The 72,089-nt window shown below is 41.2% G+C and overlaps 1 protein-coding gene across 2 annotated transcripts; it reads right to left on the bottom strand.

Annotated features, from left to right (window-relative positions):
- Positions 1-20,312: 20,312 nt before the first annotated feature.
- On the bottom strand, positions 20,313-71,444 carry Gask1b (golgi associated kinase 1B). 2 transcript variants are annotated; one of them, XM_060378472.1, is made up of 5 exons: positions 71,239-71,444; positions 69,399-70,745; positions 52,603-52,817; positions 25,123-25,349; positions 20,313-21,696 (listed from the first exon to the last, which is right to left on the bottom strand). In XM_060378472.1, the coding sequence occupies exons 2-5, from the start codon at positions 70,300-70,302 to the stop codon at positions 21,489-21,491; spliced, it is 1,554 nt and encodes a 517-aa protein (XP_060234455.1). In that variant the 5' UTR covers positions 70,303-70,745; positions 71,239-71,444; the 3' UTR covers positions 20,313-21,488. The 2 variants fall into 2 exon arrangements, with proteins under 2 accessions (XP_060234455.1, XP_060234456.1); XM_060378473.1 differs by having other exon boundaries at positions 69,399-70,520.
- Between the last annotated feature and the right edge of the window lie 645 nt (positions 71,445-72,089).

The raw sequence follows: 72,089 nt of genomic DNA, 5'->3' as shown, positions 1-72,089 counted from the left end.
ACTATTTTTGCTTTAGCCATTGTTCAGAAATTTTACAAGGCCTACTACAGAGAGAGGAGGGATGCAATAGAGAATTCGTGATCTTCCAAGAAGCAAATATGTAATTTATAAACGTCTTTCCTATCCACAAATATCACATATGTTTTCATAATTTTTAACTGCAAAAAGTCGTTTGATTTCCGTGAAGTCTTTTTATAAGAGTCAATTATTGGCAACATGAAGGGAAACCTGCGTTCTGCTCTTGGCAGATAATCTTGGCACCGGCACCTGTGGAAGCAGATGCTGTCTGCACAGCTAGCCAAAGGGAGTAAGGTACACTCCAAGGTCAGAGCCTGCTGAAAAATACCCCAGGAGGAAAAGTACAGGACCTGAGGGATAGAATGGTGAGAACCATGCCGTGGTGGCTGCACCTTCCATCAGCACATCAGTGCCATGCCTCAGGAGAAGGCAGCGAGCTTCTAGAATCTTTTACAGCGAGGTCTTTATTGCAGATTGTCAGATCTTTTATTTATTTATTTTTTTATATTAATCACAGGTTATTTACTTTGTGTCCCAGCCATAGCCCCCTCCCTCCTTCCCTCCCAATCCCACCCTCCCTCCATCATCTTCTCCCTGCCCCTTTCCAATGACCAGTTCTCACTTAGAAAGACAAATGGGATGGACATTGGATGTAGGAGAAAACAAGTAACAGGACAGGAGCCTACCACAGAGGGCCTCTGAAAGACTCTACCTAGCAATGGATCAAAGCAGATATTAAGACTCATAACCAAACCTTTGACAGAGTGCAGGGAATCATATGAAAGAAGGGAGAGTTAGTGTGACCTGGAGAGTACAGGAGTTCCATAAGGACCAAATATATCAGGGCACAGAGGTCTTTCATGAGACTGTTTTTTCCAACCAAGGACCATGTATGGATATAACCTAGAACCCCTGCTCGGATATAACCCATGGTAGCTCAGATTGTCAGACCTTATCCAGTTACTTTGAAACTGAGTTAAGGTCCTCACACTTCATTCCAGCATCTTTTCTTACTGTTCATGAAGAGCATATGATTGTTAAATGATTATTTAATCCAACTCTAGTCTGAAAAAATCAAATGATTGACCATGACACTTAAGCAACAACAACAACAATTGACCATGACACTTAAGCAACAACAACAACAACAAAATCCAATATCAAAGAACAAGAAGTTCACCTGACACCCATGCTGTTAGGGAAGAGACCTCTGAAAGGGATAGAACAGCTTATTTCATCTCCACCAAAGAGTGTAAGAGGAACAGCCAGTTGTATGAATGCTCCCATAATTCTCTCTTGCCCCTACTTTTATGGTGTAGGTTAATTTTCGGAAATGAAAGAACAACATAAAGGTTACCCAGAACCACAACTAAAAACTCTCAAATGCTACATTTGCTCTAATTAAGATTAATTCTGCAGCAAAATGAGAAAATGTAATGGTTTATAAAGTGAGGAAATGCTTTCTGACCCTATTGGGTGAGAGTAAACAGTAACTTGAGCTCTTACTAGCCCTTCTTTATATTGGTCTGACATGGCTCATGCCAGATCAGTTACACTCAGACTAAGGGCTAGGGGCATAATTCAATGGTCGGGCATCTGCCTACCAGGCATCAGGACCTGGGTTCAGATTCTAGCACCAAACTGAAAGAAGAAATTCTCCAGACCAATTCCCATGCTGTAGACCTGCATTCACTTCCACCACTGTCCAAAATACCTGAGAGCTAGCATGCAAGGACAGGAGACTTCTTCTGATTTGAGGTTTGAGAGAGGCCAGCCCAGTGTTAGCTGGTCCTAAACACTGTGTAGAGCATTATGGCAGAAGGAGCTTGTGACAGAGGAGAGACATGGACTTCATGGTCAGCCAGGAGAGAGATAGGAGGGACTTAGGGATAGCATAGCTCCCACAGACCTTCTCCTAGTGGCTTAGTTCTCCTAGCTAGATCCTGAAGATAAGCTCACCTCTGAAATAGTGTCACCAGCTAAGGAACAAGTGTTCATATCGTGAGCCTAAGAGGAGCATTTCATATTCAAACCATGGAAACCTCAGTCTCCATGCTTGGGTGTGGAGTAGAGAAGATTGTACAAGGGGACCAAGGGAACACATCAACTAACCAGAGGAAAGATGGTTTTCATCTTCTGCTAATAACATTCAGGCAGACAAGTTGCTTGAAACAGAGTCAAGGGTTCCAGGAGGCAGCTGTTATCATTGGCTTCCAGTTTGACAAGGGAGTCTAGTTTTCACAGCTGGACCAAATGTTCTTAAGTTTGGAGGTTGCTTCCAGCACACAAGCCTGGGAAAAATAAAAAGATGATAGTCATTGCTTCATTTCTTCCTTCTCCAAATCAAAGTGATATGTCTTTTTCCCCAGAATCAAACTGCAGGTTCGAAAACTATAAAATCATATTGTTTGTATTTATACTACTAACTATAAATATTCATAATAATAAAGTCTATATCATGGTGATATGTATACATAGCTTCTTGCTTCTATCTCTTCCCCACCCCCACCCTGTGTGTGTATGTGTGTGTGTGTATTCATTCCAAGGTACTAAAATATCTTGTTTGCATCTATCTTTGCAGTCACTTCCTTTTAGTTGCTACCTTAGACATAAAATATCCAAAATAAGCTTTCTTCCCTCACCTCTATCCTAACCCCTGTCCCATACCTCTCCGGTTTCATTTCTCACCAACATACAGGTTGTTCCATCTCCAAAATGTGTCCAGCATCTGACCATTTCTCTCTACTACCATTGTAGGCACTGTGGTCCATCTTTGCTCACCTGGGTCGCTAAAAATGGATTCCTCGCTAGCTCTATGCATATTCCCTTGCTTCTTAGACTGTACTTTCCACATACAAAGTCCACTAATGAACGATTTAGTTTTCAGCCATAATACCCTTTTAGAAGACAAGTTATGTGCAGTTCCTTTGCTGTGCTTTGAATGTTAATGATCCTCAAAGCCTACACATTAAGATGTGGTCAAAACAATGGTTCTGTTGAACATGGTGGAATCTCTAAGAAGGCCAGCCTGTGGGAGGTCTTTAGGTCATTGAAGGAGTGCCCTTGAAGGGGATTGTGGAGTCTCTGTACTTCTCCAATTTCATGCAAAAAAATGGTCTCATGGCTACCACTTTAAAGGGCAATGACTGCCCTACCCAAATACAAGCACTCTTCTCTCTACTTTGCTGTGTTCCATTAGCTGGGTTACCTCAACCACAGTAAAGTAATAACTCCCAGGGCAGTACCTGGGTTGTAATAAAGGCTGTTGTTTTTCTAGGATCTGAGACCATCCTATGATAAAGTCGAGGAAATCACCCTAGGCCTGGCAGTGCCCTTGTTCTCGCTTAGGCATCGCTGACATTCCATCAGGAGAAGGGGCAGCTAATTAGAATTCCTCTGAGACTCAAGGTTCAAACCAAAGGCAAGAATGAAAATAAACATTTTTCCAAATCAGAGATAATTATCTATTTAGGAACTAACACTGTAAAGTTCAGATTCTCTTATCCACGTAGTTAAAACAATGTACATTTTCAGGGCGACACTAAAATTTATTGAGATATTAGCTTGAAATAGGTGATGCATAAAGGCAAATCAGTGCTAATGAAGAAAAACGTAGAATCTACAGATTAAAATTTAATTAATAAACAAACACTAAATAAAACACTTGAGTGATTGCCAACACTATGTGCATGCTCAGCATCTTACCAGGTGAGAGCAAGAAGCCAGAAGAGATTTGCTGGCACAAAGTGTTGTGCTCCTTGGAGGATGAGGGATCAATCATAGGAGGCGCTTGCCTGACCAAGAAAAGATCTGTGACAGTTGTTTCTCCAAGATAACATTGAGGCACATTCTCTGAGCCAAGCCCATGTAGGCAATTCTAATGCATTATCCTGTTTAATCCTCACGGCATCTCTATCAGCTACGTAGGGCTGACTCATTGCCACCTTTCGAATTAAAAACCTGAGGCTCAGTACCTTGCCAAGTTCTCCAAGGACACAAGGCAAAGGGGTCCTAGCTGTTACTCAAACCCGGAATCTGCAAACAGGGTTGAATTTTTGCCACTGCACTCGGCTGTTTCTTGGCCAATAATGAAAGCAATTAAATAATGAATAACCGTCTTTCCAATCATTTCTTAAGGGAACAGGACTGCCGGCTTCCCTATCACCCTTGGGGGACTAGAACTCCACGTAGGCACCCGTTGGTTCTGGGAGAGGACGAAGAGCTTCCTTAGCCAGGTGTCTGTTCTTTACTTGAAAATTGTTACAGTAACAACCATGCTTGTTATGAAAACTGAGTGGATATGCTGACAGGAAATGACCCAGCAGCAAAAACCACTGGCCATGGATCCCCACACTGGCCTCACCTTTTCTCACCATATGAAGGGCGGGAGGGTGCTGCCTGCTGGTTCTCTTTGCCTGGTCTCCTACCTATTTGTAGGGGTTGTGAAAATCCTCCTCTCTCATCAGGCTGCTGGAAGAGTTAAGACAGAAAATCCTTACACATAGAAAATGTTTGATAGATTTGAGCTCTGGTTTTTATTACAAAAAAAAAAAATCATCTGGCAGCCACAGACACTAGCTGTTACTGTTCTAAGTAAATTTTCTAGGAAGATGGCAAAAAAAAATGTAACCGCAAAAAAAAAATCACAACAAAATTAGTATTACACCAAGAGAAATGATCTTTGCCATGTGTAAAATAAAATAGCTTATTTGAACGTAAACTCTCAGCAACTAAACTGTAAACCCAAATTTAATGGTTGGCTACATAAGGAAACATAAGTTAAATAACACACATAGAGTTAAAATGAAATGAGATATGACAATAAACTATGTGTGTCACAAATAGAACAGTATAAGCTAAGAATATAGAATGAATTTGTATGTGATTAAATAGAAAAGCAATTGCCCACTGAACATTATCAACCTATCATGAAAACGTAAAATTTAAGTCAAGAATTCTAAAAATGTACTGTGTGTGCACGTGTGTGTGTGTGTGTGTGTGTGTGTGTGTGTTTCTGTAGAAGTCTAATGTAAAACATTGGGTATCTTCCTTTGATTGCTCTTCAATTTACTTTCTGAGATAGACTCTCTCCCTAAGTCTGAAGCTCATTGATTTGTCTGGCCTAGCTGTCCAGTGAGCTTCAGGGAGTCCTGAGTTCACTCCCTCCCCACCCCCCCCATCAGCCCCTAAGGCTGGGGTCACAGACTTGTGCTGCCCTGCCTACTCTCTCTTGGGTTCAGAGTATCCAAACTCAGGCCCTTGCTCTTATGCAGCAGGCACATTAGGGACTAAGCTCTCCAGCCTTAGTTGGCCAAGATGATAGTAGCAGATCTGAGGAAGACAATGCAGCCAGTCCTGATGAGATCTAATAGACTATGGTCAGATGGTAGGGGAAGAGGGCCTCCCTATCATTGGACTGAGGAAGAGCATAGGAGAAGAGGGAGGGAGGTTAGGGTTGGGAGGGGAAGAGGAAGGGGTTACAACTGGGATACAAAGGCAATAAACTGTAATTAATAAAAATAAATAAAACTTAAAAAGAAGCTTCTCTAAGGTTCAGGGAGTGTATCACTTGACAGCTCACGCAGTGCTCAGGAAAGCTGGCGGCACACCAAGAATTCTTCTAATACAACTTTGAAGGCCATGTTTTATTTTATCATAGGTCCATGAAACCAGAAAAGGTGTTTTCCACATGCAATTGATTCTTGAATGCTTCAATAAAATAAAATGAAGAAATTGGACAGCAACATTTCATAATGCTGAGTGACAGTTTGGGGACTGAGGATCTTTGATGTGATTTGGGTTATCAAAGACAGAGTCTCAAGATCAAACCAGTTTATATTTTTATTATTGCTTTAAAGCAGACCGACTTCAGGTTCACATGCTCCACAGTGCCAGAGCATTCTTTAGAAGGCTTCATTTTCCATTTGATTTTATAAAGTGGCCGAAAGAAATTAGTGGACTCCCGACATTTTTGTGGGCTTTCCTACAAGCTCCACAGACATGTGCCTAAGGAAGGGCTCTCTGGCCTCTGTGTCTGGCTCTATTCCCCTTGCCTACTTGATTTTTCTGTGCCTATCATGAACGTTTTATCTTAGATGTGGTGCTTTTATGCTGTTTATTTCTCTATTGGGAACGTGTGGCTTTCATCGCCTATGGAACTGTATAGACATTGCTCCGCCCAGGCCAACCACCTGCCCCCCTTTCTAGTCTGTCTGTGTAGATCCCCTAGCAGATACACACAGGCCCTCTTCAGGCTTCCTTCCACTAAAGCTACTCTTCAGGCATTCTTTGAGCACAGTCCATTGTTCCGACGGCCAGCTGTTCTAAGCCCCGTGTTCATAACTCCACTTACATGACTGTTATTTTAAGAATTCAGTTTTGAAAATCAGAAATGCATTTTGTCTTTTTTTTCCCCATTGTCTCTTTTTCTAGTCCATATTGACTTCCTTCAATAAAAGACTTCCTACACATTACCTGTCCAGCTCCCTGTATTTATTGGATCAGCTGATTAATGTTTCTACTTCTTTTGTCTATAAATTTTGATTTGTGGCAAATGAGTTCTTTACATTTGAATTTAATTTTAGCGAGTCTTAATTTTTACTAGTGTCTTTTGCTGATAGTTACTGAAGGTGACCTTCCCAAAATTTGGGTTATTTGTTTTTTGCATCCCAGGAGTATCCTGAGTGCCAGCTTTTATATTACTCTCTTATCTGGTGATTCTATGCTTGCCACATACTGAAAATTTAAGCTTCCACCTAAAATAGCATATTGGTACAGGCTTTTTATTGATTTGAGATTTTTCCCCTGACAGCAGACAGAAAAATGAGCTTTCTTGTCAACCCTGGGTCAGAGGACAGATAGTTAATGCCCACCTGTCATGGAAGCTTCAAATTTCTGTTGTCCAGTCTTTATTGGAAGGTTTTTTTGTTTTCTTTCACAAAGAATCGTTGCTTTGTAAAGTTCATGTGCAGATATTGAAATTCAAGCCTAGGGGCTATTTCCATGTCACCCTTCAACCTCTGCCCAGGGCTGCAGCAGTGTCTACTCCATGCTTTTTTACCTAAACTCTACTCCATTTTTTGAAAAAAAGGAAAATGTTACTGTGAGACTAGGACTTTCTCTCTCTGTTACGGTCTCAGTGTTAACTTGTAATGTCAGCATATACTTTATCAAGCAGTTCTAGTACGGGGGAGAGTTTGGCACTTATCTGGCACAGAATTTGATGGGACTGAAATTCTTGGGTGATTTCTTCTACTTATGTGGATTTAAATTTCCTGGGTTTCCTGGGCATTTTAACAACTCTTCAATTATTATTCTGAAATCAGTGGCCCTCAACTGGATGGTGCCTTTGCCTTCCAGAGGGCATTTGGTAGTGTCTGGGGGTATTGTTGGTTTTCATAACAGGGGGGCCAGTGATGTCCATTGTGAGTAGACACCAAAGGGCTGCTAGACAACCAGTAAGACCCACCAGAGGAGACACATCACTCAGCACAGCGCCAACAGTCAGGGCCTGCCTGATGGCCGCATGTGCTTTTTACCACTTCTCCGTTTTCCAGATCTTCACTTGAATGCATATTTACATGTGTTAAACAGATGATGTTTTAGGTTTTGTTCTCCAAACCATTTTCCATCCTTCTTACCCACCCTGCTGAATGGCCCATTATGAAAATGACTGCTCAATTCAGAAACGTGGTGATCATTCTTAAAATCTTGATAGCCTGATCCAGCTGATCAGAGTTAGTAAATGTGAGTTCATCTTTTATCTCTACTCTCCCAACCTTTCCTATCCTGTTTCCTCCAAAGCTCCTTGCCTATATCTGCCTATCTGCCTCCTTTCAGCCTTCCCTGCCCCAGATTCAATTTGTGTATCATCTGGATGACCTTCTCACTGGCAATATAACAAAACTTTGATTTTCTCAGTAAGGGACTCATGACCTCTGCCCTCTGAGCTCTTTAACCCACATGTGTTTCATACATTCTTGTGTCCAGGCACATATCTTTAGGATGACCTACTAGTTTCCGCCTCTCTTTCCTTTTTATGGTACCCAGGCCTTTGTAGGGTTTTTTGCCATTAGTATTTTTATATTTTAAGTATTTTGCTATCCTTAGCTGGAAGCCAGATATGAAAACCTGTCTGTTTATCTATATGTGTTTGTTTGTTTTTGTTTTTTGTAATGAGATAGAAAAATAATAAATATAAATCAATTACTAATCAAGGAAGACAATTGATGAACAGAATTTACAGAACTGTGTGTCTTTAAATGGCTTTTTGTCAACTATTCAATTGAGAAAGAAAATTTCTTTCTCACTTCTGTTACAGCAGATGTATGGGCTTAGCAAACTCTCTTGTCTGTACAAGAAAGAATATACTCTTCTGAAAAAGCACCTCATCCAAAAACAACAGCAAAAAAAGCTGGACTAACATGAATGTGTGTCTACTGTACATGTCACACAGTAAACTCAGCTTCCTTTCCTGCTGTCCCCTGCTAATATGAGGATTCCACAGAGAGAACCCTGTTCTTAAAATCCGTGCTTGTCTCAAAAGAGTTCTCTGGTATTGACCTTTCAGTGTTCTCCAATCCTCAGGACAAAGGCTCTACAATTTAAACCAAGTGAGCAGATTTCCAGTTGTCAGATATATATTGTGGGCTTGTTGTTATTTTTAAGGCTGTGGCTACTGATGGCAGATAAGAATATCACTCCAAAAATATTTCAATCAACACATCAATTATCAAGTTTTGAAAAGCATCACTTCTTAGCCTTGAAAAACAAACTCATGTCTAGTTTCTAAGCAAAATTAAGACTTCCTTTCCAGTAGAGAGCTGATTTTCTGAATTTAAATCTGGCTTGGTCTTTGCCTACCTCTTGCTTTAGCTCACAGTAACTAACCAGTCAACCCCAGGCTGCATTGGCTATTATGTCTTCTTGCAAACTAGCAAATTCAACTTTTAACCTAACAACACAAAGGAAAATGAAGTGGAATGCTGTGATTTTAAGGGGGCTTTGGTCTCTTTTGTTCTGTGAACTTTGCCAGCTTTCACACCATAGAAGCCCACAGCCCTTTGTTCAAAATCACAGCAAATGTAAAGAATGGCTTTACATTGTGATTTCCTTACCAGAAGAATCCAAAGGCATCAAGAAAAATGTTCATCAAAGCTTGGAACTGAAAGAAGTATTTATTTTACATGTGGCCTCACTTTGTGCAACTCAGCATCATGACAGATGGGACTGGGGTTGCACACGAAAGTCTATGCTCTCTTTGTCTCTTATGAATCAAGTGTTGTTTTTAACAAAATCTCAACCGTTCAATTTTACCAGTGAAGACTGGGGAGCCAGATGCTGGGGTAAAAGCCTGCTCACTCAGAGAGGCAGAAAAAGCACCCAGCTGACCTTCCTCCTCATCTGATATCCCAAAAAGAGTTGTCCATGCTGCCAAAAACTTCTTCAAACTGAATGCTCCTCCCTTCTACTACCTTTCTTTCCTTTCTAGCCATCCTCCTGACCTATTTACTCTCTGTTTTCTCCCTGTTCACCCTCTGTCAACTAGTTGTTTGCTCTGCCTCTTGACCTATGGTTAATTTAATTAAATCCTGTTTACAATACTCAAGCAGAAAGCCGGATTAAAGATGATGTGTGCTAGGACTGAGCCACACCACAACTAGTAGCAGGTTTTTCTGGTAAACAGCACAATCTCAGGGTTTACAGTGTGGTCAAATACACTGAAACAATCAAGAAGCCCAAACACAGGCCTTACACTTATTCTTTTAAATATCAGCTACTGGTAGGAGGGACATTGAAGATCACCACCCTGCATACCTGACATGCATGAGATACCACGAAATGCATTGCTGGCTCCTACAGGTGTCTATTATACATGCTCTATAGCTGGCTATGGATTCTACAGTTTATGTCATTACATGCACAAGATACAGATTCTCTCAGGGAAGCCATAGAGGCACAGTGGAGAAAATTCAAGATGGGTTAAAGAAATCTGAGAGACATAATTTTCATAAGCATAGGTGAAAAGTCAAACAGACTTGGTTTCAGATCAGTACAGCTAACTTCCTTCTGCCTAATTGATCCTGAGGACAATCCTGTTTGGTGGGTAGAGGTAAAGTGAAGAATAGAGTTGAAAGCGATAGATGTGGTAACTGAATTTACTTAATTTAATGCACATTCTATAACATATTGCTATATGATATAGTATATATATCACATATCAGATCATCTGTATTATATAAGGCATATTGCTCTGTACTCTGTGAGTATATGTAGGGTTTTTTTAGATGAATTTGAAAGAGAAGATAGTATTTTTTATAGTATTTAAAAGCAGGTTTATTGGAAGCAGCTCTAGGCTGCCATGCAGGGGGAGGAGGAGGGAGGGAGGAAAGTGTGTGCAGAGAGGGGGGAGAATGAGAGAGAGCGGGAGAAAGAGAGAGGAAGAAGAGGAAGAGAGATATAGAAAGGGGAACAGAGTCGAGAGAGGGAGGAACAAAAATGTCTGAATTGTGTAGTGAAGGGCCTCTGGGGGAGGGGATTGAAGAGCATAGTACCTTGTTTGCTTTCATTATAGAAAGAATCTGACACAGGTAGCTATTACTACTTAGGAGGAATATCTGCCATCTTATTTCCATGCTACAGTTCTCCATAGTTCATGTCAAGTCATCTCCAAACTGCAAATGAAAAAAAATTATAGCACAAAAGGCCCAGTAACCTAAACAAGTTTCCAATATACCAGCTTTGCGATTGTGTTCAGTTTTCCACTGTGTGTCCTTACCCCTTGCATTCCTGTAATGACATCCAATGTCTGTGTAAAGAACCCTTAAAGATTTGGAAGGACAAATAGGCAAAACATAGTGACATGCACATGTTATCCCAGTACTCAGGTGGCTAAGACAAAAGAATCCTAAAGATTGGTCAGAGCCAGCCTGCGATACGTCCTGAGATCCTGTCTCACAACAACAGTACACACACTCACATACCCATGCACATGCACAAGACATCCCTGAAAATAATGAGATAGTGACTGTCTTTCCCTCGGTGGTAGAAGCAGCATGGCGTAACTGCCTGAGAGCACTAGCCTCGAACAAACACTGCCCATGCATTAAGGGAAGCAGGAACACGGGAACGGTAGGATGTCAAAGGACACAGCTCTATAAGAGCCCAGCAGAGAAGAGAGGGAGCATTAGTGGAAAAAGCGAAAGAAGCACTAGAAGTCCTACAAAGATGAAGTGTCCAGTCAGAGCAGACAAGTTTCCTCAATAAACAAAAACTATATTGAAGAGGCGTCTAGAAAAAAAGATGATGAAATAATGGTATCAATTTTGCAATGTACTTAGACACAAAATATAAGGGTTCTGGCAGGAGGGAAGCAGTGGGGGCAGGTGCAGCACACAGAGGACAGCTCTTGAACTTGGCTGTCCTCCCATCCATCTCCGTCTTCACAAAACACCATCCATTTCCTTTGGAGCGAGACATCTTGCCAAGTATGCTCTTTAAACATTGATTTTTAGAACATTTCCTTGATTTGAAAGTTCACCACCAAACCTGGCAGCCATCCAAATTCCTTCTTTCTGTAGCTGTTGTTATGATTTATCTAAGGAGCTCTTTCTCCCAAAGACCAAGTGGAAGAGGACCAGACAGTAGAATGGGGAAGAGCTCACCACTGCTGATAGAAAAGTGCCTTGAAGAGAGCAGGCAGGAACATTTGGTTTGATCCAAGAGATCCTCATTGTGTACACCAGGCGCCTGGACGTTGGTGTTTCGCCTCCTTGTAGGAATCTTTGAAGACTGGAAAACCAAGGGGACTGTGCTTGAGATTAGTCTTCATGACATGTGCACAGTTTAGAATGAATGTTCCCAACTTGTGTTGTTCTACAGATGCACTGGCATTAAGTTGAAGAAAATAAATGGCCAATGAGGAAGTCCGTAACTGCCTGCTTCCTGCTTTCTCAGGGGAGCAAAAGCAATCCTGACACATATCCGGCATTCAATAAACATTGGTTATATGGATGAATAAATGAAGCAATAGAGAAATCACATTAGCAAATGAAGTGGATTCTCTCATCATCTCGGGCTGAGAGTGCCCTTGGTCAGAAGCCCTGAGAACCTGAGGTATGTTTGCAGCTCACGGTTTCGGGCCCTGCAACACCAGTTCACAGCTCTAGCCAGGAGCTGGTAAATACGCTGTTGTGAGAGCAACCGTAAAGAGAAATCAGCCTGTTCATTGAGAGAAAGAAAAGAAAAATTATCCAACTTGTTGGACTTGGGGTGGGGGGCGGTGTCTCTGGGTGTGCGCGTCCTTGTCGTGTGTGTTTGCTTGAGCACACATTTATGGCTCCTCAGGTGCTGATCTTTCTGAGTCTTTTCCTTTGATGTGTCTTCAGTGACCTTCTCTGCTTAAGTAACTCTCTTTAAAGATGACTGACATGACATATGCAAAGAATCTATAAAACCCTGAAGGAGCTTCTTTTATATCATGTTCCTAAAAAAATTTTTTTGTAAATTGTATCTCTAAACATTTACCTCAGAGGTTAGTACATTTCCTATGAATTTTTAAATAACCCACAATTACATGTGCAAAACTCCTGAGAACTGCACCAGCCACCATACCTCTTACCTTGATTATCTCATGCTTGAAAGTCTTGTGGCGCTTGCTGAGTCCATTCCCACGTCTCCCACCACCCCTTCCAGCCATGTGCCACTGTCCCCTGGAACACAGGCCTATCACAAGGCACCTTTTCTGAAAAACACACTGAAGCCTGCCAATAAAACACGACAAGAAAATAAATAAAATATTTAGTGGAAACTGGGACGGGGTAGAAATAGAGGTGATTTATGGGGATGTGGAAAAGGAAAGGAGCCCTCACTCCAGAGTTGGACTGAAGCCAACCGAGAATTAAGAATTCCAGCACAATTAACACTTGTTGACATCCCTCTCCTGAATGCAAATGGGCACTTCCTGTGGTCTGTCTCCTCAAGCTGCCTCGTCTATCTGGGTTTTCCCTAGGATCATACAGGGTGGCAAAGGACTCTCATGCGCTGAGCTTCACAGAGAAATATCTTCCTAAGCTAACTGTGAGGAGACCACAGTTAGCGTTTGTCTTTGATGAGACCCGTGGTGTTCAGGCAGTGGCTCTCTGCTGGGCAGCAGTATCTCCTCAGCGATATTTTCCTTCTTTGCTGTGGAGAGTGGAGAGCAACCTGAGGACTAATCTTGGTTGTCATGGAAACGTTTTGTGGCTGATCTTGTTTGTCAACCTGACACACCTGTGAGGAAGCAATCTCAATACAATTAATACAATACAATCCTTCAGATTGGCTTGTGGACATGTCTGGGGGGGGGGGCATTTTCTTCATTGCTGTACAGGAGGGCCCATCCCAGCGTGGGCACCACCATCCCCAGGCAGGTGGGCCTGAGTTGGGTAAGAAAGTTATCTGAGCGTGAGGCTGGGAGGGAGCAAATAAGGAGCATTCCTCTTCAGTCTCTGCTTCTACACTCCTGCCTGAGTCCCTTCCTTGATTCCCTTCAGAAATGGACAGTTACCTGGACGGTTAAGTTAGGTAAACCTTTCCTCCTCAGGATTCTTCTGTCACAATGCTTGTCACAGCCTGGAACACCGCTAAGCCACTGCACATAAGGGCTTCTGTAGCCGGGGCCTCAAGTTTAAAGTGTCTCTGGTGCAGAAAACCCACACTACAGTTGAGGTTTAAGTAGGAAGTTTTGTTTTTAATTAGAGACATGCTACTCTGGGTCTTGCCATGCCACTCCTGTTAAAACACACCACCCCCTCCCACTGGAGACAATGTTTTTGGCATCCCCATAACTAAGGAAGGGACACAAGAGAATAAGACAGGAAATTTCACAATGCTAGCAAACAATTAGTATTGTCCCAAGAGCTGCCAGAACATTTGGGATGTCTTACATTTTAACTTTCATGTCAGCTGATTAAGAGATTAAAATCGAGTCCCTCGTGGAAGCAGCTCTATGTTATTTCTTTCTTCTCTTTAAAATACCTGAGACTTAGAAGTTTAATCATAACATATTTTCTCCAATTTAGAAATATATAGATCTTAGTATGTTATTGTTAAAATGCCACAAAGAGTTAAAAAAAAAACTAATGTGTTGATTTCCAAATTTAATGCTCCTGAGATTAAGAAATAAGCATCTTACTCTCTTAAATGGAAATTGAGCCAAAAATATATGGCACTTTATAAACTAAATAATGTCTGTTGTCTTAGAGCTACAGAAGCTGTTGGCAGACCTGCAGGCTCACAGCTTTCAGTCTGTCTCAGAGGCCCATCTTGCCTGCTGAACCAGAGTGGCAGCCACCTCTTCTGTACCTTGGGGTGGGAGCCACAACAGACCAGGAACCTGGCTTTCAGTTTTTAGTTCAGTATCACAAAAGCTTTAGAAAGTCCAGGCAAGTACTGTTAAGAAACACAGATTACATTTTTAGAAAGACAATGCATGAGGATTCCTTAACACACACATAACTGTGCATTCTTTTATTCAATAAGAGTGTTTTAGAAGGATGTGGATAATGGCATAGCCAGTCTTTCCACAGCTAAAAGAAATGTGGAGTTGATGGTACACAGTGCCCTGACAGGGAAGGCTCTCTGAGATTCATTCACTCAGCATGTCCATTTTTAGGCTCTACAATGAACTGCCAGCAGCTCTGAGTCAGGCCTTTCTTACATCAGAGCCCATCCCCAGGGGATCAAAGAGCTTAAAAAGTAGGGAATATGCCCTATTCTGACATGAGACGGCTGTTTGTAAACAAGGACCAGGCATGGGTGACAGGAGCAAGACATCCCATGCCTCAGAGAGTCAAAGGCACAGGTCACTGCGCAATGTCAAGGAAATAACTCCATTGGCAAACACTCATTGATTTGTTTAGGAAATTGTTAAATTAAATGTGGGAACATTACTAATGTGCAGTAAACTATTGAGTAATAATCAAGTAGTTTATTTTAATACCACATATTAACTTAGTTTTTCTCCTATTCCAAAACAGACCACAGGTTTTATTGTTTTTTGTTTTAAATGAGATCAAATAAATCAGGTAACAGAATTTTAATAAATTAGAGGATTAAATAAATACAAATGACATTCTACAATTATGCCAATAAATTGGGAACTGATAGTATGGTCTAAAACTATTTAAGAATTACAAGCAGTAATGATTCTTTAGTTTTTATTTGTAAATAAAACAGTTTGTTAACTATTTCATTCAAAATACAAAGTTTCCAATTTTATATATATTTGTGTAATATAATCTCTTACTCTCTTAGTTTTGCAGGAAAGAAAACATTTTAACTCTAAGAGACTGTAGACCCAAGAGGGAAAAGCTCTCCATCCATGAATGGGTACGTAGGTGTGAGAGCCCACTGAAATTATAGGCACAACTATTGAACAGAGTAGTTTCAACAGCTCCGCAGAGAGATCTGGAGTTCTGAGTTTTTAATGTCTTGTTATAACACGGAATACAATCGGACAATGATTTACTAGTTGGGGTGTGTGTTTATGCACTAATTCCTGTAATACTGCCCTAGGACAGAGTGGTGCACTCTGGACATACTGAATTTAATCTGTCTCCCCAGCTGTCAGATAGCGCGGAATAATCACTGTGAACAGTAATAGTTAATAGTGGAAATAAGGCTCAAATGCACACACACAAAAAAACAAAACCTTTAATCATTTCAAGGACACAGTTTTAGTTCTAATTTTAGACAACTTTTCAATTGAATTTGTCTCTTAAACTCGGTTGCTAAAGAAAGAACCGAAAGCTTAACCATGGGGTCTTGATTGAGGGTTAATATTCTAAATGTTTGCTTATTAATTTCAACATTTGCATTGACTAGCACAGAGAGTAAGATAGTAGATTGCCAATCAATTGTGCCAGGAAATTATATAAACCTTCTATTTATTTCTCTCCCTGCAAGTTCACAAAAATGAAATGATTACCCATTTGAAGTCTTCAGGCTCAGTAAACAATGACTTTTGCTGGTGTTTTGACTTTTTAACTTTCTACATCAGAATACTAAGGAATCTAGATCAACCATTTGCTTAAGTTAGAGAAAATTAAGTCACTTCCTTTCATTAGATGTTTATTTCTTGGGTGAGAGTTGGGTAAATGCTAAATCCGTGAAACCATTCAGTCATAAAATTATATTAGTATGCCTTAAGAGTTTGTTTAAGTGAACTTTTCAAAATATTAAAATAATAACTTTGAGACAGACAACAGCATACAACAGTAGTTAGAAGTTTATTAAAGCAAAATTTTCCAAAATATAAAATTGATTGTTGGGAAAATATAAATACATATGAAGTTTTTTATTCAAATAATGACTATAGCGTTACTACAGTGGTGAATTCACTTAAAGATAGTTCCAAAGCTAAATATTTATAAGCTGTATTATAAGATCGCTGGAGTAGATATAAAACTGGTTAGTGTCCAACATGGTAATAAATTTTAACCATTAAGGTTGTTTGTCCCACCAGGAAAAAAAAAGAAAAGTATTTTCATGGCACATGAACTTGCAATCTAACCTCTTCCCTAAAACCCTGTTTGATAGTCATTCCGAAGAAAATCAAGCCCAGCGTTGTAAGAGCACGCAGACACCAGAGTGGGCTATTTCCAAATTTCAGACAAGTACTTCGAGAAGTCAAAATGTCTCTCACAAAAGGAAAGTCCTTGAATTCTGCTGCTCTGGCTTGGGTCTCACTTATTTTTGAGATAGGGCTGACTGTAGGCCAAGCCGGCTCACACTCCAGTTGACTCTCCAGTGCTGATTCCCAGCGCTCGTCATCCTTCCGTCCATGGTGGAGAGCAGGCCGTCCGGGTGCCAGTACGCACGGTGCTCAGTAGGCTTTCCGGGAGACTTCTTGGGCTCAAACCATCACGGCACAGCAGGCTACCGAATACCTTGGACGCCCACAGCCTCATTCTCAACTATATTACTTCATTTTTACTAAAAAAAAAATCAAATTCATTTTTATTTGATTCATATAAAATTTCAGTATCTTTTTCAGACTAATAAATTAAATGTGAGTTACCTAAGTCTGTGTTCAAATAAACATTAAAATTTAGTAAGACAATGTACAAATAATTTTCTACCTAGATAGTTTATCCACTGCATGCAATGTAATGCATACTTAAAGGAGCAGTAGAATAAATACATTACTCAGCTCCAAAGATGTAAATATTTTTTGATATAAATATTTTATGAATAATTCTAGGATATTGTATATTTTGATCAGTTCTCTAAGTACTTAACAAACTTATTAAATGTGAATAATAGGAATGAGACTTTAAACATACTGTAAGGCTCATGCCAACCACAGACTAAACCAAAAAATTAAATCTCCACCTAAAATGTGTGATATCTGTTAACTATTTTTTTTTTAGCCAACCCTATAGTACAATGCTATATGTCCACAAAGAGAAAGCATAGTGATGGTGAACTCTGACATCAAATGCATGCACACATGATCCAGGTAGACATCTTGACCTTTAAATTGTCTCTTTTTTCACTGAGGAAGTAACAAAGAAACGTACTTTTGCAGTTTATTGTTTGTTATGTTTTCCAGTTTAAACAGAATATTTGTCATCAAAACAAAGGACAGTATAGAGCAGAGAGAGAGTGGAGTAGAACATTACAAAGGAGAGTGAGGAGGTGCTGTATTTAGCTTTTAAAAATTAACTCATGTATCAAAACAAAACCAAAAAAAAGGACACAACTTTAATCTGTAACATTTTATTACAAGGTCTAAGATACGTGTGCATTTTCACATTGGCTAAAAGGAAACATGCCACGCCAGAATAAGCTCTGTATGTGAGCCAAGCTGAATTCCTCTATTTTAAACCTGTTACAACACAGCAAATAAACCATATAATGGACTAATATGAACCAAATCACAGCAGAATTTGAGCATGCCTGAAATGCAAAAACATCATCATTTCATTAAAAGAAAGTTACTTATTAGAATTCAAAGGTTGGCCCACAGGTATTGTTGAGAATTAATGCATCATCAATTACTTATTGTTTACAAAAGAAAATACATCATTAAAATGAGAATATAAGTGTTGGGGAGATGTTCAGCTCTTGAGAGCATTCACTGTTCTTCCAGGGGAACTCAGTTCCAGAGCCCAAGTCAGTCGCTCACAATTGTTTCAGAGGCTTCCTTGAGTGCTGCATACACATGCATGTATATACACAGGCACACGCACAGATAAATGAATCCTTAAAAGATACCTCCAGACGATCTGTTACTGTACAGGACTGTTTTAGCAATTCTGGGGTTTTTGTTTTTCCATATGAAATTTAGAATTGTTCTTTCAAATTCTGTAAAGAATTGTGTTGGTTTTTTGATGGGAATTGCAATGAATCTGTAAATTGCTTTGACGGATAGCCATTTTCACTATGTTAATCCTACCGATCTATGAGCATGGGAGATCTTTCCATCTTCTGAGACCTGGAGGGGACAGGAGCTCCACAAAGAGAGCAACAGAACCAAAAATTCTGTTCACAAGGATCTTTTCTGAGACTGATACTCCAACCCAGGACTATGCATGGAGATAACTTAGAACCCCTAGAACTCAGATGTAGCCCATGGCAGCTCAGTATCCAAGTAGGTTCCCTAGTAAGAGGAACAGGGGCTGTCTCTGACATGAACTCAGTGTCTGGCTCTTTGATCACCTTCCCCTGAGTGGGGAGGAGCCTTACCAGGCCACAGAAGAAGGCAATATAGCCAGTCCTGATGAGACCTGATAGGCTAGGGTCAGATAAAAGGTGAGGAGGACCTCCTGTATCAGTGGACTTGGGGAGGTGCATTGGAGAAGAGGAAAGGAGTGGGATTGGGATGGGATGAGGGAGGGGACCACAGCTGGGCTACAAAGGGAATAAATTGTAATAAATAAATAAATCCTTAAAAGATAAATTATTAAAATAATCAATATTCTAGGGACCTTTGTTTAGTATTAAGCATCTTGAAACAACTAGGCAAAAATACAAAACTCCTGAAGGAGGCCTGGATGTCCAGAGGCACCATAGCTTTAGAGGCATGAAAGCAAATTTTTTTTTCAATGCAGTTTATTCAGAAACCTTGAACAATTATCTGACCCTGGGGAAAGCCAGCCCACAGCTTAAATAGCCTCTGGGTAGCCAACCCCAGCGTGCCATGTGGGCAATGCAGATAGGTTCACATACATGGAAGCAAGCCAGATCCTTGGCCTTAGCCAAATGTGGAGTTGTTCGTGGGCAATGCAGATAGGTCCACATACACGGAAGCAAGCCAGATCCTTGGCCTTAGCTAAATGTGTAGTTGTTCGTGACAGAGAGCACTCACCATCGGGAAGGTGGAAGGCAGAAAACAGCTCCATCTTTCAGGCGCGGCATTACGCAGCTCTCTACAGTTCCCCCTTTTTGTTTTAGACGCATCAGGCAAGAGTAGAGGTCTGATGTCTGATATTAGAAATAAATTGTGACTTTGTACTGATGTTCATTTAGGTGTCATCCACCCAAAGAGCATCAGACCCGTCCGATGATATCTTTTTCTCAGAGGCGGGACCTGGGGCATCAACCCGCATGCAATCAGACATGCTCTTCTCTGAGTCGAAAGCGGCTGACCCTGAGTGCAGTGCTTAGCCTCACATCCTGAGCGTATCATTTTAGCTTTTTATGGTAGCCAACCATGCGAAAGCAAAATTTTAAGAAGCTCAAAACATCTGTAATTAATATCACAATGTGAATTAAAATGGTAAATTTTGTAAAAATAAAAAAGTATTAAAATGAAAGTTGATCACCATGATAAGGCATGAAACAACTTGGCAAAAATCTTTTAATTCTAAGTCAAGTGAGGGTATAAAAGTGTTTTCAGGATGCTTAAGAAGATGATGTGTGAGGTAAAAGTCATAGCAGCTGACTTACCAAGGCCCACAATCATGCTCAGCTTACAGTGGGAGGAACCTCGGAGATTGTGACAAAGGTCAGCACTCCAAGGGAAAGCACATATGATGATAAACGCAGTGCTTGGACACGAGCCTTGAAAAGCAGAACTGAGAGATCAGTGTGTGTTCTCCCCCTGGTCTGCCTTCTCTTATACCTGACTTACTATGTTGACAAGTTGGTGTGTTTGTATCAATTAGAATCCACATAAATGTATTTTTTTTTTGCTATGATGTAAAACTGTTTTAAAAGTTCACATTGATATTAAATTATTCATAATCAGAATGTGGAAAATGTTATACACATTAGGAACAAAAACTGAACAAAAGAAAAGACAAGTATGATAAAAATTTGTAGCTTTTTATTTTTAATTTTCCAAAGGGGAAAGGGAAGTCAGTCAATCTGCTTTTGTAAAGGGAGGGGCACATTTCAGAAGGATATCACTATGTAGACCAATACCTAGATAACATCAGCTAAATTAGATAAAACCTAACTACACAGAGAAATTTGAAAAACTATAGAAATGACAGCATACCCTTTATAAAATGACAAATGTTAAACATTCATTAAAAGTGGGCTGGGGTTATGGGCAGTCATGCAGTGCCTTTCCAGCATGACTGAAGCCCCAACTTTGATGCTGAGCACGGTGTTACACACCTGTAATCCCAACAATTGGGAGACAGCACATCAGAAGACCAAGGTCATCCTCGGATGCATAAGGACTTCAAAGCCAGCCTGGACAAAATGAGACCTTAACATTTTCTTTAAAATCCAGCCAACCAATAAGAACATTAAGAGACTTTACAAGTAAACTTTCAAATAGGTAATATCCTGTCTCATAACTTTTTAGTTTCCTATCCACCAGGCATAAATTGAATCAAAACTGAGACAGCAAAGTAAACCAATGCCAATTGTTGTGCAGGGATCTTTCTATGCCGACAGTGAATTTCTTAAAAGGAATGGATGTGAGCTTTTTGTTGATCAGATATAGCTGGTTGTGTTTAGACTCTACAAAATATACTGAACATTTGTAATAAATCCACTACCGTGTCTACCTAGAAGATGTTTTAGAACTGCTGCTTTTGCAGATCACTTGCCTCAATTTCCTGTTGTAAAATTGCCTCTGCAGAGGGTTGAGAAGGGTGTTGTGACAATCAGCAACAGGAGAATGTCAGCAACTCTCTACCAGCAGTTGGTCAGCTCAATCAAATGGCATGAGAATGGTTTAAATATCAGTAATAGCCACCGTGGAACAGCCATGCTGAGACACACACAAGCCAGAGTTTTAGGCAAAAGAAAAAAAAAAATGGCGCTTTGCAGTTGATATGTTATCCCGAAACTTCCTGAATCTGCATACTTTTCAAATCTACAGACTTTTTTAACTCGGTTCATGATACGTACTGGGACCGTTTCCTGTTTGCAGTATGCTACCTTAGTCCTAGCAACACGTGAGATTGATATCCTTTATTTAAGAAAAAGTAAATGTCACACTAATCAGCCCTCAAGGCAGAAAGCCCCTGTCATTCGTTCATAGGCACAACTCTGGCTCCATGTGCATTGATGTAAGTGAGAAGGATTCTGGCTCTCTGCTCGATCACGTCGATAAGCTTCTCCATGCCTTGCCTGCCTCCTTGACTTTCCCAGTAAACCCGATCAAGGAACAGAGACTGAAGGAGTTTCTGCCGTAAGTGCTGGCTCTTCAGAACAGAAACTGCCGATTCGGGAAACCTGAAACGATTAATGCAATATTTCATTCCTAGCAATTGCTCAGAAATATTATTTCTTCCCCCAGCTGCTCTGCCTTCATTAATCTGGCATAAATCACACTATCAAATAGGACCTTGAGAACCAACATGTTTTTGTCACTGACAAGTAGACACTTCTAAAAAATAAAATACAAGAAAAAAGCATCCTTGGAAGACTGTGACTGGATGAGAGTGGTTCTTTTGGGAGGGGAGGTCTGGTGAACAATGGGGTCATTAGAGCGTTCCCACAAAGGGATACTCGGACTCCATCCCTTCCTCTCCAGTTCTTTCAGTTCCTGGTCATTGGGTGAAAAGGACCTCCCCATCCTTGCTTATGAAAGTCCTATTCATAAAAGAAACAAAACCATTACTCTGCTGTTGTCTTCTACATTGCATTTGTTAACGGGCAGGAAATGGTTAATGGAGATATGGTGGCATTCAGTGCCACCACAGCATACAGTGCCACTAAAGCATCCTGGAAGCAGAGCCGGTCGCCATGGACTGAAACCTCTAACGCTGTGAGCCACAGTAAATCATTAGTTACAGCAACAGAAAGCTGGCAACTGTTTTCAAATAAATCAGAAAAACTAAACTTTTAGAACAAGGATATTAAAAAACACCTCACTGGAAATTCTGAGTTCACTTAAGGAGGATCTGGCTGAATCAGCTTGAGAGAGTTCACTGAACTTGCTTCTTTTCATGTAGAAAGACTAGAGCTAGGGTCTGGCATATATAGCATCAAAAGATCTTAGAAGTTTTGTTTAAATCATAGTTTATACTCTGATACACTCCCAACTTGGCCTCCTCTAGCTCTCAGAAATTCTGCTAAAAGCACCATGTAATCACTGAGGTTCAAGAGTAACTTTTAAATAAATTCTGTTATATCTTAAAAACTGCATGACAAGAGCATGCACTTATTGAAAGTCACAGCTGGGGACAAGACACAGGATACATGCTAGGATCCAGAGTCAGGAATTCTGATGATGCCAGAAGACCAGAGGTCACATAACTGGTCAAGCTTAGCAAGCTCCAGAAGTGTGGAGTTAAATAAGGCCTATTATGTGCTCTGAGCTCCCTAAAGACGTGTACTATGCAGTCTTGTGGGCTATGACTGAAGAACATTGTGTTGTATAATATATTAATATCCATAATTGTAACTTCTATAGCCCTTTAGCAAATTTAGCTGAGGCAGAGTGCATGAGATGAGAGTATTAAAACTGCCAAGCTCTTCAGTGACTAGTATGGTTCATAAAAGAAAACAAACCATTACTCTGCTTTTAGTTTTTACATTGCATTGGTTAATGGGAATATCCAATGTGTGAGTCTGAGCTTAACAAAGGCTTCACCTTTGCTTCTTAATGCTTCTTAATTCAAAGAAGGTTTAACTTTAAACCAATTATGCCTCATAATGCAGTTAAGGTTTGATCTTTGAAAGAATAAATAAAAGTGTTCATATTTATGTGAGTGTTTAAGATAGATAGATGTTAGTCTTTGACACTCTGAATCCTGTATAGAAATAAGTCCCTGTAATATCAATTCAGTAAGTGATATCTTAGGAATGTCAATTTTTCTATGTAAAAATTCTCCATGGCTTAGGCATTTAAAAGAAAGAATCTGCCATGTATTCTGCCTTCAACTGTCAGAGATGTGAAGAGCATCAACAAGGGAAGGATGTGGCAAAAATTCTTGGGACTCTCAAAACCCACAGGAAGGGTATGCTTTTTAGTGTTGAGAGTTTGTAAAATCCACGTTATTGAAGTGTAAAGGTAAGGAGAAACAATTGAAACATGCTGCAGAGTATCATCAGTGGGTTTTACACTTTGCGTTCTTCTGGACTTGCTTTCGTTTGATCTCAGTACGGAGCACACTGAGCTGCATTCCAGTATGAGAAAGAGCATCCGAACGCAAAGTTACTACAAGAAAAACCAGTGGGTGTGGGTGTGGGTTTGGAAGAGCTGAGTTACACCACTGACTTCAGGCCTATTGGGATGTTTTCCTGATTTTGCTCAGCTCATGGGGAGCTAATGTTATCTTACGAACTCTTAAGCTTCCAATCAAACCTAATTCCTTAGAAAAATCTTATTCCTGAGTGAACAAGGGTGGCTCCACCGGCTTTGAAATTCACTTATGAAGTGGAATTGATCATACTCTGTAGCCAGCTCCAGCTACTCTTTTTTCCAACTTAATATTTTTATTGGCTATTTGATAATTTCGTACTGTGTATCCCAATCACTTGCTTCTAAGTCCCCCAAGTCACTTCCCCTTGTGACCTCCCTGACTCCCAAACAAAAGAAGGAGGAGGAGGAAACTGAGGAAGAGAAGGAAGAGGAGGCAGAGGAGGAAGAGGAGGAGGAGAACATCCATGGTGTTGCCCACATACTTACTGAAGCAGCCCCCTAAAGAGAATTGAGCCTGTCTTCACCCCCACCCCAGCCAGAAGCCATCAATTTGAATCTCCTCTATTAAAAAATGCATAAGATCAGCGTGCCCTGAAGCTGACAGCACTATCTCCTTTAGCTTCATGTGCCTCCATCCCTTTACCCTGTATCCTTTCTAAGTCCTACCAAATGCCTCCCAACTTGTTTGGGTCACCTCAGAGATTTTGGTCAATTTTGAGTATAACAGTTCTTTGTCCAGCCTCCTGTGGCCCCTTCTTTGTACCCAGCCCCACACTCTAAGTCTACCAAAAAGATTCTGAGTACTTCAAACCTCTCCTACCCAGCTTAAAGGGCCCACCGTCCTCTGATGCCCTACTCTTCAGAGAGCTCTTTTTCTACTCTATTCCTAGCAGTCACTTGGGTATATCAAGAATGTGGCATCCTGCCATGCTTATTAGTTCTATTGACATGCCAAACAGTTTATTACAGATTTGGATATCTCTATTGTTCTTCCCATGTCTATTCCTGTGCCCGAATGACAGAGTCTCTGTCACCTGTCAGCCTGCATCCGTCCAGCCTCACCCACGTGGGTTTTCACCATGAAGGCTGATCAAGGCAGTGGAAACAGTGCAGCAGGAGCTGTGTAGGTATTGTGGACTGCTCACAGACGCACTGGCTGCTTCTAGAGGGTTGTTTTTCTTCCTTGGGTCGCTTGTCCCACACTCATGATTTCTTTGGAAATTAAGTCTATCTAACATAAGGTGTGAGCTTTCTCAGAACTTTATTAATTGTTTAACAAACATGTGGTCTTCCAAGATGTCATTCCACAAGAAAATTTAATCTTCATTCTGGGTGTAACATATCCTTTCTGTAACCCTAGCCCTCTGAAAGCTGAAGCAGGAAGATAACTGCAAGTTTAAAGTCAGCGTGGATGACAATGAGTTCCTGGGAAGTCTGAGCTACACAGGGAATTCCAAAACAGTCTAGGCTGAAGAATGAGATGAGACTTCCACAGCAAACGAAACACTTACTCTCTGATGCCTTCCAGCAATTTGAAGTTTAAGTTGTCTTCGCTTCTGTCAAAGAAGCCCTTATTGTCTATGAAGACCAAATGCCTGGGGTCATTCTTTCGCTGGATAATGTGTGCTAAAGTCACAGAATTTTGGTCATCACAGTTTGGCCTCAGTCCATTCTGCATACAGGCATCTTCCTTGCGAGGTCTGAATCCACAGCACTTTGTATCTAAGCGATTATAAATCTGAAAATGGAAATGAAAACAAAATCCAAGATGCTGAATAAAAGCTTGGGAAAGTCAGAACATTTCCAAAGAATGGAAGCTTTCAAAACAGCTGACCTGCCAGAATCCAAGCAGGCCAGGCTGATTTAATTAAAAGCAACTGTTAGAATAAGTCCATAGTTCAAAGCCCTCTGACTCAGATATAGTCCTAAACATTTCCAGCTTCTGCTAGCAGCAGATCATCCAACTCAGGCGTCCCCACCCTTGATATCCACAGTTCCCACGGAATCACATGTGAACATGTGGCCAGCAGAATCTCTAACTTCTAATTCAGGAAAGAAAAGACAGCATCGTTCTTCTATAGACTCAAGGCCTAGCTCTTATTTTCTTGCTGGATTTGGGCTGTACAGATTCTTCTTGAGTTGTTGGCTATAAATTCCATTGCATCTGACTTCAGTTTTGAAGTAGCTAACCTGAAAGTGGACAGAAGGTGTGAGACCCAATAATGAAGCATCAGCTAGATTCTGAACATGTGACAAAGTGCAGAGACTTTAGGGACTTGCTATAGTGCAGAGAACTAGAAAAGAGGGTAGAAAGGTCGATGAGAACATTGTTAATGTCACTTCCTCTGGCCAAGAAGAAAGTAACATTTAATAAACGGGGTAAAGTAAGCCCAGGCTCAGGACTGTAGTCAATCTAAAATCAAACCTCTGCTCTTCTGCTTATTAGCTATGCAACCTGTGTAGATCCCTTCATGACACTGGGCTCTGTTTAATTAGCTGTGTACAATAATTTGTTTATGTTGTACAGTTAGGAGAAAGATTAATGTAATACTGTACGCCTGCCCTGACAGGTAGGGTTGTCCAACCTTTTGACACTGAAGCGAGACGTTGCTACTTATAAACAGATTGGGCCAATCTCACAGCTATCGTAAGAGGCATGTGGCCCTGTGACCCAGGTTAGACACACTTAAAAGAGCACACAGTCTGTACTTTAGCTCTGAATGCTTTCCTCAAGGGCCCTTGTCTCAGAGATTTAGTTCCCAGGCTAACACTGTTGAAATGGTAGAAAGGTTAGAAGAGCGGGCCTAGTGATCAGGCTAGTCCATAGAAAGGGATTTGGATCCTCATCACTCCTCTTCCTGACTTTGGTTCTCAGCTGCCTCTGCCCTGTATCACTCATTACCTTTCCAGATGCCAAACAGCAATAAGGTCAACCAAGTAGGGACTAACCTCTGCCAAACTGTGAAGGCCATTTTTCATTATCACCATCATAGGTTCATGTTCAACTACATTAACATTCATAGGGGAAATGAAGTGGTTTTAGCTTTGACTATATTAGATAGTCAAACTTGCTCTGTAGACCACGCTGGCCTTGAACTCAAAGAACCGCCTACCTCTGCCCCTCTTAAAGATTCTAATACCTCCCCGAAGTGCCACAAGCTGGGACCAAGCCTTTGCCACAGGGGAATGTAGGGGAAAAGTATGATGCAAACTATGACCAAAGCTGCAAGTGTTCAGTGTGTTCATGTCTGATCATAAGCTCTCATGCATTCAGGCCCTGTCAACATCTCTGTAAGAATTATGTCTTATAGTTTATATTTTTAAACCGCATGAAAGCATGAGCAATTAGAAATGGGAAAGAATGACATAGGACATCTTTTTATTGCCTTGCCTGCATTTGTCTGTTTCCTACAGTGTGTTTTACTGTGTTCTGTGTAATCTATTTTGAGTCATGAGACATTCTGATGACTTCACCAGTTCTCTCACAGCCTGCTGTGCCAGGCAAGTCTGACCAAGCTTGCCACTGATGATAGGTATGTATGACCAGTTCCTTTTCTAGGAAATGCTGCCACTGATGTTATTCAGATCCAAACATGAACTTGGTAAGTACATTACCAAGAGCTGTGTGTGTGAGTTCCTAGGTGCACTGGAAGCTTTGGGTTCTTTAAAAACCCAGTTATGTTTTTGTTCTTCTAATCTCAACTGTGGGACATGGGACTGCGTTAGTTTATCCACAGCTATTAATTTCTTCGTGTGGGGTATAGTCTTTGCCGACTGGTAACACCTTGTGCCACTCAGAGAGGGGCATTGTCTTTGAAAGCAGCAGATAGTGGAATTCTGAGGACTCTGAAAGGGTATAAATATGAGAGCCCAGAGAGGACAGGGGCTTCTAGGAGATGGATGGAAGAGGAAGAGGCTGCTGCTGCATTTGCTATTCCTAGACTGGTAGATATCCTCATGACTGAGATTGGTATTTTCCCAAAGACCCTGATGATCCTAACCAGACAGAACTAAGTCTAAAGAAGTCTATGTCCCTTTTCCCTTTTAACTTTCTTTCTCTCCCACCTTGGGTTGGGGTTTTAGAAAGGAAGTAGAAGCTTTAGGAACCCCAAATAAAATAGTTTAAAAACAGCATCTACACCTAGAGGTGTACAGTCAGACTGCTTGTTCTACTCAGTTTTCATTGCTCTATGACTAAAGTAAAGTATGTCCTTATATTTTTGCCCGTGTATAGCAATGGATTATTTAGCTATTAAATCATGCTCTCCAACTCTTCTCAGAATTTTGTCATAGTTTTTCTTTGAGTCCCCATTCAATATAGTAAGAATATTGGTACATTCCTTATCACTTAAAGCCCCTTAAAGTCAGCACTATTCGCCTGGAACCTGGTTTAGGTATGTGCTAAATACATTTCTGCATACTTATAAGACAGCAAACTGTTAAGTTTCAAACCCAGATCAAGTAGTTGTGGTGCCTATTTAAAATATCAAAGCAGACCTGGCCTCCAGGTTCTCCGAGCATCCCTCAGTCTGTACCTGTTACAGGGTGTATGGCTGACATATCCTACCCTCTACCCCAGAGGCCCTCTATATAACCCTCTATAATCCAGACAATATGGTTACCTGTTCTTTCTGCCCCTTTCTTTGCTCCTTTTGTACTTCTGGCCTCCTGGCTGCTATACTTGGATCTCCTCTCTCTTCCCTTCCTGTCTCCCCACATGGCTCAGGGTCATGATTACTCTGGACTCTCCCAGATGTGTCTGTCTCTGGCTATGCTCCTCCACAATACCTAGGATCAGTCATGTTCTTTTCCTTTTCCTTTTATTTTTTTTTTCATTCACTCACCAATTTTTAAAGCCTAATGAAACACATCCCACACAGCTATGATGCTGAAATGTAATTTTAATGTCCTTGTTCAGTACAAAAATTAAAGCAAACACTTAAGTATTGCATGGTAAAGTACCTGCAGTACCCATCTGTGTCTCTGCTCTTATGTAGGCATCCTACAAAAAAACCTATTGATGGGTAAATGTTCTCTGATAATGATGATAATCACCAGTACTTTTTGTTTGAATTCTTATTATTTTATTAATTTATTTATTTGTGTGCATGCATGTGGGTTGTGTGTGTGTTTATGTGTGTTTCTGTGTATGTGAATGACAACCTTCACACATGGAGATCAGAGGACAGCTTTCAGATATGGGCTCTATCTTTTCACCATGTGGGTACCAGAGCTAGAACTCAGGTCAGCAAGCTTAGCAAATGTCACTGGCCCTGACTGAATTCACACTTTTTTATTCTTTAAAACAAAAACAAACAAACAAGTAAAAACTTTTTTGTAAAACCAATCTACTGCTGAAGAGGGCTGCCAGCCATCATTTTCCATGAAAGTACTCTTTCCTTTTTTTATAAAAACACACTTTTCAATGTTTGCCTAAGTAAAATTACACTCGGAAAAAATCCAGGTGTTCCAGCCAATTTTTTTAAGAGATGGGATAGATATTTTTAGATATATTTCCTTTAAAAGTTTTTTTCCCCTCAATTCCCTTTTTTTTTTTTTTTTTTTTTTTTGGTAGCAATAGTTTTCTCTGTAGGGAAATATATACATTCTGAGTGACTTACACATTCTTTTACATTACCCAAGCAAGAGAGCTTCTGCCTTGCTGCATGGCCCTGAAGAGCCATCAGACTTCTGCAGAAAACCAGCTCCTCTCTACACAACAGGGCACGCCCTATCCAGATATGTGTTCACAACTAGGTCCATGAAGGACTTGGCTTAGTTTTTTCATATCATTATTGTCTTAAGAGTAACATGATTAAACAACTAATTGCAGATAATGTCCCAACAAATTAACAAAAATTAACCTAGGAGACTAAGCTGTGAGGAAGAAGTAGTTGACTTCTCTGGGCTCCCTTCTTGAAGAGAACAGAACACGGCACTCCAACCTGGAAGTACAAGCATCTTCAAGGCATCACGCGCTCATCCATCCTGACTGTATCTTTCAGGTGCTGTCTCCCAGCAAAGGTAAAACAAGCACTTGTTTATTATTTGCATAAAATAATGGATATTTCTAAAAATGCTCACAGGCACTGTTTGCACTGGTGTCGTGGTGGGCTGGTAGGAAGTGGCCTGGGTCCTTGGGGGATACACTGTACGGCATAATCAGAGAGCACTGCCGGAGACGATGGGAATAGGAAGGTAGGCAGCAGAGCCAGTGGAAGTCAGAGTGCTGTGCCCATATGGAAAATCCAAAAACAGACTCATCTGAAAAACTCCCCTGTTTTCTTACATCGAACGGGAAGAAGAGAAGAAGGCCAGTGAGCAAGGACTAAGGAGAAGTCATTAAAAGAATGAGAACTGAAACAGAGCATGCTGAGAGGCTGAAGAAAGAGTATAACGAGGATGTTCTCACCAGCACAGACAGTGAACCCCCATCATCCACAATGGCACAAACCAGCTGAATTAGATAAACCTACACATTGGTGTCCAACTATTTTTCTTCCTTAAATCTTAACTGGTCTGCATGAGCATGCATGCATTTCCTGTTTAATAAGTCAGCATCCTAACATTTTTAGCGAGGGGTATGTACACGTGTTAATTTGTGTGTGCACAGATGCAGTGGTATGTATGTTCATATGTGCAGGTTCAGTGGAAGCCAGAGGCTGAATCCTCGTCACTCTCCCTGTTAGTGTATGACAAGAAGTGTCTCTCTAAACCTGGAGCTCATGGATTGTTCCAGGCTGCCTGGTTGATGATCCTTCTGTCTCTGGCCCACTCCTTCCTTGCTGGGGTTAGAGAGGCACACCCACCGTCATGCCTGGCTCTTATACGAGCACTACAGATGCAAATCCAGGCCCTCCTGATGATTGCACGGCAAACACTGTACCAACAAAGCTATCTCCCCAGCTCCAATTCTTACTATCTCTAATCAAACTATTTGGTTTGGGTTTTAACTTTTTGAGTCAAAGCCTTTCTATGTAACCTTGGCTGTCCTGGAGCTTGCTAAAAAGAACAGAGATCCAGCCACTTCTGCCTCCCAAATGCTAGGATTAAAGCTCTGTGCCACCACAACTTGCCCAAACTTTTTATTTTTATCATCTAACAATTGCCATTTTTTGAAAGAAAATGCCAAATTTCAGAAGGGGGAAAAATCTTAAATATTCCAAAAGAATGTAGATAAACAGCAGTTCCACACAAAAATTTGCCCAAAGGCTAGCATGTTTTAGGCACTCAGTGAATGGCTCATAACGAATCAACTCTGCTGAACGTTGTAACTTACTTTGGATTTGACTACATACTGACTCCACCAAAGCACTGCCTTGTGTTGAGAAAAAGCAAGCTCAGCAAGGCGGCATGTCAAGACAGGAGCTTACAGAACTATTGTCAGGAGCAAGCCACCAACCTGCCCTGTGCTTGTCGCTTGCTTTAAGTTAGTGTTTCTTTGGATTTAACTGCATTAACCATGGATCATGAGAAAATCTGCCATCATGCCTTGCATGCCATAAGCAAAACAGACAGGTGAAACGGAAATAGCAAAAGAAAATTTCTTTTCTCTGGCTGACAATTTTCTGGCAGATTTCCTCTGTCAGTTGTTTGACTGAACATCTCGCTTGCTTGTAAAAGACACAGGCAGGAAACAGGTCTTACTTTCAACAATTATCTGAAATATTTCAAAAGGCAAAGAGACACAGCATCAATTCACTGCTACCACTCCAGGTTTAGGAAGACACAAAACATTTGGGCTCATTCAGTTCTCAGAGAAACTCAAGTGGGAAAATGTGCTCCGGGGTTTTGTTCTATATAAACCTGTGTGTATTTGCAGTGCTACACATGGATCAGAGTTGGTTTCCTGCGGCCTAGTGAGTGTGTAAGGAAACGCCACATCATGGAAAGGGCAGTCTTAGAAAAACATCACTCTACCCATGGTGCTTGCTAATACAAGCACAGTCTCCTCCTTTTGGGAACTACAGAAAGCATAAGACGAGGGAGAGCAGAGACAGAGATATACAGCGACACACAGAGACACAAAGAGACAGAGAGAAAAAGACAGAGAGAGAGAGAGGAGAGGAGAGAAGAGAGAGAATGTGTTCTCCCCTGCCAGCACCAATACCACTTAGGAGCTGTGTCACATCATGAAGCAGTTGGAGTTTACTTGTGTTCCATGTTGTCATGACAACAAGTATCTGTTGATTAGTAAGCATGTACACGTGACTAGCAGGGCAGTTGAAGAATGATGAGAAATGTAAAAATGGTCTTCTGTGCCTACCATCTAACAAAGAACACAGGATCTTAGTTCCTGCCTCTGTAAAGAGCAGCCAGTGCCTAACCCACCTCCACTCCAGAATTCCACATTTGAACAGCCATCAGTGTGCACCAACGCAAGGAAGGCTCCACTTTCTTCCATAGTACAGACTCCCAGGGAAAGACAAAGTGTTATTTCTCTGTTCAGTGTTCAATGTTGTGACGTATTTAGATCACTGGATGCAATGTTACAAGCTTCCCTGCACCACAGAAGGCTCTGGCTAAAGGCACCAGGCAACCAGCAGTGTATTTTTAGAAAAAAAAAAAATTCACTTTCTGTAATTTGAACAAGCAGAGCTGCATAAAAATAACCTCTGTCAGGGATACACCCACCTTCCTGCAACGAGTTTTAAAAAGCACTCAACTAACAAACAGAAAAAGACAACTATTTTTGTACCTTGTGAAGTTCTGATTTGTAGACTGAATTTATATTAAGAAGAGAAATCTAACATGGGTGGGGGAAGGTGGAGGATGATGAGGCGGGGATTAAGAGCACTGCTCCTCACCCAGAGGATTCAGGTTCAATTCCCAGAACCCACGCAGTGGCTCACAACCATATATACCCCTAGACTCAGGGAACACAATGCCTTCTTCTGTCCTCCTTGGCTGTCAGGCACATGCATGCAAACAAATGCTCTTGCACCTAAAATAAAAAACATTTCTTCTTTAAGATTAAAAAACAAAGTCAGGTGGTGGTGGCACATGCCTGCAATTCTAGCACTCAGAGGGGTAGAGAGGCATATCTCTGTGAGTTCGAGGCCAGCCTGGTCTGCAAAGAGAGTCAAGGACAGCTAAGGCTACACAGAGAACTGTGAAGAAAGCATACCAATAGATAGATAGATAGATAGATAGATAGATAGATAGATAGAGAATAAACAACCTATATTTTTTTCTGAGGAATTTATAGTAAGTAAAGAAATTTAAACTGGAAATAAAATATACCTAATCTAAGGAAAATCTCCTTAAAATGCATTCCTCAAATGAATTGAAATGGCATATATAAACTTTAGCTTATATAAACTAGGGTTATCAAGGAGAAAAAAATCCTGTTTGTTTATATCTGAAGAAATAATGCCACTGAAAGCAGTGCAGTGCTATTTGTTCATATTTAGTATTTACATAGAATTTCGTCAATTTTATTTTTCTCAATGATACAAATTTATTTTTAAAAAATGACAAGAATAAAGACAAACTATGTGACAGTGCTCAAACCATTCTGGTCATGGCTAGAATTGACATGACAAATCCAAGAGCCACTTAGACGCATATTCTTAATGACAATTAAACCAGTAACTAATTCTACAAATTAATTGTTTTCTAGCCTCTCAAAATGTTTTGTCTTTTGGGTTTCTGAATTAACCTTCCTTTCAGAATTGTTTTTACATCCACTGTAAAAGATATAGATATAGAGATGTCCCAATTCCAAGATAGACTTATTTCTGTGTTTCTTATAAATTAAAGCATACTATTTTTGGCTGAAATTTTTCAAAACACTATAAGGTTTATTACATTATGGATGTTTTAATCACTAAGACAATCCAAACTGGCATGTGGGTTTTGGGGATTCGGTTGTTACATACAAATGAAGAAAAACGCTCCCAGAGGGTAACTCAGCGGCCCAAGAAAAGAAACAAGAGCTAGCTTCCACAGCAGCCTGACATGGTGTCTCATGCAGGGAGGGTCAATGCACTCACTGCCACGAATGTTACAGCCACTGTGCCAAGCCTGACCGATGGGGGTCTTACCAATGTGCTTCCTCTCTTACGAGGAATGCGTAACTCAGTAATTGTTTGTTCCGCCGTCCACTCATCTGAATGGCACTGAACGCCGCTGATGAGGTGCTGAAGCCAGACCTCCGTGTTTCCCTACGGTCTCAACACAGCAGCTCAGCTCTGAGATTCAGGACATGAGATTGTTGTATATACCCTTCTCATCTTGTCACCAGAGGGACTTAAAAGTATGTCCTACAGGCACTCAATAAAGTATTGCTTCACCAAGGCCATTCTTGAGAGAACCCACACAGAGAGCCTTCAGCCCGTGTATTTTCCTGAGAAACGCAGAGGGACACAGACTGGTGGGTTGCTGCCTACCTTGACTCAGGCTAAGACAAAAAAAATCCCCTAACTAGTGGAAGTACTAATGCAGTGAAAATGGCAAAGGGAGGAAAAACAGCGCTCAGTATTATAAAAATACTTTGACCTCATGGCTCCTTGAAAAACCTACAACACTCATTGCCCAGACCAAATTCCATTTGATTTGACCTCATGACACAACAGTTTTTGAAGTTTCAAATGATGTGTATAAACAAGAACATTAACATGGTTGGGGAGAAAAGGAGGAGACCATTGACTAGCTCTTAGTTAATCCCTAACCCTCTCTCTGAGTCTACTTTCTTAGTAGCCAAGAATAAACTATGAAAATCTTTAAATAATTATATGGTAGTATTTATGTAAAATACATGCATGATAGTGGTTCCATAGAAACACCTGGAAGAATGGACAGGTAGATATTTATAAGTCTCAATCAGAGTTCAGAATTTTTTTCTTTTCTTTTTTTTTTCTTTATTAATTACACTTTATTCACTTTGTATCCCCCCCTGTGGTTCTCTCCCTCCTCCTGTCCCAATCCCTCCCTTCCTCCACCCTCTGCATGCATGCCCCTCCCCAAGTCCACTGACAGGGGAGGACTTCTTTTCTTTCCTTCTGATCCTAGTCAATTAGGTCTCATCAGGAGTGGCTGCATTGTCTTCTTCTGTGGCCTGGTAATGATGCTTCCCCCTCAGCGGGAGGTAATTAAAGAGCAGGCCAATCAGTTCATGTCAGAGACAGTCCCTGTTCCTATTAAAAATGCTCAATTCCTATCCAGAAAGGCAAAGAGGCTGGACATCAGAGGAAGGAGAAAAGAGGGAACAAGTCAGGGGCCTGACACAGAGGACCTCTGAAAAGCTCTGCCCTGCAGACTATCAATGTAGATGCTGAGACTTATGGGCAACCTTTGGACAGAGTGCAGGGAATCTTAGGAAAGAAGTAGGAAACAGTAAGATCTGGAGAGGACAGGAACTCCACAAGGAGAGCAACAGAACCAAAAAATCTGAGCACAGGGGTCTTTCCTGAGACTGATATTCCAACCAAGGACTATGCATGGAGATAACCTAAGACCCCTGCACAGATGTAGCCCATGGCAGTTCAGTATCCAAGTGGGTTCCATTGTAATAGGAACAGAGTTCAGAATTTTTAATTTGCTTTGTAACCAATTCACCCAGAAGTCCAACTCACAAACCTCCAGTTTCCCTGAAACATGCTAGTTAAGTGGCCATCACAATGGTGAGATGAAATTAGGAAGGAAAGCAAAAGCTACTTCACATAAAGTGTTAATCTCAAATGGCTATATATAGACTAACGGGCTTTCTCAAACTCATAACCTCTCCGGCAACCCTGTGTACAACCAGATCTATGATTGAAACATCGTAACTATGCATTATTAATTTCAGCACTGTTTGAAAAGTACATGCAAACTCTGAAAATAAACAAAAAATGACACATAATGAACCAATATGTTCTTCTCTTCTGGGTAACAATGAAATTAGAATTGACCAAGAGATATTTAGTTGGTTATCACACACATACAAAATGGGGTTGTGTATATTATCACTTTGACCAGACATTTCTCTCTTTTACTCAATACAAAAGCAAGTACCTAGGTCAAAGAAATCAGAGACAGGAGTTTCTGAGAATGAATGCTAGATGTGTGCAAAAACAAATACAAAGTTCTATTACCATATGACCCAGTGATCTTATTCCTGAGCACATATCCAAAGAAGACAAAAATCAGTGTTTCCAGGAAACATCTATATCTCATGTTCACTGCCATACCCTACATGGCAAGCACACCATGGAACTGTATTAGGCATCTATGTGGATGAATGGACACTAAAACATGAGCCACACATGGAGTATTTATAGACAAGAATAAAACCCTGTTATTTTCGCCAACATGCACAAAACTGGAGAGCCTAATATTACATGATCTAAGTCAAGCACAGAAACATAAATCCCACATGCCTCACTCACCTATGAAATCTTAAAGTGTTGATGTCATGCAAAGGGTATGCACACTAGCATTTCTAAGACACTGGAAAGGGTTGGGGAGGGATGATAAGAGGCGGTGATTAATGGGCAAAGGGTTACTGTTTGGTAGAAGGAATAATAAACTATTCTGTGACACAATAATGTAACTGTGGTTGATAACGATTAATTGCCTATTTCAAAAGAGCTGTTAGGAAAGATTTTGAACTTCCCAAAATTGGAGATGATGAAGATAACAGTTATCAGTAAAATATTTTTCATATTTAGAAGAAAATACATTAACATTCTTAAGTATTTAATGTTGGGAGCATACGTCTTGGGAAACTACATGCTCCTTAACAAGGGCATAGGTTTTGAGGCACAAATTATTCTTAAAAGAAAGTGGGCTAAGGCAGACATGGTGCCACCAACCTGTAATCCCAGCATACAAGAGAATGATCAAGAGAAGGATCATGAGTTTGGGGAGAACTTGTGTATCCAGAGAAGTAGATACTGACTGCTGAGGCCAGCTGTTGGCTCATAAACCGAGTGTGAGTAAATATAGTTAAAGACCACTCCTCTCCCTCTCCCTCTCTCTTGTTCCCAGCATAAAACAATTAAATAGCTTACATGATGTGAAGTGAGAGAATGTGGTTTCTAAACCTCAAGTCTCTAGTAGAAGATGAGGTAAAAACCCAGAAGGGAAAATCATCATAGCGCAGTTTACACATATTTGCTTTCCCATACTGTTATATTCTTGGAGAGAATTTAGCACCAGCAGTGTGTTCCATTTAAGACCCATAAAAGTAGAAAGCATGTGCCTCTGGAATTGGAGACCCGTGCAATTCTTCTGTCTCCTTCCACCCTTCCTGAGGTCTTGAGAAGCCTTAATTCTCAAAGGAAACTATGTCAGTTTCTACCGAGGAAAATTCTGTAGACCTTCCAGTGAGATGCAGTTTGAAGGCATGAAATCTAAAGGAGACATCCTGTTGAAAGGAGATGTATCAAAAAAGTGGTGGAAGAGGAAGTAGACATGGGGCTCAACCAGGAAGACACCTGGCATGGAACCCTACTGAAAAATAGGACACAGAATTGATGCTTTGTCAGTATCAAGAGGAAAGCTCCCAAACCTCAAATGATAACTGAAGCCAATAAGAAATGATAACAATCCCTCACTAGAAATGAACTGACTTTCATCAAAAGCCTTCAATGATTTTCTAAATGTCTGTAATTCCCAGTTTGGTTTATAATGTAAAATAAGAAGTGCTGAAATATGCTAACATGAACAGAATATCTGATTCAAACACACACACACACACACACACACTCAATGGATTCAAACCAAACACCTAAAAAGCAAAACAAAGCTTCATTATATTGTCAAAATGGACACAAGCAATGACTGTATGCTCTTAGTACCGGTCACACCAAGGTCTGACTTCAGGACTGGGGAGATGGCTTAGGGGTTAAGAGCACTGGCTGTTCTTGCAGAGAACCCAGATTCTAGGATTCTGTTCCAGCACCTCTGTGGTGGCTCACCACCATCTGTAACTCCAGTTCTATGGGAGAGAGCATGCTCTCCATGGGCTCCAGACATGCATGTGGTGCACAGACATACATGCAAGCAAATGCCCATACACATAAAAAAATTATATGCACAAGAATCTGGTTTGAAGCTGGAGAATATTTCCTGGCCAATGTCTTCTTCTTTCTTGGTTCTTTGGTGTAGAGGGATTTTAATCCAGCAACAGGGCTACTCACTCCTGTTGCTGGAACGCAGACACATTCAGCCTTATCACACACCTTTAATCCTGGCTGGATGCCTACACACCCTCAGTACACACCTTTAAACCCAAACAATGAAGATAGAAGGAAGCACCCATGTTTGAAAGTGATGTCTAATTGAGAGGCATAAAAAGTTATGAATCAGACAAAGATGTGACAAAATAGGATATGCTGAACACTTAAGAGAGAGTAGTGTAGAAAGAGAAAAAAAGAGATGGGGGAGGCAGTCTTACCAGGACAGTTTTACAGAGACAGGCTATAGAAAGAACAAGCTAGACACTGGTGAAGATATAGAACAAGCCAGAGAATGAAAAGGAGCCAGAAGATGAGAACAAATTGCCAAAGTTAGTATGAGGCCAAGTAGAGCAATTCAGTGAGAAACTGAGAGAAGCCAGATTGAATCAGTCAGCTTGGAGAAGAGTTTAAGCCAGAAGAGCTGAGTTGAACCAGCTAGCCAGAACTCAAAAAGAGCTAGAAAGGGTGAGCTTATTCAGCAGTAAGTCTCAGAGGCTGAAAACAATCTAGGCCTAGATTAGATTGTACGGAGGCTAGATGCTTCTAGGACTAAGCTTAAGTTAGCAGAAGAAAGGTCTAAACTTCTGAAACAACAATTAAATCAGGAGAATAAAAGTTGTTCTTTCAGGTTGGTGGATTGGTTGGTTTTTTTGTTTTGTTTTTTTGGCTTTTTTTGTTTTTGGTTTTGCTTGTTTGTTTTTGGAGATAGAGTTTCTCTGGTTGTTTTGGAACTCCCTTTTTAGACAAGCTGGTCTGGAACTCATGTCTGTCTGCCTCTGCCTTCCAGATGCTGGGATCAAAGGCATGCATCACTACCACCCAGTTAAGATGTTGTTCTTGATCTGTTCTCAGAACACATTCTTCCTGATATTCGCCTTCAACCCACCTATGTTCCTCATTAGTTGTTAAAGGTACAGAAATTGGAAGGTGCCGAAAAATGTAGTCACCTGAGTTTGCACTGGACCACCTTTTGAAGATGTACAAATATCCACCTATGAACTCATGAATATATGAATGTGGAGGTTCCCAGCTAGCTAGAAAGACACATTGTTTTCATGAGAAGGATCACAGCTGGGAGAAGATACAAGGATGAGACATGAGAAAGGAGACAGGAGTCAACTCTTTAGAGAGAAAACTGAAAACAAATATGCAAAAAGTTGACAGGATCATCCTGAAAGGGGGAATGCTGTGTCCTGTTCTCTTGGGCCATGTGCTTTTGGATTTATAACAAACAGAGAACCCAACTAAGACAGTCCAAGAACGAAATGTTTTATTTTAGATTCTATAGACTGAGAGCCCAGCAGTTACCAAATACATCTAGAGGCCTTCTCTGCCTTCTTTTCTGTATAAAAAGGAGAACCTATTCCTTGGACCTACATAGCAGGCCCAAGGAAAGAGGCTTTACATGATCTTGTAAATGAAAAAGAAAAGCAAATAAAAATAAATTTAAAAAATGTAGGTTTGGAATCTTGTAGTTTATGTATTAAATGTTTACATATTAAAACATGTGATTTTATCTTCTAGTCATTTGTGCTAAAATATTGACAAGTAAAGTAATATGATACCTGTGGCTTCTTTCAAATTAATACAGAGCATAAGAAATGGATAGAGTTAAAAAGGGAACAAGACTGACTGTCATGAGCTGGGACTTGCAGGCAGACACTCAGAGGCTCATTATAAAGCCTTACCTTGTTGCATATTTTTGGTGGTTTTTAATTTAACCACTTTATGTGTTTATTCACATTGACCCTGGGGATAAGTGCAAAGGCCTCACACATGCTGGTCGTGTCCTCCATCACGCAACTATAACCCTGGCTTTCATAATAATTGTGGCATTTAAACTTCATTGCCCAATCAAATAGAGGTCCTTACAGACTTATTTTAGTTTTCTAAGAGGTAGATTCAGTGACGGTTTGAACAGTAAAAGGCAACTAAGAAAGACTACTGAGGATATCAGTTGGGCGCCCTAAATGGCATCTGACTGACCAGGGGGGAGTCTCATTGGGGTGAATTGACAGGAAGGGGAGAGTGGTAAGATGGGAGTCATTTGAAGAACTGTCAGATTTGCCGTTGCTTGACTGTGAGGCACTAAGCACAGGAAGGCTAAATGATGACTCAGAGTGAACAAGCCTCCAGATGTAACACAGTTGTATAATGAAGACAGGCAGGTAGGTCAAGAGAGGAAGTCGTTAATGATGAGTTGATAAAAATGCCCCTAGGCAGTCCGAAAACCTGAGGGCCAACTGCTGTTGAAAGCAGTTCTTTACCTAGGCATGCATAAAATAACACCTACTCAATTGTGTGATTTATTTATAAATAAACTGTCATGAATTAAACTTTCTGTAATAAAATAATTGAGTAAAGCTGGTTAACCAGGTGTACTGAGGCACACCTATAATCCCACGTTCAGGATAATGAGGCAGGGGACTGAAGGCCAGCATAGGGATATAGCAAGTATGTCTCAAACAGAAAAAGAAGAGTCAAATCTTCTTAGAACTAATATAAAATAGCCCCAAACCTTCCTTAATAGCAATAATTTTTCATGGTTTATCCATTTCATCCAAGGCCAAAAACCTGTTTTTTGTTCACTTAAGCAATCTTGTTAGTAATCCTTTTTACATCACTTCCAATTTCTCTACTTCCCTAAATAGTAAAAAGCAAGAAACACCTGTGGGTGCCCACTAAACACCAAGGTTTCTGGGAGGTCCACCCAGTTATTAAAAATAGTGCTGGGTATTACAATAAAATTGTAGTGTCACAAGATAATTTTAAAAGAAGGAGGGACCTTCTTAGGAAGACTTTAAAGTAAGAAAACATCATTATCTTCCTAAGCACAACCAGTAAGTGTACTAAGAAGCAGTGATACTGCTCGAATAATTTCTCTAGAGTTTCACTGATGAAATGAGACAGTTTATGAATCTACTAAATGACAGCTGGATCAGGGAAGAAATAAAGAAATTAAAGTCTTCCTAGAATTCAATGAAAATGAAGACACAACATACCCAAACATACCCATACACAACTTATGGGACACAATGAAAGCAGTGCTAGGAGGAAAGTTCATAGCACTAAGCACCTTCAAGAAGAAATTCAAGACAGATCATTCAAGCAACTTACTAGCTCACCTAAAAGCCCTAGGAAAAAAAAGAAGCAGACACACCAAAAAGGAGTAGACGGCTGAAAATAATCAAACTTAGGGCTGAAATCAATAAATTAGAAACAAATAAAACAATTCAAAGAATCAATGAAACCAAGAGCTGGTTCTTTGAGAAAATCAAAAAGATAGACAAAACCTTAGCCAAACTAACTAAAAGGCAGAGAGACAAATTAACAAAATCAGAAATGAAAAGGGGGACATTACAACAGACTCTGAGGATATCCACATAATCATTAGGACTTACTTCAAAAGTCTATATGCCACAAAATTTGAAAATCTAAATGAAATGGACAATTTTCTTGATCGATTCCACTTACCAAAGCTGAATCAAGACCACGTAAAGCAATTAAATAGTCCTAGATCCCCTAAGGAAATAGAAGCGGTCATCAAAAGTCTCCCATTCAAAAGAAGCCCAGGACCAGATGGTTTCAGCGCAGAATTCTACCAGACCTTCAAAGAAGAGCTAACTCCAGTTCTCTTCAAACTATTCTACAAAATAGAAACAGAAGGAACACTACCAAACTCATTCTAAGAAGCCACAGTCACCTTGGTACCTAAACCTCACAAAGACCCAACAAAGTAAGAGAATTTCAGGCCAATCTCTCTTATGAACATTATGCAAAAATAAAATAACCATAATAAATGCCAGTGTTTAGCATGTCTCTCCCTGTGAAGTTTGACCGTGGTCAGTTTTTAAAAATTGAGTTTCAGATTGAAGAATTAATTAAAGAATTTCCAACACATGTATAATAAAACAAGATCACATCCATCCCCAACTCCCCACTCTAACTTCGCCCATCTGCCCTCCAACATGTCCTCTTACAATTTCATATCTTCTCCTCTGTTTGTGAATAACCCACTAAGTCCACAGAGTGCTGTAGATATGCACGTGGGTGTCTGATCATCCACTGGGGCATGAGAGACACACCAGTCACCACATTCTCCAAAAACTGATGATTCTTCTTTCCCCAGAAGCTAGTGCCTGACAATAGCTCCTCAGTAAGGCATGGTTCCTGGAAAATATACCACACATCTGTGGCCCTTGGTCATTCTTATGCTTAGAAAAGCGTAGTCCCCAAGGAACTGTAGCCAAGGAAACCACTCCAGTTATCTCATACTCCCAATAAGAAGAGTTTGGATGTTATCTCAACGAACAACAAGAAGCAGAACTACATAGTTTTGTAGTCCCTTTGCTCCTCTCCGTCTTCACTTGCTAGGTCTAAGCCAATTCATCATGATAGTCAACCAGGATTTGAAGTTAATCCCAGACTTTCTTTGCTACTTGTTCCTAAGACATTATTTGGGACCATCTTCTCTCACTATTTGCTATCAAACAAATGAGAAACTGCACCACTTGTTTGAATTTACCAATAAATACATGGCCAAAAGTCATATAAATTGATAATGCTCTACTCTGAAAGACAATAAAACTACGTCAAATCATGTGAAGTCTGAATGCCTGGAACCCTGGACTACTGCATCTTCTGTTACCAGAATGCTCACCTGTGACAAATACTCCTTACCAGCTCTTGATAGCTGCAAGTGAGAGCCTTGGCCACTGAAAAAGAGTGAGGGGGGGGGGATGCTTGGGAGTCCTTTATGATCTATCAAGGGACTATAAGCAGAATCTTTCCTTGCCTAGCAGAGACTAGTCAAAATTAATAAAATATTGTTTTGTAAATGATAAAATATTCTCCCTTATATAAAAGATGGTTGGGGATGAGGATTGGAAAAAAGTTCTGCTTGGTATGTGCGTGTACACACATGAAAACCTAAGTTCAGATATCCAGTACCCACATAAGAAGCCAGGGTGGCATACACTTGTAATTCTAATGCTGGCAGGCAGAGGCAGGAAAACTTCAGTGGCTCCTTGGCCATCCAGTGAACATCTGGTCTCCACATACAAGAGCATACTCACCCATATACAGATGTGTATGCATACACACACACACATACACACACTCAGAAAAAGAAAGAGAGAGAAGATGGTTAGAATTTTTGCTTTCAACCCACAAAGATCAAAGCAAAAGGAATGCAATAGAACTCATCCTGGAGCAAATTCCTTACGCACCAGATGAAAAGGGGGGAAAAGGTAACTGGAGGAGACAGCTGTCAAGACAAGGAAAACTGTGGCTAATTGTTGAATTTATCACCGTAGGCTCATTACTCACAGCCATCTAAGCAAAAACTACATTTGGAAAACAGGAAGTGTCTTCAGACATCATTTTCCCGTTCAACGAACTTTTCCACACTTTGAGCTCTTCGCTAAGATTCTTCTCTATTAAAAGCTCTTCCTATGGAGTCTTGCTTTTCTGGATTGAATGTCAAACTCCCTAACTTCATTCTTGAGCCAACCATTTGAGAAAAATCTATAGCTTCCAGCTTTTTCCTAGAAGATTTAAGACTTATTTGTGGTTCGCCATATCTTTCCCTCATATTAAACTGTAACTCTTGAGGCAGGAGATCACCTCTTTCAACTTTTTTATGGACAACATTAAACCTCTCCTGGGTGTAGGACAAACAAGAGTTCAAGAAAGTCTATTAAAGCAGAAAGAAATATAACTTTTTAGTGATGGTAAAGCAAGTTATTTCCAAACACAATATTGTTGTTCCCTTATTGCAAATAGTCATTAATTCCTCGTTCAACAAACAATAGCAGAAATTTAACTCCATCAAACAATAAAAAGGTTCTATCCATTAGAAAATAGATAGAAATTCTTCCATTTTTTTCTATTTCCCTTTCATTTACTTTCTGTGTTACAAGCAGTTTTTATTTCACTTGTAACAATCCTAATCTGACACTTCAGATTTAATATTTTAATATGACTACACACATATATACATACATATATACATATACATATATATATATGCGTATATATATATATAACTATGGTGCCCCAGTGCTGCAACATTTCCAAACATTTGGCTGCTAACAGAAAGCTTACAAGTCAAATAAGACAAGAATTTGCTCTTGAGAAACTCAGAGTTTATAAGAAAAGACAGAGTAGTCAGAAAGAATTAAACCTTAACAAGAAAAGACCGAGAAGTAGAGCTGTCCATAAACATTCAAGAAACTGAAATATTTGGTAAATGACTTGCAATTTAATGAATAAAATAATGGGGACATTGACTTACTTAACTAATTTACATATATGACTTTCTGGCTGTTTAGTTTGCATAAGTAATAAATAATATTTACTGAACATATATCAGGCATTATTCTAAATACACAAAAGAACATGTAAAAGTAATTTGTTCTTTCCTTTGTCCCTATGCAGTGTAAGAGTCCTATTTTATAGATGGAGAAACCATGGAGAGAGAAGCTTAAGTAATTTCTCCAGGCTAAGAAAGGCTACAGCATGGTTGACATTCAAATTCTGCAGACTAATCTGTTCTCAGTTTCCAGCATTACAGTACAGTCTCATAGTTCAGGAAACAAGGTTTTCATGTGCTGAAGTCACTCCTGTTATTTTATCAAATCATTTGAGAGATATTGAGCCAAACCTTAGAAACACAAAATGTTCTCTAGAGTACTTCATTTTGTCATCCCTGTGGTGATGAATTTTGATCTGTGCAGTTCATACCCCTAACACTTAAAGAAGAAAAGATGGCTTGTGGCTCTTTTGCACTTTATAGAGTCAGTAATATGATCCAGCCTTTCTGAATATAAATTTGTTAATTAGATGAAACAAATAAATGCTGTATGCAGAGAATAACAACAATTCTGTGTTCCCTGGCCCTTGCTCTAGCATCGTAGAGCATGTGACAATAGTTTGCTCCAGGCATAACTTGTCTGAAAGTGTTCACAGATCCACTCCCTGCATTCCCAAGCACCACTTCCATAAGGCATAGTTCTGATTAAAACCAACCTCCATGTTATTGAATAGAAAACAAATTGTACAAAAATATCAACTATGATGACACTTGTGAAATTAATCTGTTTATCTAACTTTGTTTCATAAACTCTCCCTCTTACCTGGTCCACTTGCCTGTTTCATGCACCTCAGCAAATTTCTCTGTGTTTTATCCCTCATGTTCCTAGCTATCAGTTTAACGCTACAGTCCATTCTCAGTATATATGTTAGCCACTTGCAACTTTCACCACAGTCCCTTTTCTCTTACCACATATGGGAGCTAGCTCCTGAATCACAAGCAAGGTTGAGCCATATGAGGATGGAGCATCCTTGGAGGAAATTCAAGGTGATTCCCTTTCTCTGTGTAGTAGAGTGCTGTGCCTCCTTGAGTGAGATATTTGTACTATGGGAATACAAGTAGAAACACAAAGTGACTGATGAACTAAGAATATATCACAGTCTCTGAAAGTATCACATGTGGTTTAGGGTCGTGACAGTGGCATTGGAGGGGGCAATAGTATTGGAGGGGGCAATAAAACATGCAACTGAGGTTTAGCAATCTATGCAGACAAAGACAGACTTACAAGAAAAGGACTTGTTAATGTTATCCTCCATATTAGCCTCCACTTTGGAAGACAACATGAAAAAAGGAAGGATGAGAAAGAAGTGTTAGCTTGTCATTTCTTACAGACACAGAAAAAGAATAAAAATTAGTAGTATGCTAAACACCCATTTCTGAGATCTGAAAACTTGGCTCTCCTGAGCAGAATCAGTCAGTGTGGAGGGAGAACAAGGAAGAGGTATGTATGATATCCCCACTATCAGTCTCACCCTTAACAGAGGAAGAGAAAATCCATCACTGAGCATTCACACAGGAGCACTAATAACGAACTGTATAAGAACCCAATCTGGTTTATGAAGCAAAGGGACTTGGGGTATGAGCGCGAACAGCATCAATCTGAGAGTCCAGGTTGTGGAGACACTGAATAACTGCTCACACACCCTTGAGACAATACAATGTGTTTGTCCCCAAAGAATTGGCTCAAACAGTCCATTAGGGACATGTAGTTATACCTAGCTGGGGTCCCTAGGAATATCAGGGACTAAAAGACAAGAGAGGAATAACTTTATTACTGAGAAAACTGGGAAGGAGAGAAATGGCGTTCAGTGCTTGCTCACCAAACGTAAAGGGAATGAGTTTGCTGACGAGCTAAGAAAGAAACTAATTCCCAGGAGGCTTTGTTATTTTACCTAGCTACAGGTGGGGCATGAGCTTGATGATGCAAAAGATGTTATAGTAGATCTGAATGACTTAACATTTAAACCAGGAATTACACAAAGCGGTGTGTCCTCGGCACCCAGTGTCCAGTGTGATAAGATTTGTGAAGAATCAGAGTTCCTAGGGCAAATTTTAACAGAATTCACATGCTGTGGAGAGAACCTTGGAAGGATTTAAGGCCTAAGCACTAGTTCACCAAAGGTTCGAGAGAAGGAATACAAGACAGACTGGTACAGTTAAAAGAAATTGTTTGCCCTAAAGGTAGGCAATTATTTCCCCAGAATATTCTATATGCATTTCTCCCCTATGAGAAAATATATTGGGGGGGGGGGGGTGATTGTACCACCCAGCCCAGGATTCCTTCAGCAGCAGCAAATATGGCTGACAGATGGATAACAGGCATGGCACTGGACCAGAGTCTGTCCTTGAGCAGTGGGTAAGAGTGCAGCCATGACCCAGGCTGAGCCAAGGAGTGTGAAGCGGCGCAGTGGATACCATTTAACATGGAGAGATGCACAGTGGTCACACAGTAGTGCCCCAGGATGAGAAAGCAAGACAGCTTATGGAGAATCATGCCTCCCATCCATTTTGCTCTATTCAACATTACTCTCTTTATAAAACAGTTGATACAAATTGTAAGATCTTTTAATGCTTTTTAAAAAGACCTCCTTACTTTTTAAAAAGTATAACCCTAGCTGCTAAATCCAAAGACCAATTGGCACTTGCCTAAAGTGGACGGTATTAAGCCTTAAGACACTTTGCCCTCTATAAAAAGGTTTCATTACATAATGCCTTCGAGTGTCTTCAATATGTTACAAATTTGGAAACACATCTAAAAGAAAAGTGAAAACATTTGTCAAAGATTCTGAATGAAGGTACTCTGAGTGGGAAAGAGCACTCTCAGAATCCATAGGTTATTAAGTGAAAACCTTGGTGCCAGGAGTAGGTTACCTCCTGTTCTAATTTCTTCTCTGTTGCTATGATAGAATACTCGGACCAAAAGCAGCCTAGTAGAGGAAAGAGTATGTTTCATCTCACCTTTCCAGGCCACAGTCTATCACTGGGAAAAGTCCAGGCAAGAACTCAATGCAGGAACTATGGAGGAATTCTGCTTGCCAGCTCACCCTTAGGCTCACACTTAGCTAGTTTTCTTAGCTAGAGACCACCTTACATCCATTAAGCAATCAAGACAATTCCTCATAGAAAATCTCACAGACCACCTGAGGAAGAAAATTACTCACCTGAGACTCTTTGCAGGTGATCTTGAGCTGTGTGAAGTTGACAGTTACATATAAGTACAGCATAGACCCATAAACTGTTGGCTAGGGAGGCCCTTGAGTTCTCACAAACTGCAAAGTCTGTTGTTCCTGCTGTTTCTTACATTCTAGAACTGGAGAGTCAGTCCCTATTGCTGAAGACATTCACATTTTGGTTTTAGGATATTGAAAATCCAAGCTGGAACTAAGATGGATGCCACCTCTGTATCCCCTGGCTTTTACAGTACTGGAAAGTCCTAGGCAAGTGTCTCAGGGGGAATTGTCACCAAAAGCCCTGCTCAGTTACGGACTCAACATACTACATTATCAACTTGCCAAATGTGACCTGCACAACTGTTACTGGTTCAATCAACTGATTTGCAATTTGCTTTAAGACTCACCAGAAAAGGGAACTTCTGTTGGTGCCATAAGCAGAGCAAGGCAAAGATCTGTGGCTGGAGAATGGATAGGTTCCAGTGTTGTTTGGTTAAGGAGTACAACATGCCTATCAAATTGCCTTCTAAGTGTCTGTATTTACACCCACAGATTTCTGCTGCTGTCAGGTTGGACCTAGAGGGGAAACTTGTTATGAGACCATGACTCACACCTGGTCAAAGTACTGAGACGTGTGACTGTTTCTGTGCACAGTGACTCAATGTTCAGCCATAAGTGGAAGAAAATGCCAACAAATCTAAATCAGCCCCACAAAAGCTCAGGGAGTATCACGAAAAGGTGGCAGAAATGGTGTTAGAGCTGAAGGAAGGAGCACATGATGAGGCAAATATCTCCTCTGATTTGTAACCTTCACTCCTGTGGGGAGTGGGAAAGGACTGGGAAGCTACAGAGATGGAAGAGGCTTAGGGGAGGAATCTCGAGGCCGCTCTCTGAGGTGGCGTAGAGAAAAAAAGAGACTCTTTTGTGGGAGGAACTGCCTACAAGTCACAAAGAGAGCTCCAAGAGTGCAGCTTTCATGTGTCCTAACCCATTCCAAGCTGGGCTGTTCAGTGGTACAGCTACCTTTGGGTCACACACGATCCTTTAAAACTCCATCTACATGTCTGTAAGATCACCTCATTGTCTGTAAAGTTAGACTTGGGTAGAACTGATTCTTCAATCTGTCAGTGATGCCCTAAAAAGGTGAACAGAATTAGATGATGTCTCCCCAAGTCACGACCCACTCGTGTCCCCAAGATGCACATGATTTGAAAGGTACTAGAATATATAAGAGGCACACCTTTACCTGAAGGACAAACACTGTAAGGCAGCTTCCAGGAGGCTTTACCCATGAAGGGATGGCACGTTTTACTGATGTAGCAGTTTTGTCACCATTGTGAGTGATTTCCCACCCCCACCCCGTTTACCTATGATCTCACTAAACACATTGGCTCACCAAGCTGGATTTAGGTGGATCATTTCTTTGATATATCACAGATGACAAATGTTCATTTATCTTTCCTGAGGAAACAAAAGCAGGAGCTATGGAAGTCTGGCCCCCTCTGTTCTCTCTCTTATTTACTATCCATGAGATAAGCAGATTTGTTCCATCACACACTTCTGCCACAATCTATTACCTCATCATAGACCCAAAGCAATGACGCCAACCAATCACAGCCTGAAATACTAAAAACTGTAAACCATAATAAGTCTTTTCTCTTTATAAGTTGATCATCTCAGTTCTTCATTTATGTTACAGAAATCTGACTGATGGGGACTGCAATAAGGGCTCCTTTCCATAATATACAGAGGTTTTTAATCAATAAGGGAAGTTATAAGATGGCACTAATTTGAACAAGAGATTTACTAAAACCAAACTAAATACGTGAATATATAAGATTCTCAATCCCAAGTGCTATGTAAAACTGAAAAATGCAAAGAAGACTTCATCACCTTCCATCGGATTGGAAGAAACATCACGTTGCCTTCCACTTCCCACAGAGGGAAAAAAGAGGGAAGCTGGAACTACCAGACCTGACACATTGGCTCATACAGTTTGAAGGGGCTACAGGGACTCATCTAAGTTAGAATGGACAAAGCCTTGAGCAAAGATGGGAACCAATGAATGATTCCTTCAAGAAAACAATTCAATAGATATCAAGATGTTGGTCACACGATGTGACCCTCACAGAAGCACACAGCTAGCTCCTAGATTTTTCCCTTGGAACAGTGATGGAGATGGTACTCTTTTCTGTATGAGGAATGAAGGTAGCAGTTGTTGGATTCTTAGATAGAACTCCTGGTCCGACTCCAGGAACTAGTGAACATTATCCATGTGACCCTAGCAAGAGTACCAAACTTCTGCTTGCTTCTGCTTCGTCATTCCTCATAAAAACACAGATAACAATCATACTGAGTTCCTAAATTACTATCTTAATGCTTAGTACCAGAGTACCCAGAACCATGCTGGCATAATGTAAGTGTACTCTGAGTGGTAAGTTAACCATATTATTATTTCAAGGCATATGGAATATTTTTTGCATGTTTAAAATCCACAGTGGTGATCTCATATGCTCACATTCATCCTCAAGGGAGCAGACAATGTCCCTCTCCTGGTAAAAGCTGCCGGTGGGCTCAGAAGGAAACTGGATCAGCTGAACTTTGTTCTGGCTCAGTTAGGGTAAGGAATGGTGGAGCTCCACAGTCAACACACACTGTGTAAAGAAGTCCTTCCTGATTGCTACTTCCTATGCCCAAAGGCAGGAAGCCCTGTACTTGCTTGAACAAAGGGTCTTCTCTGAATGGCCTATTTAAGATGATCAAACTCCATGAAACACTGTCACAATCACGTTCTTCTCAGGCATTTCTACAGGCTCCTATTTCTCCCACCTAAACTTCTATTCAAATGCTTTCTCTTCACTACTTTGTGGCACCTCTTTTCCCTTTTGATCTCAGAGCAATTGATCTAATATTTAGCCAGCAATTCTGATATAGATCTAGCTTTCATTTCATATACTACATTTTCCTAACTATGACACTTCCAAAGAAAACAAAAAGCAAAAAACTTTGGAATGTAATACCTTATACTACTTTTATAATACGACGTGTGTGTGTGTGTGTGTGTGTGTGTGTGTGTGTGTGTGTGTGTTTTCTTCTTGGTTAGATAATAAATGGAGCTTAGGACAGAATGAGATTTACTTGGAGGGGTTCAGAATGAAAATACAGAACACTAGATAATCTAGAGAGAGATTGGCCCTTTTCTTGCCATAGGTAAGTTCTTGTGTCTATCTGCCACAAGCTTCAGGATGACCGTTTGTTGAAAGACAACTCCCCATGACATTTCAGCACATCACACCAAGCTTGTTCTTTAGTTTTGTGTTTTGTCTTGTTTGGTTTTGTCTGTGAGGTAGTGAGGATATACTCAGGTTTTCACCCATGATAGGCAATGGCTCTACCCTGGGGCCATCCTTCCAGCCCTGTGCTACACTAATTGTTATGCTTGTTAATACAGTAAACTCTTCTAGAAGGTACAAATGTGTCTTTTCTTGGAAGTAGAGAATATTTGTTTCCTTACCAAAACACTAACATCACATATCCTTCCAGGCACATGTTAGTCAGGTTTGCCAGCTGCCAGGAATAAAACTGGGGGTTCCAAAGTTAGGGTTCCTCATCAGACATAAAAACATCATTAGAAGCACTCACCAGAACATGGCTATGTAACCCCAATGCAAGAGGAGAGGCAAGGAAGCGTGAAGCTGAAACCAGTGGCTATATGCTAAGTGTAAAAGTCATCTGTGCCGGACCCAAGGGTTTCACGTCTTTAGTAGTACCAGTCATTTTGCAGTAGGTGAATTTATCATCTTGCAAGTATGCTCTCAGGATACACATAGTTTCTGTGCCTCAGTTCCCCTACATGCAATGGGGAGGAAGGGGCCCTACTTCACAGCCTTCATATGTAAACTAACTTACAAATAAGACAATCCATACTTAATTCACAACCTGTCTATACTTCATAGATACACTCAAACATTGTTCAAGGTAGCAGGTGACCATTGGCTGCCTCTCACCCCACTAAACAGCCAGCACACTGGCTTAGCCCTCACTAACCACTCTGGATCACTAACACCAAAGGTCATTCTCTCATCAACATTGCTTATCCCCAAGACAGTGACTAAGCTGGCTTTTTCTCTGCTTTTTTTTTATTTATTTGTTTTGTTTTGTTTTTGACAGAGTGTCATATACACCAGACTGGACTTGAAATCTCTGTTAAATCCTAGGAGGATTCTGTCTGTGTTCCTGCTCCTTTCTAGTTCCTTTCTTCCGGTCACATACATATTACATGAAAGGAGCTAAAAAAAAAAAAGGAGGATGTTTTCAGAAAGGTTTTAAGACAATTCTAAATTCTCATGAAATTATTATTTAGTGATATGATAACAAAAAAACAGTTTGTGTAAAATGGGAGCAAAGAAAAGCAGTAGCCAGAGTGCAGCAAAGGTGAGTCATGGGATCCTTACTGGAAAAAGATCATAGCAGGGTAAGAGGGAGGGGGCTTGGACCTGTAGGGGGGGAGGAAGGGAGGGGGCTACAAGTGGGATGTCAAGTGAATACATAAATTAATTAATTAAAAGGAGGGAAATCAAGAGTTATTTAGTTATGTAGAGGTATTATTTTCAAATGTTGAATCTTTATGAAAGTATTAAAACAAGAATCACTGGAGCCAGGAATGGTAGCACATACCATTAATGCACTTGAGAGGCAGAAGCAGGCAGATTTCTCTGATTTGAAGGCCATCCTGGTCTACGCAATGAGTGCCAGGCCAACCAGGGCTACCTAGTGAGACCCTGTCAAGAAAGAGGTGGGGCAGTACTGGAAAGAAATTTTTTTTTTAAAAACAGTAGCTCTGTAGCCACATACATATTGAAACACAGCTTGGGAGGATGGAAAGAAGATAAACATTTAGCACCATCAGGCCTCAGGGAATCTGAACTCTTGGTAGGTATAAGAACTTGAATAAGTTACCCATCCTCACCAACCTTTTGTTGACCTCTGGAGTATGCTAAAACACATCCCCAACCACTCAATACATTCTAACTATCATTACTGGGAATATTGAAGGCTAGCTGGTAGGTTACTTCTTCAGAAAGTAATTTAAAAAATAAGAATATTCACAATCATTTCCCAGAAGAATATAAGATTTCAAAAAAAAGCATGCTGCATTTGCCAGATATAGCACTTTAGAACTTAGACTACAAGTTTGTAGAAACTCCGGGTGCTGAAGATTCCTTTGAGGCCTTCCAACACTGTCAGTCTTAGATAACCACTTAGGGAGCTGGATAAACTTACCTGTAACAAAAAATCAAAGAGAGCCATTTTGGACCACTCGTGGTGATGGATTCCTGTGCAGCCCCATTCAGGTCTGGGAATGCGGCCATTCAGCCAGCACTTCTGTTTCAGCAACTGCTGATAAGTTCCCCAGGTGACCTTCACAGAAGAATGGCTCTCATTGCTTGCAGATGCTAGGGAGGAGTCCCAGAGAATGAAAGGACGAGGTTGGCCATCTACAGAATCAGAAAAGCAAAGAGTTCACTCAGCATGCTGCTCTACTGAGTGGGCGAGTGTCCTTGGGAAGGTCACTTACTCTCCCACATCCTGTCCCACCTGTCCCATGGGGAACATTTGGTAACATTTATTAACCAAATTCCATGGTCCTGGTGTCTTCTCAAGTTTCAGTATTTTTAGATCAATGATACTCATAGTCAGTTATAAGTCTTATGACATGGAAAGTTACTCTAGACAGTGAACAGAAAATTTAACAAGATTTATAGATGTGGCAGGAACAGGCTACTAACTACTACTCAACCATCCTCTAGTTAGTATGGTTTCATTCCACATCTAAAACAGCAGCCACCACAAGGAAGGAAAGAATCCAGACATTTATAATTGTCTATTCAGGGTCTGAGCAGAGAGGGCTCTGTTTGTAATAACAGCTGTCTGATTTTCTAAGGCTACATCAGGATGCCGGGGGTGGGGAGAATTTTTAGAAGTCACAAATTTCAAAGAGAAATTGGATGCTTCACCTCAATTACTGGAGTCTCCAAAGAAGGAAAGTGGAAAAGGGAAACATTTTTGTTTCTCTGTTTTTCTTTTCTGAAAAAGCACAAGAGTGCTGCTCTTGAGAAGAGGTAACACATTCACATATAACCTCATACAGTGTCTTTAAGCAAATGCCACTTCTTCAGCTGTGTGTGCATAGACGATATTTTTTAAAATGTCACTCAAGTTGTTTGGCTCTCAGTCACTGGATACAAATGTAATTTCTATCATTGCTAAGCTGAATAAAGTCTGATAAGCCCCAATGGAGTCATCAACAGGCAAGATCATGATGGAGTCTACTGAACAACATTTCAGGCTTTAAATCACTTACAAGCCCCCATTTCAGCCAAATAGAATCACAGAGATGGTGATGATTAGGGTTGCTTATAACTCAAAAGTCAGTGTGGTGCTCTTGAAGAAAACAACTTGATTACAAGCATCTAAAAAGCCCCCTTAACTCATTCTGAACAAGCCCAAACAATAGAACCCTGAGGAATTCCGAGCAGAGTGTCCAGACATGCCAGGAATTTCTGAAAGCCCTTTGAAACGGCCTTGGATGTTTGAAATCTACGACTTCCTTCACCACGCTAGAAACCCAACCCCTCTTGCTTGAGTCTCGAGGTGCGCTTATCTGCAGTTGACAGTCTTCTGCTTAAACCGCTCATTCTAAAGCTGGAGGCACACCAGCAGTTTTTAACACATTCACTTATCCGTTCTAATTGTCCCTGTCTCAGCCTGTTCCAAAGAAAGCTCATTCTCCCCTTCACCAACAATATCGGGTAAAGTGTGAAAGGTCTTTGGCTCATACAGAGTACATACTCCACAGTCACTGACACACAATTAAGAGACAGAAGCTAGCTCAAAAATCATCAATTTTGCCATTACATTTCTCCTTCCCATTACTTTTTACTAAGCTGTTGGGTCTCCTGAGACCTAATTCCTTTCGAAGGTAGACAATCTAAACAATTGTATATACCCCAAATACCATGCAGATTTTTTAAAACAGAGAATAAAATCCATATAACATCTGTCTATGGTGTGAGGAAGACAAGCCGGGCCAGGGTGACCAAGCATGAATACAAAATACCATGCAGCTTTCAGAGACAACCACATGGCACATCTGAACTACCAGAGGCTGTGAGCCAGAGTCCTTGAAAACGTGACTCACAGCCAGCACTTTTCATCCCAGACCAAGAAAGTGTGCAAAGGTAAGCCAAATCCTAACACTGCGTGTCCAGAGGACAGACACTATGGAGGACAGGCAGGAAACTGTTTCCTGCACAACCCCAACCCTGGGAGAAGCAAGAAGTGGTCTACAGCAGTCAGAAGCCTTCTAGCCTTTCTGCATCTTTAAGAGCATGCGCGCCTTACTATAACACTAACTAAAAAGAAGTCTCCTCGTTTTAGGCAATGAAGAAAGTTCTGCATGAGAATGTACCGGTAAGAAAAACCCAGTTGTCTGCAGCCCAGGAGCAGCTATATGGCTTTCTGAAGTTTCCCTGTCCCCTTCACTCTCACCCAAATGAATAAATAAACAGAAATTCGGGAAGAGAACAAGGCCAACTCGTGGTTAACCCAACAGACCTTTAGCTCTCTGGTCTATGACTTCCTTGTCTTGTGACATTAGACTAGTGAGAAACCTGCCTCCTCCTCCGTATCTCGGGAGTGATCCTGGGTCTTCATAAACTGCCTTTGCTGCTATTAAATAAGACTGTACGCTAAAAGAGAGAGAGAGAGAGAGACTTGTATCACTCCTGCCTGGTACAAACATTCAGAATTCCCTTCCTCACGGGTTTTAGACTAATCCAGCACATAATTGTTATCTGTACCCCCCCCCACTATGTAAGATCAGCATGAGGGATAGGTTTACGCTGATTTGCACATTATGCAGCATGTAAACGTAACTCACCAACAGGTAAAATAGTTACGTTGGCAAATTTAATTAAATGAAAGAAAAAATAAAGCAAATAGATAAAACTGCCATCCTAGAGTTTAGCATAAATGCATATGGCCAAGAAATGTTTATGGCAGCTGTTTCCACATTTGCAGCCCCTTCGGCCCCATAGCACCTCAGTCTCCATCCAGCCTTTGCTGCTTGCTGAGCAACCACTGTATATCAAGCAGCATCTCAGAGCCTAAAGCTAAATTATAAACGAGCAGGTGCCAACTTTTGTGTTTACTACCATGAAGTTGAAATTTTCCCAGGATAAGAAAGCAAAAATTACACAAAGGAAAAAAATAAAGCCGTCTTATATATTCGGATCCTCCTAATTGTTTCATTAACTGTTATAGCCCAACTGTTTATCTTACAATTAAATATTTGAGTAGCACTGCTGGAATTGTGTGGTCTGTAGGCTATGCAAATGGCAGTGAGTAAACACTGGGGCTTTGCCAGCCCCGTGGTCTCGATCACGGCCATTCAGCTACACGCATGGTTCAGCGTCACAGTGGCACAAAAGAGTGGTAAATAATAAAGCAACAACTAGTCATGGCCGAGCCAACACGGCTTTATGTAGTAAACACTGAACTGTGAATTCCATATGATTCTCAGCTGTCGTAGTAATACTATTAATCCTTTCATTATTTTAAGTCAAGTAAAATTACAGACATCAGTTAAAATCAAAATAGGCCAAACTGTAATCCTTACTAGCCTGCGGGTTTACCAATCTACTCTATAGATCACAAAATGTTTTGATAGTTTTTGTTGTTTTTCTGTTTGTTTGTTTGCTTGCTTGCTTGCTTGCTTGCTTGAGACATGGTCACACTGTATAGCCCAGGCTAGCCTGGAGCCTGCTGTGTAGTTCAGGCTGGCCTCACTTTCACAGAGATCACCAGCTTCTGCTACCCAAGTGCCGGGATTTAAAGTGTGCACCATCACTACTCATGGCTTCTTCCCATCACGCAGCTACAGGCTTCCAGCTGTAGTGACAGCTGGACTCGCACCTTCATTCCTCCCATCTCAGTTCCGTGAGTGCTGAGATTAAAGGCCTGCACTATACTCAGCTGTTTGATATTCTTTGTATTCTGATAATTATGAAGTCATTCTCAAACTGCCAAAGGTGTTTCAGCAAATAAGAATAATTTTTTCTCCAAAGCCATCCATACTTCTTCAGAAAGACATAAAGACATTCTCCCCTGTCTTTCAGGGAAAGGGATTTCCTGAGAACAAACAGAAAGCTGGTGACAGTGAGTGGAGCACCAGGCCTCTTGCTTTTCCACCCTTGCTGTTCAGTCTTCCTACTAGAGCTGGCTGTGTGTGAGCCCTGTGGGTAATAATATGTCAGCGTGGCTGCAGATCCCAGAGTGTGGGTGCCACTGACGGGAGAATTCCACTTTATATAAAATATAGCTTTAAGGAGGAGTAAAGGAACACTATAGATATGAAGTGATGATGGGAAAATGGTCTTTGAAAACAGGAGCCCGGTTAAAGGCGTTTGCCCTGAAGGGTTCTTGAAATGAACAGTGTTCATCTCCTCCCATTCAGATTTGTCAAAATGATGCAGTGCTGTGCTCTCTGGAGAAATCTTAATGGTGAAGAGATAAAATTCTAACTGTCAGAGTGGTGGGAAAACAGCCTTTAACAGATGTGTGGATGTCCGTGTGAATTAAAGGTTACACAGCTATCTTAAAAATGAGACTTGCCAGTAAAACTCCTTTCTTCTAATATCTGACTATCTCCTCAGAATTTTGATGTTCTCTCAAGTCATTTTTTTTTTCTTTTACTCAATAGCACAAAGAAGACATTCTCTGGAGAAGATGGACATGAAAGTTAACCAAGAATGTATGCTTTATACAATCTCCTTTGTCTACATGTATTAAATGTCTTCGCTTTAAACACTGGCTGACTGGCTTTGCTGCACTATGCAGGCAGGCCAAGCATGCTGGTGGAGTTTGAATGTCTGCCTGTATTTATCACCAGACAAAAATAAGCAAAAGCGTTCTGAGCTGTGAATCAAAAGTCCTTTCTATCACATGGGCCAGGTTCCAAGACTCCTTGTGAATGAGACTAAAAGGAAGTAATAGTCCAGCTCTGAGCCCGTCGGTAAACACAGCTCTACAGATCCAGGAAAGAAAACATGGGCAGTCAACACCAGGGGAGCATCTTCATGGTAGGAACAAATTCCATGGGCTCCGCCCCAAGCATCAGTGAGTCACCGACAGAAAGCCTTAGACTACAGGCTGTCCCCCTGCAAAGAGCAGGACAGTGTTCATGCGCCCTGCCCCGGTGGCCTGGTAGAAAGGATCTGGGTACAAAAACTTGTTAGGTCCTATCAACTCCATTATTCCGCAGGACCTGGCAAAGCACGATTTGAACAATTAATAAAGGTTATATAAAATATATTAATATGCTATAAAATACATAATTATATATTTTAGATTATTATATATAATGTTATATAATATGCTATACAAAATTTTATATATATATATATATATATATGGGTTTGGCCATATATATATGGCCTGGAAAGATGGCTCAGTGTTGAGCTTTGCTGCTCCTTTAGAGGGTCGAAGGCCACTTCCCATCGCCCGCATCACCCACATCTGGCAGCTCACAAACTCTTACAACTCCAGCTCCCAAGGATCTTATTTCTTCTGGCCTCCAAGGGCACCAACACATATGGGTCATGCATACATATGAACACAAGGGCACACATAAATTAAAATAATTAATCTGTTAAAGTGTTGACTGGAGCTCAGTGTGGTGGTACCGACCTCATTCCAACATACAGAAAGTGAGGCGATGGCATTTTAAGTTCATGGCAGCCTGGTTTATACTACATGGCCTAAACTACTTGAAAGAGATATTATATCAAAATACCAAGGAAGTGGGCTTGAGCTCACCGGTAGATGCTTTGCCTAGCATTCCCAAGAATCTTGCAAATAATCTCTCTCTCCCCGCCTCTCTCTCGAAGGTTATATATGTACATACAGGCACACACACTATTATTCCACCTATTTCTCTTTCTATTTCATGATTGCAATATAATTACATTTCTCCCTTCCCTTTCCTCCTCCAAACCCTCCAATATACCCTCCCCACTCTCCTTTACATTTATGGACTCTTTTTGCATTAATTGTTATTGTATGCATATATATTCTTGAACAACATATATACAACCTACTCCATCAATATAACTGTATAATGTTGTCTACATGCACACAATGTGACTAAAGCCCAGGCAGGTGAAATCTCTCAGCTTGAAGCTGGTGAGTGTGATGAGCTAAATGTATGCAAGAGTCCCAAATAGAAATGTAAGGTTTGGGTTAGCCTCGAGAGAGGAGTGAGTGAGTTAGAAGGATTCAATAGAATTTCACTTGTAGTCCGGACTTAGGTATTGTTAGTTCGTCTATTCATTTAATGAGTATTTAAAAGTGTCATTTACTTTGTAGACTTCCCAAGTTTGGAGTAGAAGAAATATAAATGAAATATATTGAAAAAGGGACTTTATTATGAAGCTCTCTGGGGTTCCAGGCAAGAGCTGAGCCTTAGAGACCTTAGAACTTAATACAATCAAACAGGTAGACACATACAGCCTGATTTCAATAATTTTTAAAAAGCCAAGTGAATAAGTGCGGGGACAGGAATAGTGAAAGACTGAAGACTGGGCACTGAGGCAAGTGGTTGAAATTCACAGATCACGCAGAGGAGTTTGCTAAGAAGCAGACAAAAAGAGCTGCACCCCATTGTTTATATCCGGAAGCCACCACTGTCTCTTCAGGACCAGAGGCAAGACCCAGCCCTCCGAGTTCAGTACTAACCTACCCAAGAGGCGCAGAGAGAGCTTTCCCAACCCATCTAGCAAGACTTAGCAGCGGAACACCAGCCTGACAAGTCTGACAAGGAAATAAATCTTCATAAGGCTTTACAAGGTTTGCTTGTTTGTTCGTTTTGAAGGAGAAAGAGTAGAGAGACAAGATTATGTCGTTTCCATATGTGTAGAGTCTGCTCTCCCATTTCAGAGAAACATCACTCACCCCAGCCAAGCAGGGGAGGCAACCTGCATGACCACCATCGTGTGCTACCACGCCTGCATGACGGAATACTATTCAGTCTACACCAAGGGAAATGCTGTCACAGGACAGCATGAATGAAAGGGACCTGAGCTAAGCAAGATAAACAGACAAGCAGACCCTGCAGGACCCCATATCTAGACACTAAACTATCTTACCGCTTAGAAGAGGAGAAAGTCTTTGTTGCTAGAGTCTAGGAAGAAGAGATAAATGACTGGGGGCAGGTGAGGCATGTTGATAAAAAAAAAAAAAAAGAACACAAAGTTTCAGTCAGATGGAATAAAGAAGACTCAGTGATCTCCAGACTCAGTGGACAAGGCTCTTGCTCTACAAACTTGAGGACCTGAGTTCCAGGTGTGGCTGCAAGTGCTTTCAGCTTCAGGGCTATGAGCAGGGTTAGGGGTGGGGGCAGGAGTAAGAAGTTCCAGCTAGTCTAGCCAAAACAGTGAGCACCAACTTCACCCTGTCTCAGAGGAACACAGAAGACACAAGACATCTACCTCTCGTGAGTGCTTGGGTGAGAACACTCCCACGTACAAACATATGAGAATGAGAAAGAGAACATTTTTAAAAATTCATGATCTGTTGCATAGATCGGCGGCTATAATGATAATGAGTTGTGTATTTCAAAATTGCTTTTTAAAAAAGCTAAAGTGTTTTTATTATGAGGAGCTACAAAGTATCTGAAGCGATAGGTTTAATCCGCCTGCTTTAATCATGCCACATCATAAATATATATCAAAGCATCTAATTATAACCCAAAAGTATACACAATTATCAACTAAAACTAAAATTAAAGAGGCATTAGATTTCTTGGTAATTTAAACCACTTCTGCAAGAAAAAAAAGAAAAGTCTGTGTATTCGGATACCTACCACTCACACCATACACGCCTTCTCTGGGTTGGACAGAGCTCAGCTCATCCCAGTGTTTCTTTAAGGCTCACCTGCTCAAGGTGAGTGTGCAGCCCAGGAACCTGGAAGAACGTCCTGTGACTTGTCCATCGTGACACGCCTAAGCGATGGAAGCCATCAGCTCCACTTTAAAAACTAACTTTTGTTCTGACCTCTGCCTACAGAGCAGCGCTGGCCACCACTCCTGAAGAGTCTCTGACCACACAAACGAAACCCCTAGGTTTGCCCTTCCTGGGTGTTTATTTTAAAATGCAGGGATCAGGGCTGGGTGTGGCAGCACACACCTTTACCCCAGCACTCAGGAGGCAGAGGCAGTTGGATCTCTTGAGTTTGAGGCCAGCGTGATCTACATAGTGAGTTCCAGGACAGCCAAGGCTGTGTAGAGAGACCTTATGTCAAATAATAATAAATAATAATTCAGAAATCAGATTGGCTTCTGGGTGTGGTGGTGATGTGGTAAGGGGCTGGGCTCTACAAGCACTCACATTTGGGAGGTGAAGCCCTTCTTACCTTCGGATAACCTAGCCTGGGGAGTCTTGGTGTTTATGCAGTTAAGTTCCAACAAGAATGACCTTCTAACACAAGCTGAAGCATACCACTCCCTTCTCTAACACCCTCAATTATTCCCCGTCCTCCACATGCTGAAGACAAAATCCACAGTCCTGACAGGACACAGAACCTACTGCCCATCTAAAACAGACTTCTCTCAGTTCATCCCCTAAATCCCAGTCTCCAGTTTGAAACTACTTGCATTTTCCTGAGTACACACTGCCTTCACAAGCCTTTCAGACCTTTCTACACCTATCCCAGCTCCTACAACTATACACAGGGACCTGTCGGAGACAATTCCAGATCAGCAAGATGGTTCCATGGATTAAAATGCCCTCTGTACACAGCAGATGACCTGAGTTTGAGCCTTGGATCACACTGTGTAGAAAGAGAAACAATTCCTGGAAGTCGTCCTCTGATACACACACAACTACGTAAATATAACAATTGAGGCACATTAAAAAAAAAAAAAGACTTGTTTCATAATGTCCTTATGTCTTCATAAAACTTTTATGTTCTAAGACGTGGCTAATGGAGGAGTAAAAATGTAGCTGCTGTGAGGCCCCAGTAATCTTCGATTTCAGTGGCCTCCCTCAAAATGAATGAGAAAGACCAGAGGAAAAGCTGAGAAACAGATCTGGTGTGCAGAGATTTCCGTACTCTCACTCTGTCCAGCTGGAACTTGACTCTCACACATCCATGACGCTACAGAACTCAGGAACAGAGCAGTGTGGCAGGAACACACACCTGCTGACCTCAGGCCACGGATAGGAGCTGGGAACCATGAGGAGTTTAGGGCTACACTCAGGAGAAACGAGACCATAAGGCTGCTGAAAGCAGGTTGCAGTCTGCGTGGCTGAGGAATGGGATGCAGTCTCTAGAGGCCCTCCTGTGACATGACTGATCACAGAGGCCACAAGGCTGCTGAGGGATCAAGCTACTGAATTCCCCAGCTCATATCTGTAGTTCACTTTCACTACTCGTCATCTGGGGACCTGTGTTATCTTTTAAGCTTCCATTTCACCACAGGAAATTTGTACCATGAGAAAATCACGTGGATAAGACTCTTGCAGCACTTCATGAGACAGTGTGTGGAAAGCGTTCTCATTCCAGAAATCAGGAAGAATGGCATCGCACACTGCGGCTGCAGGACTCTCTCTGAGTTCATTTAAGTGCCCATTTGCTTATTGCAAGGAAAAATGGAGAAACTACGACAATCTAAAGAGCATGCCGCAAGACATTGAATCAGCTTAGAAATTAAATGAAAACAAAGGATCACATTTATAAATATGCAGTAAGCACTATTATAAATATTTTATTATATACATGTATATATACACACAAATATTTATATCAAGTCAATTTTAATGACAAGACAGATTAAATGGTATTATAAATATCATTATCCTACTCATTATCATTATTGTGCTAATAAAAAATAAGGTTCAGTAAGTGACTGAATCCAGAATCAAACTCAGGCCTCATTACTGCCAGTATACCCTATTTGAGTACAGCTTTTTAAATTAGAAGTCCTACTCCCTACCCCATTTTGGGGGCAGTGCTTCACTGACAAAATTAAATGCCAGTAGACTGAGCTGATAAAAGCTGAATCGTGCTGTAGTCGTAAGCATTACCCTTTAACTAAGGCAGGAAAGGTTGTCTGGACCTACTGAACCTGTGCAGTCCTTCTACCAATCCAGAGCCCAGCAGCACATTCAGCTCAGACAGGCGGAGGTCATGGCCTTGAGTTGAGGGGATGCTGCCATGAAGCCTGCAGCCAGGCAGTCAGAGTCACTTTCACAAGACTCAGTGAGGTCAGGTCGACAAGAACAGTCACAATACTGAACAGGGATGCAGCCCCGAGGACTGAAAGAATTACTAGTATAAAGTGGACAGTGATGCATATAAGGAATAAATATAATCCTAGAGGAGTAGATTTGCTTGACATTAAGGCACACATTTGCAGTGCAGATACCATGACAACCATTCACTGCCACTTCTGTCCCAGTCCAGTGTGAGATCAGGGAAGAAATTCCAGATGCACAGCAGAAGGTTACCAGGTCTCCAGTGTGTCTGTGAAGGTATGTAATGGGCAAACAAGAGGACACTACAGCCAGCCAGTGAGCGATGCTTGGAAGGGATGCTCAGTAAACTTTTGTCCCCAAGTGAATGCAAGTATTAAGCTGGCCAGCTCGATTTGATTGCTAAAGAAATAGCCCTGGGGCTTCTCTGATAAAGAACAGAATGTGCTTTTGAGCAGAAATTTCAAGAATAAAACATGATTATACACTTCTAAATAAATATTTTAAGAACATTTGCAGACATGTCAAGGGTTTGTAGGATTCAGCCCCAGTGTGTTTTCAAATTGTGAAGACATTCTCAGAACTCTAAGCAAAAGCATTCCATCTCTACCTGACCCCTGGAACAACAGGAAAAGCAAAGCTGCCTTTTCGTACACCAGCTAGGAGGAATCCCAGGACTGCTGCAGTAAAGCTCAGAAGACAAAAAAGCACACAGTATACTTCTCCTGTTCTGTAATAAGAAGAGGCAATGCAAGTTGGGAAACAGTAAGCAACTTGGGATCCACAGTGAATTTAAATGCAAGTTTGTGGGGTGCCTGTAGTTTGTCATCTAAGCAGCAGCTCGCTGCACAGAATTCTTGGAACTAGCCTCCCTTAATTCAGTATGACAGCTCCATGGCAATAAAACAGCATCCTAAAAATAAAGCATACAGAATGCATCTCCCATGCTGGGCATGAAAAATAGCAAGATGCTTAAATGCTACCCAAAGGGTGTTCCCAAGTCCCATTCACAGATATGCACAGACTTGAGGGAAGCTTTGGCAAAGCTACTAATTCAGATGGCACAGAGGGCACTGGGTTTCCATACATTTATCAATCAATCAATCATCTTTCAATCAAATCATCTACCTATCTATCATCTATCTATCTTCTATTTATTCGTTTGTTTGTTAATTTATTTGAGGGAGAGAACAAACACATACCAGAGCTCTTGCTGAGGTTAAAAGACACTTTGAGAAGCAGTTTCTCCCTTTCCACCATTGGAGTTCCAGAAATCAAACTTGGAATCATCAGGCTGGACAGGAAATGCCTTTACCTGCTGAGACATCCTGCCAGCCCTGAGTTTCCTTTACAAGTGCGTTGATTTTCACATGATCATAGTCTGCTTTGTGTTAGCTTAGATAAATATTTTTTTTTCAAAATGTCATCTGACTATATCAAACAAGACCATGAAGTACCTGGTGCCCTTTCCAATGACTTAACAGCCTTGTGCAAGAAAAGAGAGGCAGAAATCAAATTAATATGTTCAGCAATATTTTCACGAGCATGGCTTTTCACACCAAAAAAGAAAATCTGTTAAATATCAGAATTTTACCTTTTATTTAAAAATAAGTATAGCAATGCTCAGAGTAATACATCAATACTCCTTCCCTGACCAAAAATATTATGAGTTATATTGTTCAACTGAAAAGAAAAAATAAATATGTTGACATAGTAGCACAATCAGAAACTATGATGGTTAAATTTGTAACATTTGGTCATTATCCCATAACTGTCCCAGATAGTATTCAAAACATATGGTTGGTTTACAGAAGCAACCTGTAAACGAACCTGTGGAACAATTAGCCTGTGAAGAACCAAGAACAAGTTCCGTCTTCACTAATCACTAGCCATGTGGCTTCAAGAGTTTTTTTTATTATTCACTTTACATGCTCATCTTAGCCACTTCCCTCCTCTCCCTCAAGTTCCTCCCTCTCTCCCTCTTCTCCCTATGCCCCTCCCCCACTCCTTAGAAAAGGGGAGCTCCTCCACAAGCCCCCCTCCCCACACACATCAACTCGCATCAGGACTGAGGGCATTCTTTTCTACAGAGGCCAGGCAAGCCAGCCCCGCTTCAGAGTGAGAAATTTATACACTTATATCACTTCAGAATTTTCCTGCTTAAAATAAAGCGGAAGCTGGTGGGTGGATCCTCTGGATTTTAGAGAACTGGTTTCTCGGACAAACTTTAACAAAGGAAAGGATTATTCATGAATTAAGGTGGAGAAAAGCAAGGAATTCCGGGAACGGAAAAGAATTTTGCCCTACGGGGTTTTCTGCAACTTTCTGTCCTAATATGTGACTGCCCACCTTCCTCACAGAGTCAGACGCAGGAAGATGCACTAACAAAGAATCTGCTGCAATATTATTCTATTGCACTTATTATACTTATTACTACTTATACTTACTACTATTATACTTATTACTAACTCTACGTATCAGATATTACTGATATTTTATTCATTTGCTTTGTTGCTTAATATTGAAGAAAGGACCCTGTACTTGCCAGGCAAGGGCGCATCTGGTGATGTCTTAATAATGGAGTAGAGGACACTTATGCGTCATCTCAGTGGACCCTGTTGGTCTTAACCAGTTTTATAGGTTACAGGTTAGGTCTATCAGCCTTTGGCCATGGTAAAGTTTGCTCTTTTCCCATGTGAGTGTCTAGTCAACTTCTTGTTCTCCCTAAGAGGTCTATATAGACACACACACACATACACACACACACACACATATTCAAAAAGATTCATTACAAGTGTATCATTCTACAGCCAAGAACTGGTCCAAGAGTAATCTGAGCTAATAATTCTGTGATGATTGAATCACTATTACTTTTATGAACTTTTCAAACTGTGAAGACAGGGCTGGAGAGATGGTTCAGTAGTTAAGAGAGCCTATCACTATTGTGGAAGACTCCAGTTCCATTCCCAGCAACCATATCAGGCAGTTCAAACCCACATGGAACTCCAGCTCCAGGGGTACCACATCCACAGGCATATACCAATACTCAGACACACATATGCATATCTTTTAGTTTTTTAATCTTGAAAAGCATGCACTTAACATAGTCTGTACTCAGAGTCTCTATACCACGGCTCAAATTACTTTACAACTTTTTCAACTTTAGGTTGGTATGAGAATTTTCAGTAGAAATTGTGTTTTGAATTCTGAGTTTTGATCTTTCCCAGGACTAGTAGTATCTGGAGGTGCTTTCTAGAAATGCCAGCTAGAAGCACTAAGCCCCAGTTAAGCATTTGACTGTGCGTGTAGGCGACCAACTCTCTCCAGCATGCTAAATTGCAGGCATTACTTGAATACTGTGTTTTACCTGCTGTCGGGTGTCTGAAGCACACATCTCTGTGTATGTGAACCTTTATTACAAAACAGGTGTTCCAGTAGATGATTTTGCACAGCCATAGGCTAAGGCAAATATTCCTGGGAGCTACCTGATCATGCTTAAGGTGGGACAGGCTGAGCCATGATTCCATAGGTTAGACATAGGTTAAGTGAATCTTCTAATTCCAGTACATAAACCTATTGTGAGATAAGATGTATCTGTAATTGGGGACTTATCGTTGGACTGAATCAATGGAGAAATTGAACTGTGAGACCCAGAATGAGCAAATCATTCAGGTTTCTCCTTTGCATCTCCCTAGAAATATTTTATAGCCTTCTCTGTTCATGTGCTTTTAATCAAAGTGCTTGTTTGCTCTGGCCTTCAACCTCCACATTCATCCATTTCCTATCATGGACTCCCAAGGTCCATGTGACTTGAGTTCACCTCCAAAAATTTTTATGTGTGCTTAATGTGAAAATGGAAACACAGTTCTTCAAACAAAAAAGCGCTTGTTAGAAAGAGCATTTGCTGAGTCAGTTATGGTGGAGGGAGGCCTCTGCTCCCTTGACAGGTGTTTCCACAGCCTGTATGTGTGCATGAGTATTGGTCGCCTGTGATACTGTACTTAATAACTAGATTCTGATTGTTAACTACATGTACAGAAAAAGACATACCTTATAGGTCCTTAAAGGATTTGTTTAGAGAACTGATTGGTGAAAATGAGGGAGACTTAGAAATTTAAAATACAAATATGGAGGGGAAAAAAAGAGTTTGAATTCTTTATGGTCTCAAGAATTCATTCTCTTTTTAGGACCCCCAACAGACTTACTTTTCTTTCATCTCAAATTAAGGTTTTTAAAAAATGTCAACCACATAAGATTCTTGGAAAGAGTCAGTGAGGAAACCCAAAGAGCTACACTTAACACTGTACTACAGACAAGCTGCATTCTTTGTACAAGACATAACATGTTTTCATAAACACGATTAAAGGTCAAAGAACAGAAACGGACAAGATCAGATTACGTACAAGATTTGCCAACTACCTACTCTCTCTTCCATACAAGAAGATGTACTTCTAGACGCAACCACAATGCCTAAAGAAATCCTATTGCTCCTCTCACAAAAAAGCCCGTCAGATCATTCTAGCATAATACCGACACGCCCCACTGGTGGTCCTCAGCATAAAACATCCATAAGCCTTATTATCTGTACTGTGAGGAGACTACCATTTGTTATCAGCCTGCACAGGAAACTTTTAACGAAGCCCTCCAGATGGACCCCAGCCTAAATTTAGGATAAAAATGCTAATACTTGTCCTTAGCATTAGAAAGCTGGAGGCAGATACAGATTGACTGTTTAACATCAAAGGAGCAAGGCAAGAAGGAATTCCCATTCATTCAACATGTTCATTGAGTATTTGCAGTATGCTATGTACACCAATAGGATCCAGACATACAACAGAAAGTACAGGAAACATCACTGCCTCCCAGACGTAAAAACTAGTGGGAAGGAAAGATGACACATTATGATAACATAGAATGGGCCAGATCTCTACCAGAGCTCAGACATGCTCGTGTAAAACTAAGCCTGAACTGTGATAAGAATAGGAGATCCAGACAGAGGAAATTCACACTCAATGGAAATCAGGAGGGAAAAAGCAACACAGAAAGAGGAATCCTGAGAGTGCCCTTTGCATGTCAGAACTGGTCTGTTCCTGTCACTCGCCTCACTGTAACAACCCACATGCATAAGATGATGTGCAGCTGCGTGTGAGTCATTTTATAGGCTCCTGGGGAAGCTGATCTGACATCACAGCTCTGAAAAGCCAAAGGAAGAAAACACTGAAGAGAGAACAGAGCAACCACTGGAGCCATTTGACACGACATCCTAGGGATTTAATGCATTTTACTGAGCTGTGACTGAGACCTTATTGATTTATTTCAACTGCTGCTTAGGTATGAATGGAGAGAGGACCATGCCAAAGAATTCTTCATACTGAATCTCAGTTTTTTGATATGCTAGAAACCCAGGGAACAGAATCAAATAGCTAAAGAGGAATCCTGGCACGAATTAGGCACAGTCAAGAGAGCAGAGTTTTATTGCTAGTTTTTTTTTTTCACAGGAGAAAATGACCTTTGAGGACTGAAGGCTCAACACAGCTCAATGAACTTGGTACTTCATGTACTTAGTATAATAACAGCAATAGCCAGCATTTACTGAAGGCTTAGTTTGTGCCAAGAACTGTTTTCTGTGTGAACTACCAGCAACCTCATGAGATGGACACTATTGACACCTCATAGCTTAAGAAAGATCCTGTAACAGTTCAGCTTGGATTTATTTTGTAGCATATGGATTGTTCTACATTCCAACACAAGCCCCTGACTGAATGTACTTCGGATTCTAGCCCGAACATGGCATCCTTATTCAGAGTATCATCTATGTGGCATTACCACTTCCATGGACCAGCTCTGCAAACTTCAGCTACAAGCCACACTCCCTAAATACTTCCTTTGTGTTCCAGGAAGGCACAGCTTTGGAAATCAGGCTCAGTAAACAATGAAGTTTGAAGAAATCACATGGCTAGTTAGTATACACTCTAAAAGAGCCAACCATTTCACCTTATTTTCTTTATTAAATAAAGAGGCTGAGTCCATTGGATACACGGGAAGTAAAAAGATTGGCTCTTATGTCGTCAGTTCTGAAGCAGCTTCTATTTGATAACTTACTTTGCCCTTTTTTATTTTAACCTTTATTTTATGCAGAGAAGTTCTCGTCTTAGTGTGTATGTGTGCGTGGTGTGTGTGTGTGTGTGTGTGTGTGTGTGTGCTACATGCATGCCTGGTGCCTGCAAGACAGTGTTGGAGACCCTTGAACTAAAATTACAGACGGTTGTGAGCCGCCATGTGTGTGTTGAGAATAAACCTCCAGTCCTTTCACCACCGAGGCATTGTCTCTCTTCACTCCCGTCCTACACACACCTCGCCCTGCGCGCCTTATTCTTTTAACCGTCCTAGGAAGGAAATTTCCACAGAAACCGGGAATGATAGTTGGGGCTGTCAGCAAGTTCTGTACCGCCACCCTGGCTTCTTGCCATCTTGCAAACTGTTGTTGGCTTTAATTAGATTTAATATGCCTCGAAAAAGTGCAGCGAAGGAAATGGGGAGCAAAGACTGCAGTGTGGTCTTCCTCTAGCATGCCCAGCACAGCCATGCGCTGGGACTCTCACATCACCAGACTGGGAGAAAGAAGAATGCCAGGCATATGGAAAGTCGACGCTGCTGCCGTCCAAATGGGAAACGTGGGTGGGGAAAAGCATTTAGAGAGTGAGGGAAAAAAGAAAATGATCCCAAATCCCCAGCAGCTGCAAACAAGAAGCAAGTGAATCTGTTACCTTGGATGAACCCTGATTTTCTGCTCACGGATGGCAGGGTCCTGTTGAGACCTAGGATCCTGTCCAGGTGGAAGGCAAACACTTCACTCATGTCCAGGGGCTGCTTGAGTAGTCCACAGGGGCTAGGCCCGCAGCCAGAGTCAGAGCCTGTGGTGCTCCCTTCCAACACCAGCAAGCGGGCACCACTCTTAGAGACCGCTGGCAGGATGCTCACCACCTCAGCATCAGCCAGCAGGCGCATTCTGCGGATGTCATCTTTGCTCAGCCATGAGGGGGCGCTCTCGCTGTATATCCTAATGTTGCTCTCTCGCACTCTAGGTTGCCGCAAATTTGAACCCCCAGCTCTGACTCCAGGACCACGCAGGACTCTCCAGGGTCGTTCTCCAACCTTGGTCAGGTAACCTTGAACATAGGCAGGTACTTCAGCATCTGCTGCCCGTGGAACTTCCTGCAGTATAAGGGATGGTCTAACCAGCGCCTCCTGATCAGGGACTAGAGATGCCACTGCGTACTTCTTCCTGCGCTTGGGTTTCACCGTGCCGCGGATATTGGCTGGCTTGCTGCGCTTGGAGCGCAGGGTAATGTACACCACATTGGGCTGCAGCGTACTCCCATTGCCCTGCAATTCTGGAGGGGCCAGGGTCCCATCCAGGGGGATCTCCGGGAAGGGTACCTTAGAGAGGTCGCTGCGGGGTGGCCCCCTGTCAGTTGTCTGCCCGTGCAGGAAGGATCCCCTGCCCACCTGGCTCACCAGGAAGCCCAGGTAGATGGCGCAGGCAGTGGCCAGCAGGAGGTTCCGTCTGGTCCTGGGACGCCGACTGCTCCAGAGCTTACACACTCGTGGGGCGCACAGGGAGCAGACAAACCAGTTTATGAGCTGCCCCGGCTTGTCTGGACAGGTCATTTCTCTGCCGCTTCCACATGCTGAACAGAGTTTAAAGTCCGCAGCTGCCTCCTGGTGACATGATTCATGGCTTCCTGAATCCAGCTGCCCCGTCCGCTTCAATACCTAAGTGGTCTCCAACAGGCAAGGGGCGCTGCTGGCGCCGGGAGCGCTCTGTGCACCGGCCACCACAAGCCTTTAAACTCCTATCAGCCTTCCTTCCCCCAGGAGGGCTGCCTCTGGGAATGAATGGAAACAACGTTGACTGAGTCACCGTCTCAACCCATTTCAGTTCCTCTGCAAGAGGAAAGAGGCGAGTAACCCTTTCCCTCCATAAGTACTACCAAGTTTGGTGTGAAGTTTAAAACACAGGAACTAGACAGGAGTGTGCGTCTGATTTCACTTTAAAGTAACACAACAAGCTGCAAAGAGCATTCGATGGCCTGTAGTCGAAGCCACTACATCTGTGAGGCAAAACATTAAAAAGTCATCAGCTTCGGCTCCCCTGCACACCCCCTCTTTGTGACTGAAAAACAACTCAAGGCATGTGATAACTAACTTTTGAAGATTTTCTAGGCACCTTGCTTTTTATCAGGTGTGTCTAAACTGCTTGGGCAAAAACACCGAGCAGTGAGCTCACATTTCAACACATTCTCTTAACAGAAATGTCCCAAATTGTCTCCACAATGTGTTCCATTATCTTACATTGTCACTTACCTACCCTTAATGTCTGTATAGTTTCACACACACACATACACACACACACACACACACACACACACACACTCCACAAATCCAGTGACTTTTCATTTCTACTAAAGAGATCACAATGAAAAAAAAAAAAAAGAATCTCCAGTTTGGGCTGTTTCTTTTTTTTTTTTTTTTTTAATTTTTTTCCTTCACATTTTTAAGTAAAGGAAGAAACTAGTTTAAAAAGAAAAATAAAACTTTACTTACTCAGCTGGCCCCACGCTTAGCTCCAGGAAGAGCGGAGTCCCTGACTCTAGTGCGCAGAACTTTGGAAGGCTGAGGCACGTGAGGAGAACATATTTCATGGTCAAGAGTGTTCGACCTTTCAAACATCTCAGCTCAGTCTCAGAAGCCGCCGCCTTCTAACAGCAAGGCGAAAGGATTTGTAAACTGGCTGCTGCAGCATTTTCAAACACGTGGTGTTCTTTTTAAAGATGACCAAAAAAATTAAATAAATAAAATTTAATTCTTAGTTCTCTAAACACAGTTTGAAGCCAGTTTTCATTCAACTTTCTGCTTCTTTCAACCGCTGGGAGCCCTCTAGTGTCGAGTTTGCTAACCGACACAGAAATGTCAGCCTTGGGAAGCTGAACTGCCCTGAAGTGTTTGCTGAGGTTGGTGAAGATTCCTTTGCCAAATAAATACCTTGTAAAATGAGGAGTGCCGCTGACCCCTGCATGACCGTACAGAGATGGGAACTGGGAAGAGGAGGTAATAGTCCTTACCTCTAGGTTGTTTGCAGACTAACGCTTATCTCCCAGCAATTCTGGGAAGGAAGGGCCAGGAAGTGAAGACAAAGCTAAGAAGGGGGTCACTGAAGTGAGGAGGGAAATGGAAGCATGAGGTGGAGGTGTGGGAGCTGGGGAGGCATTGTGCTGTGTGAGAGCATGCAGCAGCAGAAGCAGCAGCAGCAGCACAGGAAGGAAGGCGCCAGACTCCTGTCTGGAGGTCTTCTGAAAACAGGTTAGTGGTTGGTCTGGGTCATTTGCACGTCCTGGCGCAAAGGCGGGAGCAGAAGACCTTGGGGTCTCACTGCGCACATTCTCTTTGCTTCTGCA

The sequence above is a fragment of the Meriones unguiculatus genome, chromosome 2 (assembly GCF_030254825.1).
Source record: "Meriones unguiculatus strain TT.TT164.6M chromosome 2, Bangor_MerUng_6.1, whole genome shotgun sequence".
Lineage (NCBI taxonomy): Eukaryota > Metazoa > Chordata > Mammalia > Rodentia > Muridae > Meriones > Meriones unguiculatus.
The sequence above is the reverse complement of the archived record's forward strand: the minus strand, read 5'-3'. Positions and strand labels throughout refer to the sequence as shown.

What these genes read in the sequence shown, in the direction of transcription:
- Gask1b (XM_060378472.1), bottom strand. Translation starts at nt 70,302, where the DNA reads ATGACCTGTCCAGACAAGCCGGGGCAGCTCATAAACTGGTTTGTCTGC. An exon ending in TCTTTGATTTTTTGTTACAG is followed by an intron (nt 25,350 to 52,602) that starts GTAAGTTTATCC and finishes TTCCATTTTCAG; the next exon opens with ATTTATAATCGCTTAGATAC. An exon ending in TTGCTGGAAGGCATCAGAGA is followed by an intron (nt 21,697 to 25,122) that starts GTAAGTGTTTCG and finishes TAATCGTTTCAG; the next exon opens with GTTTCCCGAATCGGCAGTTT.